General features: G+C 42.3%; 3 protein-coding genes across 3 annotated transcripts; 2 read left to right on the top strand and 1 right to left on the bottom strand.

The window, feature by feature from the left end:
- The first annotated feature begins 5,492 nt into the window (after positions 1–5,492).
- Positions 5,493–6,989, top strand: LOC135563577 (putative nuclease HARBI1). Its single transcript, XM_065006386.1, has 4 exons — positions 5,493–5,733; positions 5,803–5,918; positions 6,015–6,126; positions 6,220–6,989. The coding sequence occupies exons 3-4, from the start codon at positions 6,015–6,017 to the stop codon at positions 6,555–6,557; spliced, it is 450 nt and encodes a 149-aa protein (XP_064862458.1). The 5' UTR covers positions 5,493–5,733; positions 5,803–5,918; the 3' UTR covers positions 6,558–6,989.
- A 1,518-nt stretch (positions 6,990–8,507) lies between these two features.
- LOC135563576 (putative nuclease HARBI1) lies at positions 8,508–11,423 on the top strand. Its single transcript, XM_065006385.1, is given in 10 exon segments — positions 8,508–8,705; positions 8,796–8,857; positions 8,940–9,026; positions 9,114–9,155; positions 9,224–9,397; positions 9,476–9,982; positions 9,984–10,164; positions 10,234–10,349; positions 10,446–10,557; positions 10,652–11,423. Coding segments are annotated over 5 exon segments (1,071 nt in total). The 5' UTR covers positions 8,508–8,705; positions 8,796–8,857; positions 8,940–9,026; positions 9,114–9,155; positions 9,224–9,397; positions 9,476–9,691; the 3' UTR covers positions 11,023–11,423.
- A 7,479-nt stretch (positions 11,424–18,902) lies between these two features.
- LOC115103980 (heterogeneous nuclear ribonucleoprotein L-like) lies at positions 18,903–71,563 on the bottom strand. Its single transcript, XM_029625081.2, has 13 exons — positions 71,223–71,563; positions 48,162–48,280; positions 43,694–43,931; positions 39,156–39,241; positions 37,056–37,152; positions 36,866–36,938; positions 30,748–30,819; positions 28,158–28,378; positions 27,526–27,647; positions 26,212–26,413; positions 25,734–25,791; positions 25,376–25,474; positions 18,903–20,449 (listed from the first exon to the last, which is right to left on the bottom strand). The coding sequence occupies exons 1-13, from the start codon at positions 71,415–71,417 to the stop codon at positions 20,394–20,396; spliced, it is 1,638 nt and encodes a 545-aa protein (XP_029480941.1). The 5' UTR covers positions 71,418–71,563; the 3' UTR covers positions 18,903–20,393.
- Positions 71,564–72,089: the final 526 nt, after the last annotated feature.

Below are 72,089 nucleotides of genomic sequence, written 5' to 3'. Positions count from 1 at the left end.
ACGTGGACAAAATATTTTTTATTTCTGTGTCCAAAATATCGGGGGAAGTGAATTTATTGGGGGATCAGGATTTAGACAACACACAATTATTTTGGTATGGATTAAATGTTTTAAAAAACTGGGTCCAGTAGGATGAAAGTCATATCTTAAAAACTTGAACGATGACATGTTGGACTGTATCAAAAGTGTACTAATGAAAAATATACAGTACCAGTCAAAAGTTTGGACACACCTACTCATTCGAGGGGTTTTCTTTATTTTTTAAAACTATTTCCTACATTGCAGAATAATAGTGAAGACATCCAAACTAATAACACATGATGTGATAACCAAAAAAGTGTTTCTATTTAAATTTGAGATTCTTCGAAGTATCCACCCTTTGCCTTGATGACAGCTTTGCACACTCTTGGCATTTTCTCAACCAGCTTCATGAGGTAGTCAATTAACAGGTGTGCCTTGATAAAAGTTAATTTGTGGAATTTCTTTCCTTGTTAATACGTTTGACCCAATCAGTTGTGTTCTGACAAAGTATGGGTGGTATTCAGAAGATAGCCCTATATGGTAAAAGACCAAGTTAAAGAACAGCTCAAATAAGCAAAGAGAAACAACAGTCCATCATTTCTTTAAGACATGGTCAGTCAATCCAGGAAAATTTCAAGAACTTTGAAAGTTTCTTCAAGTGCAGTCGCAAAAACCATCAAGCGCTATGATGAAACTAGCTCTCCTGAGAACCTCCACAGGAAAGGAAGACCCAGATTTACCTCTGCTGCAGAGGATAAATTCATTAGAGTTAACTTCATCTCAGATTGCAGCTCAAATAAATGCTTCACAGAGTTCAAGTAACAGACACATCTCAACATTAACTGTTCAGAGGAGACTACGTGAATCAGGCCTTCACGGTCGAATTGCTGCAAAGAAACCACTACTAAAGGACAGCAATAATAAGAAGAGACTTGCTTGGGCCAAGTAACACGACTAATGGACATTAGACCGGTGGAAATCTGTCCTTTGCTCTGGTGAGCCCAAGTTGGAGATTTTTGGTACCAACCGCCTTATCTTTGTGAGATGCAGAGTAGGTGAACGGATGATCTCCACACATCAAATCAAACCAAATCACATTTTATTGGTCATATACATGTGTTTAGCAGATGTTATTGCAGGTGTAGCGAAATACTTGTCTTTCTAGCTCCGAAAGTGCAGTAATATCTAACAAGTAACACAAATCTAACAAAAGGAATTGATTTAAGAATACATAAATATATGGATGAGTAATGTCAGAGCAGCATAGACTAAGATACAGTAGAATAGAATACAGTATATACATATGAGATGAGTAATGCAAAATATATAAACATTATTGAAGTGACTAGTGTTCCATTTATTAAAGTGGCCAGTGATTTTAAGTCTATGTATATAGGCAGCAGCCTCTAATGTGCAAGTTTAACAGTCTGATGGTCTTGAGATAGAAGCTGTGTTTCAGTCTCTCGGTCCCAGCTTTGATGCACCTATACTGGATGATAGCGGGGTGAACAGGCAGTGGCTTGGGTGGTTGTTGTCCTTGATAATCCTTTTGGCCTTCCTGTGACATTGGGTGATGTAGGTGTCCTGGAGGGCAGGTAGTTTGTCCCCAGTGATGCGTTGTGCAGACCGCACCACCCTCTGGAGAGCCCTGCTGTTGCGGGAGGTTGCGGGAGGTGCAGTTTCCGTACCAACAAGATGCACTCAATTGTGGACATTTTGTGAGGGTTTTAGGTGCCAAGACAAATTTCTTCAGCCTCCTGAAGCTTGCGCCTTCCTCACCACACTATCTGTGTGGGTGGACCATGTTGTTGTTGTTGGTTCCAACTGTGAAGCATGGAGGAGGAGGTGTGATGGTGTGGGGGTGCTTTGCTGGTGACACTATCTGTGATTTATTTTGAATTCAAGGCACACTTTATCAGCATGACTACCACAGCATTCTGCAGCAATACGCCATCCCATCTGGTTTGCGTTTAGTGGGACTATAATTTGTTTTTCAACAGGACAATGACCCAAAACACACTTCCAGGCTGTGTAAGGGCTATTTGCCAATGAGGGGGATGGAGTGCTGCATCAGATGACCTGGCCTCCAAAATCATCTGACCTCAACCCAATTGAGATGGTTTGGGATAAGTTAGACCGCAGAGTGAAGGAAAAGCTGACAACAAATGCTCAGCGTGGGAACTCCTTCAGGACTGTTGGAAAAGCATTCCTCATGAAGCTGGTTGAGAGAATGCCAAGAGTGTGCAAAGCTGTCATCAAGGCAAATGGCTACTTTGAAGAATCTCAAATATAAAATATATTTTGAATTATTTAACACTTTTTTTTGATTCCATGTGTTATTTCATAGTTTTGATATCTTCACTAATATTCTACAATGTAGAAAATAGTGAAAATAAAGAAAAACCTTGGAATGAGTAGGTGTGTCCAAACTTTTGACTGGTACTGTATATATATTTTTATTTTGAGTAAAATGCCCCTTTAAGGGTTACACACACACCATCAACAATTAATATTCACAAAAAGTTTTCTGAAGTAATAACCTGATGGTTTCAGGAACTCATTGTGATTGTATATTAGGAGTAAGGTGCCACAGGTAAACAGAGGGAAAGAGAGTTGATGGTTTTCTTCATCTGCTTGTGTGTAGTGAGCTTTTGATACTCCAGTGAGGTCCTGAGGGAGAAAATCAACTCTGAAAAAAGTAAGCCACAGAGTTCTACAGAGGAGAGTTTCTATGATACGGGTGACTGAAAGCCACAATAAACTTATCAGATAGAGGTCAGTGTATCAAATCGGAGGGCCTGTTGTCCGGACCTCTGGCAGTCTCAGGGTGCCACAGGGTTCAATTCTCGGGCTGACTCTTTTCTCTGTATATATCAATGATGTCGCTCTTGCTGAGGGTGATTCTTTGATCCACCTCTACGCAGACAACACCACACTGTATACATCTGGCCCTTCTTTTGGACACTGTGTTAACAAACCTCCAAACGAGCTTCGATGTCATACAACACTCCTTCCGTGGCCTCCAACTGCTCTTAAATGCTGGTAAAACTAAATGCATGCTCTTCAACCTATCACTGCCCACACCCGCCCACCCGCCTATTTTTTTGCCTTACCTCCTTACTTAATTTGCACACACTGTATACAGATTTTCTATTGTGTTATTGACTGCACTTTATCCCATCCCAACTCTGTGTTGTTGTTTTTGTCTCACTGCTTTGCTTTATCTTGGCCAGGGGCCTGTTGCACAAAAGTAGAATTAAGACATCCGGGATAAATGACTCAGCTGAGCTCAATGAAGCCAAAACATGTGCGTCCAGGCTTAATTGGTTGCACAAAGACCAAGCCAGGATGAGCAGACACGGATTCATTAAGCCAGGTGAAACCAATCCTGGATAGGTGCGCGCTCACGGCTCACTCAAATAGACCCCGCCACAGATCACAGATTAACTGATTTACCATGGCAACTAGAGCCGCGTACTTTTCCCCGTCGGAAGCACAAATCCTCATGGAGGCATACGAGGAGGTAAAAGATATAATTAAGAAGAAAGGCAACACCGCCACAGTGATAAAGCAAAGAGAAAAAGCGTGGCAAAGTATTGCAGACCGCCTGAATGCGTAAGTAGTGCACAATTACACACTCACCGCTCCGCTGAAACATCACAATTACAATTCAAATATTTAATTCACATCTCCAAAAATGCAGTTGTACTGTAATTATGAAACGGTTAAATTTTTAATTGAAATGCACTGCAGATATGAGTGAAATTGTGTAAAGTAACTCCATCACACTGTATAAAGCTATGATAAATTTTTTGATATTTTTACTGAAAACAAGACAAAAATACCAAGTAATTTTTTGCAGTGTGACTCCATTAAATGTGTGTGTGTGTGTGTGTGTGTGTGTGTGTGTGTGTGTGTAGATTAAACATGAACGGGCCAAAACGGACATGGCAGCAGGTCAAAATCAAATACAAGAACATTCTGCAGAATGGTATGGTCCCTGACTAATATTTAACAAAGCACAAGCATATATTGTACCCAGAAGGTGCCTGCTCACACATTGTCTGTACTGTTTTAGCAGTGAAAAAGAATACCCACAGACAAGGCACGGGTGGTGGGTCACCAAAGGCTGACCTTACCCCAGCAGAGGACATGGCCTTGGAGCTAAATAAAGGCAGGCCCGTCTTAGAGGGGATCCCTGGGGGAAAGAGACGAGCATAGGTTCCTCCCAAGATGCCACCCGCTTCATTCAAGGTATGTCCTTCCATCTCTACATGGGATACAACCACATTCATATTGAATCAATTTGGACTGTCTGACTTTGGTTTACCTATTGCCTTGCAGTGCCTGGCAGCACTGTGTTCCTGTTAGAGCCACCAGCACAAGCACCAGACGATGCTGATCCAGTGAGTACTCCATCAAAGGCATACTGTAGGCCTGGCATGTCTTGTCTACTAGCTTCAATATGAATCCGATTAAATGTGATAGGGTGAAGGCCCCAGTGCAGCAGCAACAGCACATGATGGAGACGATGATGAGGAGGAGACCATCTCTCTGGATTCCAGAAGGCATGAGGTATCATGTTAAGACTGTGAAAGTACTATTTACTCTACAATGGTGAGGAGTCCTCATCAAAATCAAAAATCTAATTTCTTTTACAGGACCCAGATGCTATACAGTGGGAAAACCAGCCTGGCAACATAGTGCGTATTAATAAAAGGACACCACATCCTGCCAAATTCCAGCTGCGCTAATTGTATTGTGTTCACAGAGCTCACAAGCTATCAGAAAGTTGTATGGCAACCACCTCCGGCGCCAAATAGAACTGGCAGACATAGACATTCAGTACAAGAAGAAAAAGATGGAAAATCTTGCACTGGAGTCCGAAATAAAAAAGAGGACAATTAGGAAACTGGACCTTGAAATAAAAAAACTTGAGAGGGAGGTGAGATATGCCTTCAATGTACACTGTATGCTAACTGTAACACAAATGTATTAATCATTATTTTTCTTTCCTCCCCCAGCTCCAAGAAGATGACACAGCTCAAAATAAAAATTAGGTATATTCTCGTAAAGTCAAGTGAGCCATGACATATGAGCTCTTATTGTGAGCACACAGGACGGTGGCATCTTTCTAAGTTTTTTTTTATTTTCCCAGCAATCAGTACAACCAAGTCATCGTTATAAGGCATCGCCCTCTTTTGCCCACCCCCCCAGCACCAGGTGTGGCCACTAGCCTATATGAAGGCCCAAAATTGTGTGTTCCTTTCTGCTCTGACAATGGCATGCCCATTCGTGCGAGATGTGGTGGATGAAGAAGCACTTGTGCTGAGGAGAGCCTTCAGGCGAGAAAGGGTCTTCAGGGACCGGTTGGACCCACTGGCCTTCCCTGATGACCATCTATATGAAAGATACAGGTTTTCTGCAGATGGCATCAGGTATCTATGCAGACTACTGGGTCCCAGGATTAAGCACCGCACTGCACGGAGCCATGCACTGAGTGTGGAGCAAATGGTTTGTGTGGCCTTGCGCTTTTTGCTAGTGGAGCCTTCCTGTACTCAGTGGGGGATGCAGAACAGCTGAACAAGGCCACAATTTGCCGCACAATAAGGAGTGTGTGTCTGGCTATCAAAGCATTAGCAGATGTCTTCATCTCCTTCCCTGGCCACAGAAGACTCTGTGACATCAAAGAGGAGTTCTATAGGATTGCAGGTAAGAGGATCTACAAATTACAGGACAACTGTTAACACATAGTAGGATACTCATTACTTTGTGTGACAGGTTTCCCCAATGTCATTGGTGCAGTGGACTGCACACACATAAGGATAAAAGCCCCCTCAGGTGCCCATGAGGCCGATTTTGTGAATAGGAAATCCTTTCACAGCATTAATGTTCAGGTGAACATAACTTTTTGATATTGTCCATTGACGAACACTCTGCATTGCCAGTGATGTGCATTGATTGGTGTAATATTCCTCATCTTATGATTTCAGATGGTCTGCAATGCTGACTGTGTGATCAGCAATGTTGTGGCAAAATGGCCTGGCTCAGTCCATGACTCCAGAATCTTTCGGGCCTCTGAAATCTATCAGTGCCTATCACAAGGTAAGCCACACAACCCCTTTTATAACCATCATGGCTGTGTCAAGAATATCACTGTGTTTATGAGGTAGTAATGATGAGATTTTGTGTTGACAGGTGAATTCTCTGGTGTGTTGCTGGGAGACAGGGGGTATGGCTGCCAGCCTTTTCTCCTGACACCTTTCACAGACCCCCAGGAAGCACAGCAGGCCTACAACCATGCCCATGCCAGGACCAGGGCCAGAGTTGAAATGACCTTTGGCCTCCTGAAGGCACGCTTTCACTGCCTTCACAAATTAAGGGTCAGCCCTGTTAGGGCATGTGATATTACTGTGGCTTGTGCTGTCCTCCACAATGTGGCCTGCCTGAGGAAGAGAGGGCCCCCAGAGTGCCACCAGCCATGGACTGGGACAATCCGGCAATCTTCCCTGATGACGACAGTGGTCGGCTGCTGAGGGACCAATATGTGTTGAATTATTTTAGTTAGTATGTGTGCTTTCAATTTTGGTTAAATATGTCCTGCGGTGGCAGAGGAATTTGGGTTTTTTTGGGTTCGTTTTTTGACAAATTTGGCCTCTTATGATGTTTGTGCGGTATACTGTGTGTAATACAAGGCTGCAGGGAGGCTACTGCATCCATTCATTTGTCTGTTCAGTTGATGTGTATGGATTTGTCCTGCATTTATTTTAGTGTGCAGACATGCAGGGTGTGTTATATACAGACCTTTGAATGTGTATGTATCATTTTGTATAATATGCTTGGATTCTGTGCTTTCCATCTTGTAGAGTCACTGTGACTTCAGTTTCGAGGAGCTGATGGTTTACCTGCTTTGTTTTGTCCTTATTCAATAAAGGAACATAATGTTACACATTGTGTTTTTATATTCATATGGAATGTGTATTTGTTTATATGACAGAGTACTAGGGCCACACTGAAGAAAAAGGATAAAGTCATACATTTATGAGGCTGGTTCTTTCTGCAGAAAAGCTACATATTGTTTTTACAGTTTTGATACTTATGACAATGTGATACTTAATATTCTGGCACATCAGCATGTCTTTGTTTATGAAACCATACTGAAGTACAATTTCACGAAATGCCCCACATCTGTCATTTTAACAACTGTCCTCCTTTAAAACAACTGGTTACAATATTATGACTTGTGTTTTTTTTCCCTCTGTGGCCCTAATATTCTATCATTTTATATATAGCCTTATAGTCTATGGGAAACTGTAAATTATCTAATGATAGCAACATCATCTAAAAATCATTTTTTATCCAAAATCATTGAAATTAATGATCACAAACGTTTAAATAATAACAGTGGGTCTAGTTATATGTGATAACAATGTATAGTGAGCAGTGAAATAACTATTGGTTTCCATTTGTGGTGACTGCTGACTGACATTAGGGATGAGATTAAATAGATCCTGGAATTTAGCCTGGTCTGGAGCAGGCTAGCTCCACAGAATAAATCTCCATGGTAATTTATACCATAACATATCCTCCTGCCCCCTATCCATCTTTAGTGCAACCGGATTACGGATCAATTGAGCCAGGATCACCAAGATATCCTGGCTTAATCCCTTATCCTAGTTTTGTGCAACAGGCCCCAGGGGCCTGTTGCACAAAAGTAGAATTAAGACATCCGGGATAAATGACTCAGCTGAGCTCAATGAAGCCAAAACATGTGCGTCCAGGCTTAATTGGTTGCACAAAGACCAAGCCAGGATGAGCAGACACGGATTCATTAAGCCAGGTGAAACCAATCCTGGATAGGTGCGCGCTCACGGCTCACTCAAATAGACCCTGCCACAGATCACAGATTAACTGATTTACCATGGCAACTAGAGCCGCGTACTTTTCCCCGTCGGAAGCACAAATCCTCATGGAGGCATACGAGGAGGTAAAAGATATAATTAAGAAGAAAGGCAACACCGCCACAGTGATAAAGCAAAGAGAAAAAGCGTGGCAAAGTATTGCAGACCGCCTGAATGCGTAAGTAGTGCACAATTACACACTCACCGCTCCGCTGAAACATCACAATTACAATTCAAATATTTAATTCACATCTCCAAAAATGCAGTTGTACTGTAATTATGAAACGGTTAAATTTTTAATTGAAATGCACTGCAGATATGAGTGAAATTGTGTAAAGTAACTCCATCACACTGTATAAAGCTATGATACATTTTTGATATTTTTACTGAAAACAAGACAAAAATACCAAGTAATTTTTGCAGTATGACTCCATTAAATGTGTGTGTAGATTAAACATGAACGGGCCAAAACGGACATGGCAGCAGGTCAAAATCAAATACAAGAACATTCTGCAGAATGGTATGGTCCCTGACTAATATTTAACAAAGCACAAGCATATATTGTACCCAGAAGGTGCCTGCTCACACATTGTCTGTACTGTTTTAGCAGTGAAAAGAATACCCACAGACAAGGCACGGGTGGTGGGTCACCAAAGGCTGACCTTACCCCAGCAGAGGACATGGCCTTGGAGCTAAATAAAGGCAGGCCCGTCTTAGAGGGGATCCCTGGGGGAAAAGAGACGAGCATAGGTTCCTCCCAAGATGCCACCCGCTTCATTCAAGGTATGTCCTTCCATCTCTACATGGGATACAACCACATTCATATTGAATCAATTTGGACTGTCTGACTTTGGTTTACCTATTGCCTTGCAGTGCCTGGCAGCACTGTGTTCCTGTTAGAGCCACCAGCACAAGCACCAGACGATGCTGATCCAGTGAGTACTCCATCAAAGGCATACTGTAGGCCTGGCATGTCTTGTCTACTAGCTTCAATATGAATCCGATTAAATGTGATAGGGTGAAGGCCCCAGTGCAGCAGCAACAGCACATGATGGAGACGATGATGAGGAGGAGACCATCTCTCTGGATTCCAGAAGGCATGAGGTATCATGTTAAGACTGTGAAAGTACTATTTACTCTACAATGGTGAGGAGTCCTCATCAAAATCAAAAAATCTAATTTCTTTTACAGGACCCAGATGCTATACAGTGGGAAAACCAGCCTGGCAACATAGTGCGTATTAATAAAAGGACACCACATCCTGCCAAATTCCAGCTGCGCTAATTGTATTGTGTTCACAGAGCTCACAAGCTATCAGAAAGTTGTATGGCAACCACCTCCGGCGCCAAATAGAACTGGCAGACATAGACATTCAGTACAAGAAGAAAAAGATGGAAAATCTTGCACTGGAGTCCGAAATAAAAAAGAGGACAATTAGGAAACTGGACCTTGAAATAAAAAAACTTGAGAGGGAGGTGAGATATGCCTTCAATGTACACTGTATGCTAACTGTAACACAAATGTATTAATCATTATTTTTCTTTCCTCCCCAGCTCCAAGAAGATGACACAGCTCAAAATAAAAATTAGGTATATTCTCGTAAAGTCAAGTGAGCCATGACATATGAGCTCTTATTGTGAGCACACAGGACGGTGGCATCTTTCTAAGGTTTTTTTATTTTCCCAGCAATCAGTACAACCAAGTCATCGTTATAAGGCATCGCCCTCTTTTTGCCCACCCCCCAGCACCAGGTGTGGCCACTAGCCTATATGAAGGCCCAAAATTGTGTGTTCCTTTCTGCTCTGACAATGGCATGCCCATTCGTGCGAGATGTGGTGGATGAAGAAGCACTTGTGCTGAGGAGAGCCTTCAGGCGAGAAAGGGTCTTCAGGGACCGGTTGGACCCACTGGCCTTCCCTGATGACCATCTATATGAAAGATACAGGTTTTCTGCAGATGGCATCAGGTATCTATGCAGACTACTGGGTCCCAGGATTAAGCACCGCACTGCACGGAGCCATGCACTGAGTGTGGAGCAAATGGTTTGTGTGGCCTTGCGCTTTTTTTGCTAGTGGAGCCTTCCTGTACTCAGTGGGGGATGCAGAACAGCTGAACAAGGCCACAATTTGCCGCACAATAAGGAGTGTGTGTCTGGCTATCAAAGCATTAGCAGATGTCTTCATCTCCTTCCCTGGCCACAGAAGACTCTGTGACATCAAAGAGGAGTTCTATAGGATTGCAGGTAAGAGGATCTACAAATTACAGGACAACTGTTAACACATAGTAGGATACTCATTACTTTGTGTGACAGGTTTCCCCAATGTCATTGGTGCAGTGGACTGCACACACATAAGGATAAAAGCCCCCTCAGGTGCCCATGAGGCCGATTTTGTGAATAGGAAATCCTTTCACAGCATTAATGTTCAGGTGAACATAACTTTTTGATATTGTCCATTGACGAACACTCTGCATTGCCAGTGATGTGCATTGATTGGTGTAATATTCCTCATCTTATGATTTCAGATGGTCTGCAATGCTGACTGTGTGATCAGCAATGTTGTGGCAAAATGGCCTGGCTCAGTCCATGACTCCAGAATCTTTCGGGCCTCTGAAATCTATCAGTGCCTATCACAAGGTAAGCCACACAACCCCTATTTATAACCATCATGGCTGTGTCAAGAATATCACTGTGTTTATGAGGTAGTAATGATGAGATTTTGTGTTGACAGGTGAATTCTCTGGTGTGTTGCTGGGAGACAGGGGGTATGGCTGCCAGCCTTTTCTCCTGACACCTTTCACAGACCCCCAGGAAGCACAGCAGGCCTACAACCATGCCCATGCCAGGACCAGGGCCAGAGTTGAAATGACCTTTGGCCTCCTGAAGGCACGCTTTCACTGCCTTCACAAATTAAGGGTCAGCCCTGTTAGGGCATGTGATATTACTGTGGCTTGTGCTGTCCTCCACAATGTGGCCTGCCTGAGGAAGGAGAGGGCCCCCAGAGTGCCACCAGCCATGGACTGGGACAATCCGGCAATCTTCCCTGATGACGACAGTGGTCGGCTGCTGAGGGACCAATATGTGTTGAATTATTTTAGTTAGTATGTGTGCTTTCAATTTTGGTTAAATATGTCCTGCGGTGGCAGAGGAATTTGGGTTTTTTTGGGTTCGTTTTTTGACTATTTGGCCTCTTATGATGTTTGTGCGGTATACTGTGTGTAATACAAGGCTGCAGGGAGGCTACTGCATCCATTCATTTGTCTGTTCAGTTGATGTGTATGGATTTGTCCTGCATTTATTTTAGTGTGCAGACATGCAGGGTGTGTTATATACAGACCTTTGAATGTGTATGTATCATTTTGTATAATATGCTTGGATTCTGTGCTTTCCATCTTGTAGAGTCACTGTGACTTCAGTTTCGAAAGGAGCTGATGGTTTACCTGCTTTGTTTTGTCCTTATTCAATAAAGGAACATAATGTTACACATTGTGTTTTTATATTCATATGGAATGTGTATTTGTTTATATGACAGAGTACTAGGGCCACACTGAAGAAAAAGGATAAAGTCATAAATTTATGAGGCTGGTTCTTTCTGCAGAAAAGCTACATATTGTTTTGATACTTATGACAATGTGATACTTAATATTCTGGCACATCAGCATGTCTTTGTTTATGAAACCATACTGAAGTACAATTTCACGAAATGCCCCACATCTGTCATTTTAACAACTGTCCTCCTTTAAAACAACTGGTTACAATATTATGACTTGTGTTTTTTTCCCCTCTCTGGCCCTAATATTCTATCATTTTATATATAGCCTTATAGTCTATGGGAAACTGTAAATTATCTAATGATAGCAACATCATCTAAACATCATTTTTTTATCCAAAATCATTGAAATTAATGATCACAAACGTTTAAATAATAACAGTGGGTCTAGTTATATGTGATAACAATGTATAGTGAGCAGTGAAATAACTATTGGTTTCCATTTGTGGTGACTGCTGACTGACATTAGGGATGAGATTAAATAGATCCTGGAATTTAGCCTGGTCTGGAGCAGGCTAGCTCCACAGAATAAATCTCCATGGTAATTTATACCATAACATATCCTCCTGCCCCCTATCCATCTTTAGTGCAACCGGATTACGGATCAATTGAGCCAGGATCACCAAGATATCCTCGCTTAATCCCTTATCCTAGTTTTGTGCAACAGGCCCCAGGTCTAGTATTTTGTGTTTTCTTCATGTATTGGGTCAGGCCAGGGTGTGGCATAGAGTTTTTGTATTGTGGTGTGTTTTGTCTTGGGATTTTGGAATGTGTGTATAGTGGGATTGTAGCTTAGTGGGGTGTTCTAGGAGAGTCTATGGCTGTCTGAAGTGGTTCTCAATCAGAGGCAGGTGTTTACCGTTGTCTCTGATTGGGAACCATATTTAGGCAGCCATATTCTTTGGTTGTATTGTGGGTGATTGTCCTGTGTGTCTTGATGTCCTGGTTAGAGGTTAGTAGACACTTGTATAGGCTGTTTTCGTTTTGTAGTGTTAGTGTTTTGTTGTGTGTTACGTTTGTTTATTAAAGATGAATCACAATAGACACGCTGCAGTTTGGTCCGACTCTCCTTCACCATTAGAAAGCCGTTACAGAATCACCCACCTACAACCAAAGAATATGGCTGCCTAAATATGGTTCCCAATCAGAGACAACGGTAAACACCTGCCTCTGATTGAGAACCACTTCAGACAGCCATAGACTCTCCTAGAACACCCCACTAAGCTACAATCCCACTATACACACATTCCAAAATCCCAAGACAAAACACACCACAATACAAAAACTCTATGCCACACCCTGGCCTGACCCAATACATGAAGAAAACACAAAATACTAGACCAGGGGCCTGTTGCACAAAACTAGGATAAGGGATTAAGCCAGGATATCTTGGTGATCCTGGCTCAATTGATCCGTAATCCGGTTGCACTAAAGATGGATAGGGGGCAGGAGGATATGTTATGGTATAAATTACCATGGAGATTTATTCTGTGGAGCTAGCCTGCTCCAGACCAGGCTAAATTCCAGGATCTATTTAATCTCATCCCTAATGTCAGTCAGCAGTCACCACAAATGGAAACCAATAGTTATTTCACTGCTCACTATACATTGTTATCACATATAACTAGACCCACTGTTATTATTTGAACGTTTGTGATCATTAATTTCAATGATTTTGGATAAAAAATGATTTTTAGACGATGTTGCTATCATTAGATAATTTACAGTTTCCCATAGACTATAAGGCTATATATAAAATGATAGAATATTAGGGCCACAGAGGGGAAAAAAACACAAGTCATAATATTGTAACCAGTTGTTTTAAAGGAGGACAGTTGTTAAAATGACAGATGTGGGGCATTTCGTGAAGTTGTACTTCAGTATGGTTTCATAAACAAAGACATGCTGATGTGCCAGAATATTAAGTATCACATTGTCATAAGTATCAAAACTGTAAAAACAATATGTAGCTTTTCTGCAGAAAGAACCAGCCTCATAAATTTATGACTTTATCCTTTTTCTTCAGTGTGGCCCTAGTACTCTGTCATATAAACAAATACACATTCCATATGAATATAAAAACACAATGTGTAACATTATGTTCCTTTATTGAATAAGGACAAAACAAAGCAGGTAAACCATCAGCTCCTTTCGAAACTGAAGTCACAGTGACTCTACAAGATGGAAAGCACAGAATCCAAGCATATTATACAAAATGATACATACACATTCAAAGGTCTGTATATAACACACCCTGCATGTCTGCACACTAAAATAAATGCAGGACAAATCCATACACATCAACTGAACAGACAAATGAATGGATGCAGTAGCCTCCCTGCAGCCTTGTATTACACACAGTATACCGCACAAACATCATAAGAGGCCAAATTCGTCAAACGAACCCAAAAAAAAAACAAATTCCTCTGCCACCGCAGGACATATTTAACCAAAATTGAAAGCACACATACTAACTAAAATAATTCAACACATATTGGTCCCTCAGCAGCCGACCACTGTCGTCATCAGGGAAGATTGCCGGATTGTCCCAGTCCATGGCTGGTGGCACTCTGGGGGCCCTCTCCTTCCTCAGGCAGGCCACATTGTGGAGGACAGCACAAGCCACAGTAATATCACATGCCCTAACAGGGCTGACCCTTAATTTGTGAAGGCAGTGAAAGCGTGCCTTCAGGAGGCCAAAGGTCATTTCAACTCTGGCCCTGGTCCTGGCATGGGCATGGTTGTAGGCCTGCTGTGCTTCCTGGGGGTCTGTGAAAGGTGTCAGGAGAAAAGGCTGGCAGCCATACCCCTGTCTCCCAGCAACACACCAGAGAATTCACCTGTCAACACAAAATCTCATCATTACTACCTCATAAACACAGTGATATTCTTGACACAGCCATGATGGTTATAAATAGGGGTTGTGTGGCTTACCTTGTGATAGATTTCAGAGGCCCGAAAGATTCTGGAGTCATGGACTGAGCCAGGCCATTTTGCCACAACATTGCTGATCACACAGTCAGCATTGCAGACCATCTGAAATCATAAGATGAGGAATATTACACCAATCAATGTACATCACTGGCAATGCAGAGTGTTCGTCAATGGACAATATCAAAAAGTTATGTTCACCTGAACATTAACGCTGTGAAAGGATTTCCTATTCACAAAAATCGGCCTCATGGGCACCTGCGGGGGCTTTTATCCTTATGTGTGTGCAGTCCACTGCACCAATGACATTGGGGAAACCTGTCACACAAAGTAATGAGTATCCTACTATGTGTTAACAGTTGTCCTGTAATTTGTAGATCCTCTTACCTGCAATCCTATAGAACTCCTCTTTGATGTCACAGAGTCTTCTGTGGCCAGGGAAGGAGATGAAGACATCTGCTAATGCTTTGATAGCCAGACACACACTCCTTATTGTGCGGCAAATTGTGGCCTTGTTCAGCTGTTCTGCATCCCCCACTGAGTACAGGAAGGCTCCACTAGCAAAAAGCGCAAGGCCACACAAACCATTTGCTCCACACTCAGTGCATGGCTCCGTGCAGTGCGGTGCTTAATCCTGGGACCCAGTAGTCTGCATAGATACCTGATGCCATCTGCAGAAAACCTGTATCTTTCATATAGATGGTCATCAGGGAAGGCCAGTGGGTCCAACCGGCCCTGAAGACCCTTTCTCGCCTGAAGGCTCTCCTCAGCACAAGTGCTTCTTCATCCACCACATCTCGCACGAATGGGCATGCCATTGTCAGAGCAGAAAGGAACACACAATTTTGGGCCTTCATATAGGCTAGTGGCCACACCTGGTGCTGGGGGGGTGGGCAAAAGAGGGCGATGCCTTATAACGATGACTTGGTTGTACTGATTGCTGGGAAAATAAAAAAAACCTTAGAAAGATGCCACCGTCCTGTGTGCTCACAATAAGAGCTCATATGTCATGGCTCACTTGACTTTACGAGAATATACCTAATTTTTATTTTGAGCTGTGTCATCTTCTTGGAGCTGGGGGAGGAAAGAAAAATAATGATTAATACATTTGTGTTACAGTTAGCATACAGTGTACATTGAAGGCATATCTCACCTCCCTCTCAAGTTTTTTTATTTCAAGGTCCAGTTTCCTAATTGTCCTCTTTTTTATTTCGGACTCCAGTGCAAGATTTTCCATCTTTTCTTCTTGTACTGAATGTCTATGTCTGCCAGTTCTATTTGGCGCCGGAGGTGGTTGCCATACAACTTTCTGATAGCTTGTGAGCTCTGAACACAATACAATTAGCGCAGCTGGAATTTGGCAGGATGTGGTGTCCTTTTATTAATATGCACTATGTTGCCAGGCTGGTTTTCCCACTGTATAGCATCTGGGTCCTGTAAAAGAAATTAGATTTTTGATTTTGATGAGGACTCCTCACCATTGTAGAGTAAATAGTACTTTCACAGTCTTAACATGATACCTCATGCCTTCTGGAATCCAGAGAGATGGTCTCCTCCTCATCATCGTCTCCATCATGTGCTGTTGCTGCTGCACTGGGGCCTTCACCCTATCACATTTAATCGGATTCATATTGAAGCTAGTAGACAAGACATGCCAGGCCTACAGTATGCCTTTGATGGAGTACTCACTGGATCAGCATCGTCTGGTGCTTGTGCTGGTGGCTCTAACAGGAACACAATGCTGCCAGGCACTGCAAGGCAATAGGTAAACCAAAGTCAGACAGTCCAAATTGATTCAATATGAATGTGGTTGTATCCCATGTAGAGATGGAAGGACATACCTTGAATGAAGCGGGTGGCATCTTGGGAGGAACCTATGCTCGTCTCTTTCCCCCCAGGGATCCCCTCTAAGACGGGCCTGCCTTTATTTAGCTCCAAGGCCATGTCCTCTGCTGGGGTAAGGTCAGCCTTTGGTGACCCACCACCCGTGCCTTGTCTGTGGGTATTCTTTTTCACTGCTAAAACAGTACAGACAATGTGTGAGCAGGCACCTTCTGGGTACAATATATGCTTGTGCTTTGTTAAATATTAGTCAGGGACCATACCATTCTGCAGAATGTTCTTGTATTTGATTTTGACCTGCTGCCATGTCCATGTTTAATCTACACACACACACACACACACACACACACACACACACACACACACACACATTTAATGGAGTCACACTGCAAAAAATTACTTGGTATTTTTGTCTTGTTTTCAGTAAAAAATATCAAAAAATTTATCATAGCTTTATACAGTGTGATGGAGTTACTTTACACAATTTCACTCATATCTGCAGTGCATTTCAATTAAAAATGTAACCGTTTCATAATTACAGTACAACTGCATTTTTGGAGATGTGAATTAAATATTTGAATTGTAATTGTGATGTTTCAGCGGAGCGGTGAGTGTGTAATTGTGCACTACTTACGCATTCAGGCGGTCTGCAATACTTTGCCACGCTTTTTCTCTTTGCTTTATCACTGTGGCGGTGTTGCCTTTCTTCTTAATTATATCTTTTACCTCCTCGTATGCCTCCATGAGGATTTGTGCTTCCGACGGGGAAAAGTACGCGGCTCTAGTTGCCATGGTAAATCAGTTAATCTGTGATCTGTGGCGGGGTCTATTTGAGTGAGCCGTGAGCGCGCACCTATCCAGGATTGGTTTCACCTGGCTTAATGAATCCGTGTCTGCTCATCCTGGCTTGGTCTTTGTGCAACCAATTAAGCCTGGACGCACATGTTTTGGCTTCATTGAGCTCAGCTGAGTCATTTATCCCGGATGTCTTAATTCTACTTTTGTGCAACAGGCCCCTGGGCGTGACACTATAGGCTAGCTAGGCTACTCTCTCAACGCCGTGGGGGGAGCCCAGGATATAACTCAAAAACCAGCACTGGAATGCGAATCGACCTGCTCCCCATGACTGCTGCTAACTTCCTAGTGCCAGGGCAAGTGTAAAAAAAAAATAATAATTTTGGCACTAGGCCTTATAATAATTATAATTTTAGAAATGTACAAAGGCCTAGTGCTGTCAACGACAATATTTGGTTGAGGTTCATTTAGAGACAGATCTTCCAATCTCAGGCTCCCACAGCTGGGTCATATACATTAGTGCAAAATATAGCTAAATGTGTTGCATCGGATTTCAGTCTGATGGCTTCCATTTGTGCCTAGTGAATATGACCCTGGTGAGAAAAACAGGGATTGCTACAGCCAGGGAAGTGTGAAAAAGTGAAGAGAGGGAAATAAGGGAGGCCAGAAGGTTGCTTTTCATGCATCACTGAAGCACACAGACATGCAGAGTGGGTTTGGTCTTTTCGGGACACAGCTGTGTTTACCCCACGCACATCTCCTCAAGATCCCAAGACCAGAGGGACAGCCGGGCAGGAGCCACTACCATGGGTCCCCGTGGTTATAGTTGAATACAGAGCAGAGATACAGATGGATGGTCTCTAGATCATTTTTTCACAAACCTCTCCCAAAGTACCAGCCTCAGTGCTTAACAAACCTCTGCTTGAAGACCCGCCACTATTCCACATATTGGATCTATTCCAGTACTAGCATCCCTGATTCAACTAAATAAAAACGTGATTAGTGTAACGATCGTCGTCCTCGTCTGAGGAGGAGTAGGAGAGATCGGACCAATGCGCAGCGTGGTACGTATCCATAATGTATTTTAATGAGAATGAATACAAAATACAAAAAGAACAAGAGAATCAAAATGAAAACCGAAACAGTCCCGAATGGTGCAAACACTGAAACGGAAAATATTCACCCACAAAACACAGGACCCCTGCAGCACCATAGTACTATGGAGTCAGCAGGAGCAGCGACCACCCTTCTTCCATTGGTGGAGGAGCGTGTCCTTCATCAAACGTCCATCCTCCATCGCATCGGATCGGCGATGGATCAGATGATGGAGAGGATGGACCGATGGGAGAGGAGTGGTCTCCCTACTTCCCCTCCAACTCCCTCACCTACAACGCTACAACCTCCTCCAGCGGTATCCGGAACCAGGGAAAAAATATTTAATCAATTTTAGAATAAGGCTGTAACGTTATCAAAATGTGTAAAAAGTCAAGGTATTTGAATACTTTCCGAATGTACGGTATATAGACAGATAGTTTGGCAATTGCTTTTTCAAGCAAGATGCTTTGCAAACCTTTTCACTGTGAGGACCAGCCGGATGCCAAGATGCGACCAATTTCGACGACGACTATATCCTAAAATAATTTTGCTTGTAATCATAATATGATTTGCCTGCTTAATTGCTTACACATAACTTAAAGCAGTCTGAAGTGTAAAAGTGTTTTCCATAACCCTGTGACCCAGACGTCAGGACACCAAATTCTAATGAGGAACTGACAGTCCTACCTTGACCTTGCTAAACTGATGAATTTCACTCTCTGTATGATGAAACATGACAAAGCAACAGAAATCTCAAAAAGACTCACTGTTCTCATTGTTCAAATGGCATTTAGTAGTGATAGAATGTTCTATAAAAGTTTAATTCAATATTAAATAAACTATAACCCCTTAAAGGTAACATTATTGCAAAGTGTTACCGGAACTGGGTATATAATAGTATTCTAAATGAATAAGCACCTATTGGAATGGGAATAAAATGACCTTCTTGTGTATCGACTGGCAAATGTTTTAATTTCTGCACATGCTCACAGTGAATTCTTCAGACGTGGTCGTGGTGTGCCAAGTACAAACATGGAGACACAGTATAACTGGGAACACTAAATACATACAACCCGCATGGACCTTCAGTGTTTGGAATTCTTGAAACAGTTTGGGAAAAGCAAATGTCCTCTTCAAAAAATGTCGTCTTGAGAGAAGACAGACGTGTCGTAGTGGCTGAGTATTTCACCCCTCTGATTCAGTGTTTCCCAACCCTAAATCCAGGGACCGACATGGCGGGTTGCTGTTGACCATCAGAGTGTAAGCTGACACCGACTTCTGACACAAGTCTCAAGTGTTCATTTTAGTTTGAATTCAAATGGTCCTCCAAAGAAGAGGACCATCGACAGAGAAAATGTAGAAACACCCATTACAGAAAAAACACATGATTTCACATGTGGAAAATTGTGTTTTTTTCCATGAGGAACTGCTCTTATTAACATAGCACCCGGACACCCACTCAACTGCTATACACATATATGTACACTATAATATGGACTGGTTGTTCATTTACAAACACTGAGTAATCTCTTATATTGCAGAGTTAGGCACACACATTTCCACTAGTTTCCACCAGTGTTTCCCCTAGCTAGAGCAGCCCTCCACCGCCTAAAATGATTTGCCCTCCATTGGCTTCAATTTGTCATTTTTATCCCAGCTGCCCTAGATGTTGCTTCGAGGGCTTTTGCATCCCGCCTAAGGAAGAAACTAATATAGTGGAAAAACTGGGTATACAGTTCTCATGGTCCAACTTTGGGAATCGTCTGAAAGTTGTAAAACTGGCCACTGGCCATCGACATCAGCTTAGGAATTAAAACATAACGTAGGCCACTGTCTTTTGACCACTAAAATAGGTCACACAATAAAAAGACAGAAGTCAAATTCGGCCCTCGTCAAGTCAGCACAGGAAATGTCAAATCAATTGTAGTGCAGAGTAAGCAGCCCTGCCAGGATGCATAGTTGGGCTTTCCTCTCCCTCTGTCAGCCCAACCACTTGCAGCTCCTTCAAATAGTTTTTTTTTTGTAAATAAAGGAAAAAAGAAAAAAATCCATTAAAATAGTTCATATGAGGGGGAGAAATGATCTTGAGTGTTTTTAACACCCCGCCTTTCCATTCTCAGGTCCGAAAAAGTGTGTTGACTAACCACCCTTGCGTTGTTTCTTTTGTTCTCCTTTGTTGGGTGCTCTTCCTTTCTCCCCTATCCGCTTCTCCCCTTGTTGATGGCAAACTAGTGTGGCGGCCATCTTGGTTTTCCAGGTCTCAGAGGTGTGAGGAAGTGGAGAAGCAAAGCTTGAGGGTGTAAGGGTTGGAACCATCTGCAGATGGAAAGACAGAATAGGAAGAAGGGATGAGGAGAGGGTAAAAAATACATGACTTGCACACATGTTTAACTCTATACATTTACTTTGAGGTGTGTGTGTGTGTGTGTGTGTGTGTGTGTGTGTGTGTGTGTGTGTGTGTGTGTGTGTGTGTGTGTGTGTGTGTGTGTGTGTGTGTGTGTGTGTGTGTGTGTGTGTGTGTGTGTGTGTGTGTGTGTGTGTGTGTGAGAGAGAGAGAGAGAGAGAGAGAGAACATTTGCTCTAAATAATCATGTGCTGACACTAGAGTCAGTTTGAGCAATGCCCTGGTGGGATATTTCATGAGGCAGTAAGTTAGCCAGCGAAAGACTCTGAAAGATTCACTCCATATAAAAGGACAACTTATTAAGTGTTACAGAGTGTTTTTTTAAAGAGACATGATCAATGAGTTATCTGGCTAACTTTGATAAACACTCGGTAGCAACATTTGTTCCATAGATTTCCTAGATCACAGGGGAGGTAGCATGCAGGTATCATTGCTTACTACTTGTTATAAGCATTCACAAGCCTTTATAATGTCTTATAATAATGCTTATAATATGTCATGTCTCTTTATGTATCAACATTTCAACTGAATGCCTGGTATTTACTAGTCATGTTTCAAGAATCAAGTTTTAATGTCACATGCACAAGTACAAGGAAGCATACTATATACAGGAAATATTTAAAAAGTAAGTTCCAATACCATATTTACATGTGCAGGGATACTGGAGTGATGGAGGTAGATATGTATAGGGGTAAGGTGACTAAGGCAACAGGATATAATATAAACAGAGTAGCAGCAGCTTGCATGTGAGTAGGTGTGCGGCTGTGCAGAGACAGTATAAATGTATTTGAATATTATGTGTGAGTGAGCAAATGATGGAGTGAGTGTTTGTGTGTGTGTTGTGTTGCCTCAAGGGGTTACTCCTTATATTCTGTATTCAGACTTTTTTCAGCTAACTGGGAACTTAGGCCTGCCACCCACTAAGAGACTATGGCGTGAGGCTCTCTGTATGAAAGCCATTATTATTAGAGAAAACAAAGCTTTCTCCTGCAATGTTCCTCCTCTGCCACAAAAACAAATAATGAAAGAACATAATGGAGGTGTTTGGGGGGGGATTCCATTTTTGTTTTGTCAATTGGCTTTTGTTTGTGTTGTCAGCCAGTGTGAAGGTGAATAACTGCAGTGTAGGGGAGGAACACAAGGGAAGAATAAAACAAAAATGTATTTAACTTGTATTGTAGTCGATAAATAGAGAAAGTGTACAAATGTGAACGATGAAGGCCAGTGAGGAAGAGGCGTCTAGCGGCTAGCCTGGCATGTTGATTCTATCTGGCATTGTCCGGATTTATATTTGCATCTCACAAGAGAGAGCCACACCTTCACCGTGGCAATCTCCAGGATGAAACGTTTCCACAGACGTCCTGGGGTCACTGATACCAGGAGAGGAGTGACAACTGTTACTGTGTGAATTAAATTGTAGTGTTTGGTTTGTTTCAAGAGCTTATAAAGAGCTGCCCATTTTGATAAGTCTTATTGCATTTGATGTTTTCTGTATTTTTAAAGTAACTGGACGGCTCCCGAGTGGCGCAGAGGTCTAAAGGCACTGCATCTCAGTGCTAGAGGTGTCACTACAGACCCTGGTTTGATTCCAAGCTGTATCACAACCGGCTGTGATTAGGAGTCCAATAGGGCGGTGCACAATTGGCCCAGCGTCGTCCGGGTTAGGGTTTGGCCGGGGTAGGCCGTCATTGTAAGTAAGAACTTGTTCTTAACTGACTTGCCTTGTTAAATAATGGTTAAATAAAAAAAAGAGACAACATTTTTTATATTGGGTTAATGGGTTATCAGGCACATTCCTGTTTAACGGTCATAAAATTAACATTGATTAGAGTTGATTAAATAAGAATCTGGGTGTGTTGTTCCTACCTTTTGTTTTCACTAGCAAAGTGTTAAGAAGTGTTAATTCAGGTTGGGGTACGTTCCCGCTTGAATTTGGTTAAGAGGGGAGTGAATTCGCGCATACTTTGAGAACTTGCTACCAAGCTCCTATGTGTATCAGACACACATAGTTTTTTTTCTCTTCGAGATTATTCTGAACTGACGACATGTGTAACCACGTTAAGTCTTAGCCTATTGGTGATAATCATTTACTCTGTGTCATTCTGTAATGTATCATGTATTTCATGTACACTGTAATGTTTGAGTGTCAATTATTTCATGACTAATACATTGTATTAGTTGAATTGAGTAAATGCATTCCTCGTTTTACAGAGTAATTATTTGATTGACTATTTGCCTTTCATTTGATCGTTGTTAATTACACTAAACACATAGCACATGCTTGGGTACCAACTTGACATCCCTGAGCTGCTTGCCTCAATAAATGAATGCTAGAACATCGGTCGCGAGGACTAGCTATTTGTATCTAGCCTCTTAGTAATTGCATAACGGTGCAAGATAGACACATGTTCATTATAGTCATACTGAGTCGGTGATGCAATGATTCACCATCGTGCTAGATCCTCCAGACAGTCTATTGAATTTATTCACATAATAATGGAGTCTGATTGATAAATGCAGTTTATTATTCAGCCTACTTTCCACCAACCTACTGTTGGAGTTTTATTAGGGAAACCCCTCAAAAGAAGTGTAATGCAGCCTGTCGCATGGAGTGAAGATAAGCACCTCTTAATGACATGCACAAGCTAGCATTACTACCTAGCTTTACTCCATGCTACAGGCTAGTGATACTTCCTCCAACATGATGTCCTCTATAAGGTTCAAATCTGAGTGAAAAAACAATGGTTTACAATGAAAGTCACTTAGACTGCGTTTAGACGAGCAGCCAAATTCCCCCCCAAAAATGTTTTCTCACTATTTGGTCTTTTTGGCAATCGAATGAGCTCTGAAAAAGATCTGGTGAAAAAATCTGATGTGATTGGTCAAAATACCAATTAGTGTCTAAACACAGCCTTAGATGTGGCCTACAGTATCAGAATTAATGTTAACATATACATTTCAACTATCTTATACTTTTTTTGGGGGGGGTTCTATGCAATCAGACTGTGCTATTGATTATTAACATTATGCTTAGGTAGTATAGTTGTTTTGTTAACTGATAAGGGGGGAGGGGTTCCCACTAAGCTAAGTTATATGGAATTGTCATACCAAGGATCATTTAGCTATTTGATTTATGATTTTAGGACCCCTTCATGTCTAATTGTTTTTGAGGCCTTACTGCTATTAGACCATACAAACGCATTGAATAACAGATTCACTACACAGATCGTCCCAACAAAATATCAAAAGGATGTTTGTTCTGATGTCTCTCCTATATCTGAAAGATATAAGAGAGATCAGGAAACGTTTATATATATATATATAATTTTTTTTTTTTAAATATGTATTTAACCTCTTATTTTTGGCACTAAAAAGTTTAAGCCCTGTCTAAACTGGGGGGGTTCTACTAAGCTATATGTATTCGTTTTATGAAGGTCATTACCAAGAATCATTTAGCTATTGATTTAGTATTTTATGACCCCTTGAAGTATCCCAAATAAATATTGCTATATATATTTGATGAAAACTATTTTGGGCCATAATGCCCATTCAAACGTATTTATTAACAGATTCACTACATGGAACAACAGACAGTCCCCCCCAAAATATAAAAATAACGTTTTTTTTCTAAAATGTCTCTCCTACATCTGAAAGATATAAGAAATATCAGGAAACATTTATTTTTATTTTGACATGTATTTAACCCCATATTTTTGGCTTTAAACAGTCTCCATATACAGTACTTGTCACACCCTGATCTGTTTCACCTGTCCTCGTTATTGTCTCCACCCCCTCCAGGTGTCACTTGTTTTCCCCAGTGTATTTATCCCTGTGTTTCCTGTCTCTCTGTGCCACTGTATGTATCCCTGTGTTTCCTGTCTCTCTGTGCCAGTGTATGTACCCCTGTGTTTCCTGTCTCTCTGTACCACTGTATGTATCCCTGTGTTTCCTGTCTCTCTGTGCCAGTGTATTTATCCCTGTGTTTCCTGTCTCTCTGTGCCAGTTCGTCTTGTATGTCCAAGTCAACCAGCGTGTTTTCCCCCAGCGCCTGCCTTTTCTATTCTCTTTTTTCTAGTCCTCCCGGTTTTGACCCTGGCCTGTTCTGGACTCTGTACCCGCCTACCTGACCATTCTGCCTGTCTTGACCTCGAGCCTGCCTGCCACTCTGTACCTCCTGGACTCTGAACTGGTTTTGACCTTTTGCCTACCCCCTTTTTGGATCAATAAACATCTAAGACTCCAACCATCTGCCTTCTGTGTCTGCATCTGGGTCTCGCCTTGTGCTCTTCCATACATTTTTTCAACTGGTACCGGGGACCTTCAGACGAGTATTTTGAGGCCTATGGGCATCCTAGTGCAAACACTGACATGTACATTTTGTGAGAAGACAGATTTTTGGGATGTCTCATGTTCTGACAAACACCGCTCTAGCTCTGTCACCTTTCATTGCAGATGCGGAAGTGCGACATAGGCGGACGCGGTGGATTGAGATGCATCCAATGCAAAAAACCTGATATCTCTCTAGCTGAAACTGACAGATTTTGATGGGGATATGTGTATTATGCTAATTTTTGGGGTGGATAGTTGCAGTCAGAACCATGTTAAATGTCTCGAAGATGTCACTTAAAAGAGACAGAGGAGGTGGCATGGGTTTTCTAGAGGTTTTCTAGGGCTGCAGTCTCTGGCACACGTGGTGTTGGCATAGGTTTGAATCCAGCCTACTGCCTTGTGACCCAATTCTCTTTCTATCATTCTCTCATCATCTCTCGCTCTTTTTTTTCTGTTATTGAAGCAAGCATTCTGATGTCATTCTCTCCGGAGCAGGACACAGTACTTACTTGGAATTCTGATCTGGTGGTGGTTGAGGACTGTTAGAACCTCCACAGCATGTGTCTTGTTGTCAAATTCGAATAAGCCTGAGATAGTTTTTGAGCTGGCTAGAAGGGAGTGTGAAAGCATTTAGAAACATTTATAGGAAAATCATTCATAATGGTCTATTCATATCAGTCATAGTAGAATAATATTTATCTATTTCTATTATTCCTTATTAATTACATTTATAATCTAGGTGCCTAGCTGTTGCTGACACATTATTTAGAAACAGAGCTGAATGTCTATGACTAGTACCTCTACTGAATTGACTCATGTTATATAATGTCCATTTAGTCCAACATAATGAATTAAATGAGCACTTACGTTTTGCATCAAAGACTTTGAACTTGATGAAACCGGGAACATCATGCTCTGTACATAACTAAGCACACAACAGAAAAGGTTCAGCTATTGCGTCAACATTGCTTCATTCAGTGTGTTGTATATATTATCCACTAGATGGCGATGTTATTATATGAATCTCAACACTGGACAAGAAATAGGCTTCTTACAGGCCATTTACAGGTTATTGTCTGTCTGGTGCCAAATAACTTGACATATTGCAAAGATTTGAATGACAGTTCTTAACATTTTAATAAACAATCTCCCCACTTGCTTGTGTCTTCTCTACCCTATAGGCAGGTGTCTCCTGCTACCCATTATCAGGGTCATCCAAACTTTTAATTCCACTATAGAAAGGGTTCAACCTCTCCTTACCCCCACCTCCCACCTCTCAAGACATCAGTCACCAATCCAGCCTAAACAGCCACCCCTTCCCCCCTTCCCTCCCCTCCACACCCACCCTCTGCAGCTCGTCCTCAGTGATGCAGGGCGGGACATTGTAGAAGTGCAGCACAGCGGCGGGCGGCTGGATGATGTTCTTGGACGCCTGGCCCACGCTGCTGAAGCGGTTGTTCCGGGTCATGGCAAAGTCCTTGTAGCTGCTGCTGCCGTCCTCCAGCTCAAACACCTGACTGGGGATGACCGCGTGCTGCTTGGACACACTGGAGGGAGGGAAAGATCAAGGAAAGGAAGGGGGGAGGGATGAATAGATATATATTTAGATGGGAGAGGAACACAGCTGCTAGATTTGCAGCCATAGATAATCTATATGTAATTCTATGTTTCCTCCTATAGTGGGTGAACAAAAAGGAAGCACATTAAATGGGGTTTATGCATTCATGAGGTCAAGGTACAGATAGGGACAGGAAGAGTAAACATTAAAAAAATCTGTCTTGACCATCTAATAACAAATTGGCTCTCAAGGGCCGAGGGGAGCGAGAGGTTAGGTAGGTATCGGCTTAGTGCTGCGAGACTAACTCCCAACGGGTTGAAGGGGATTTATGCCCTTTAAGTTTTTCAATGCTATGCAGTCTCTCATTCAGAGGCCTAGAGATGGCTATGGCAGCGCCATTTTTAACATGCTATAATTATTCGGGCAATTGTTTGTATTGTAACATGCTATACTATTTGGGGCATGGTTTATAGCATGCTATAGAAAAATATGTATTTCATGCCACGACATCCATCTCTTTCACAACATATAGCATGTTACAAACAACGCCCCATATGTTGCAGCAATGTCTTCAGATTGGGTATGCAGTCAGTAACTGGTGGACCGTCCGCCAACATAATGAAATGCTGTTTGAATTCCTTGCGGCGGGGTTGAATCCCAGCGGAGCTGAAGGAAAGACTCGTCTGGATCTAGCAGCTTAGGCAATTCATTATTCTGATGGATGGAGGCTGCCAATTCAATAGGACGACTCAACGCAACCCACACAGAGCCTTTAAACAGCCAACGCTGTCGAGACGAATAAGGCCTTTGTGCACCTCCACTGTGCTTTTTTCCTAGCACTTTGAAGATTCCCAAAACCAAAACTTGCTAAGCAACAAATTGATGATAATGATGACGGTAATAGCTTTCTCTTTCAAAGGATGGCATTGTGTCCTCTCTTCCTGCCTCCTTCTCAAAACGCATTTGAGGAGAAGATCCAAGGTGCTTTTGAGAAGGAGGCAAGGAGAGAGGACGTGAGGAATCGAGGAAAGATGAATGTCACCCTCATCAAGCTAGGGTTCAGGGAGTTGGGGTCAAAGGTGAAACATGTAGCCTCCTCACCAGACGTTGAGCCTCTTGCTGAACACCTTGATGCTGTTGAGGTGTGTGATGGATCGGTCCACAGCGTACTCATCTCCCATCTCTACCAGTGCGGTGCCCGGGACACTCTTCATAAACTTCACCTGGGGCGTAAATAAGACCGAATGGCATCACTGTGAATCCGTACAGACCTTCTGATATTCTACTAGGTGACGCTGACCTTGGGTTAGTTTTGTATTACCCCTACTAATGTCTTCTCTTCGAGTACACACTTGATTAAATTAGTCAACTAATCACTAAGCACACTTTTGTTTTTATCCACGTTAATACAGAGACCAAATGGAATAAGTCTCACTCTAAAACATATTACAGGTCAAGGTTTAATTGAATCAAACTGGTAGGTACTCCCCTCACAGTGGTAGGTTGCTGGCAGTAATTCTGTAACCAAAGCTACAGCATAAAGATTGCCATGGCAACTTGATTGCATCCACCCCCTAGTCACACTAGCTGTCACTCTATTGCCCTCAGCCCTCTCATTTAAAGATGAAATCCAGGATTGATACATCCATTTTATAACTTTGAAATTAATGATGTTTTTTAAATCGCAGTAGCTTTAGCTTTCATCTCGTGAGAAAACAGACGCCGACACTGACCTTCTCAATATTCCCATACAGGCAGAAGAGGTTGAAGATGCGGGTGCAGTTCATCTTGGCTGGGTGCAGGCCGCTAACCATGGCGACCGACGAGCTGGAGGCATGGCCCATATAGGAGGAGGTCTGGGGCAGGGGGTAGGCAACCACCTCCTGGGCGTCATGGGGAGAGCTCCTCTTGTACCTGTTATTGCTGGGCAGGGGCAGCAGGGGGCAGTGTGACCCTGGAGAGAGGGAGAGAGAGAGAGAGAGAGAGAGAGAGAGAGAGAGAGAGAGAGAGAGAGAGTGAGAAGGAGAGAATAAGACTGAGAGAAAGTGAGAAATAGAAAGGGGAATGAGGGTAGGGGGATAGAGAGAGATGGAGAGAGATAGGGGGAGAAAGAGAGAGAGAGAGAGATAGAAAGAGAGAGGAAGAGGGAGAGAGACAAAAAATAGAGAAGGGAAGAGATAGAAAGTGAGGGAGAGAAAGAAATAGAGTGAGAGAAAGAGTGTGTGAGAAAGGGAGAGACAGAGGGGGCAGAGAGAGACAGAGGGGGGCAGAGAGAAAGAGAGAGAGAGATAGAGAAAGAAAGAACAAGAAAAAGCTGTCACAGACATAGGATGACCTTATTGGGGATGGTTGAGATGACAGTGCAAACTTCCCCCCTCAGCTCCCAGCCCCCCATGAAGTAGGATAAACAATTCCAGAAGTACTAAAAAAGTCCTAGACCATTTTCTACACCACTGCACCCCGTTTCCCCTGCAGATCTGGCTAATTACCAAGTGCCTTCAAGAGCGGCCGCTCACATCACATCATTATGCTCTTTCCAAACTCCTGACACACATATACACACTAACGCACACCAATGACTGTATGACACACACACATATGTAGAGACCACCCCTTCCCCCCTGTTTTTCCATCCATCCATCCATCCAACCTCCACCACCTCCTTCAGATGTAAGTGTCTGTGGGTGTTGGAGCTTAATTACAGGATACCCAAAGCCCAGATGCACGATGACAGTCACATAGAGAGAGAGATGGATGGATGGATGGATTAAGAGAGGGATGGGAAAGAAAAGAGATATTGTAGACGTGGTGAGACAGATGAATGAATGAATGAATGATAAAGAGAGATTCTGAGAAAGAGATGATGAGTCAGAGAGGGATAGAGAGAAAGGGAGATACTGGGAGAAAGAAAGGTGGAATAAGAGAAAGATAAGGAGACTGAAAGAGAGGGATCGAGAGTGATGCTGAGAGAGGGAGTGAGAGACAGAGAAAGAGAGATGAGTCAGAATGAGAGGGATAAAGAGAGGGAGTGTGTGTGTGTGTGTGTGTGTGTGTGTGTGTGTGTGTGTGTGTGTGTGCGTGCGTGCGTGCGTGCGTGCGTGTGTGTGTGTGTGTGCGTGTGTGCTGGACACAATTACATTTTTATGCTTTTTTTGTAATCCTTTTTTCTGATAAAAATGAGTTAATTGCATCCAACGTGGAGCCCAGTTTCATAATTTTACCATATGTCCCAGCTGCTTGCCGTAGTTTTGAAGTAATCACGAAAAAACAGGCCTTATTTTAGGGCATTTTTCACCCTGCCAGGTCCTATTGTTCTATTGAGCACCATGGCACCAACTTGCCTTCCGAATGTTCTATTCCCTATTGTTGTGACGTAGAACAATATTGCCTATTGTTCTACGTCACAATGCCTGCTTTGCTATGGTTGGCAATGAGACCTGCCCACCTTGCTGATAGTTCAAATGTAAACAACAACAATAAATGACTCATGGAACTCTGAAGTCGTCCCATTGCTTCCTATAGGGAAATGTAGGTATGTATGTATATTTTGCCAAATATCTTGCAATGTGTATATTTGGATTTTTTCAAATTGGACACAATTTGAATCATGAGAATCTCCTCTTTCTAATTATGTAAGGCTGGGCAGCGTACTCCATTGTCATCAAACGCTAGCTCTGAAATACCGTTTGCCCTTGGAACGCTGAACTCCCCCCATTGTTTTCCTATGGAGAGGCATGCTGGTATATTTCGCCAGAAATCTCACAATGTCCATATTTGGATTTTTTCAAATCGGACACCATTTGAATCAGGATAATCTCCTCTTTCTAATTACATAAAGTTGGGCAGCGTACTCTGTTGTCATCGATCGCTAGAACAGAAATAGTCAAAAGTTGCAATTTTTCCCAACTTCCTCGTTACACAAACATAAGCACACTTGGCATCATCGAGGTGCGGATGTTTACTTTCTACCCGAGTTGTTATTTTTCAGAACAGATTGTTGTGGTAAAATAAAAATAACAGATTGTTGTGGTAAAATACGGCAAAGCAGCTGGGACATTTTTTGGAGTCATTTAGGCAAAATTGAATTCCAAGCGTCACTCCAGTCAGAAGAGGCTCTGGGAACATTCGATTCCCTTCATCTACTATAGGCCCGCGCAAGTGTTCCAGCTTAGCCAACGTTCTTTTGCCATTTTCCAGCCTTGGGTGAATTTTGACTCATTTTATTGTCCAGCCTAGTGAGGGCAGGAGAGACATGAGACAAAAATAGAGAAAGAGCGAGGGAGGGAGGGGTAAAGAGAGGCAGCGAATGTGAGCGACACTGACCATAGCCGTTGTCGCTGTAGGAGGACGGATGCTCTCCCAGAATGGCCTGGCGTTGTCTCCCCTTCCCTCGCTCTGCAACACAGACAGAATACACAGTGTAAGGCAAATGTAAAGTGACAATGCCACCAGGTGCCAAATGCACATCCATCCACTCAAAATGCATAGACACGCACAGATACACACACGTGGGGACTAACAGACACAGTCATGCACACATAGGACGAACACACACAAGACTAACACACAAGCACATATACACACCTACACATTGGCACATTTGCACGCCAGCCTAGGAATGACTGAAAGCCATAAAACCACACTACGCAAGCAGATTCGATTTAGTAACAGCAAATCTAGACACTGCTTAACACGTTTGGTAATTGGCATAACAACAAAACTATACACTTTTGGTTCAAATTTGGCCTTGTACTTCAAATGACACATTTCTCTTCCTTGGCTGACTGAGCTTGGGTGAATTTCAGAGGAACAATAAAACAGTGTTTTTTGGGGGGGAAGAGAGGTGTGTTAAAATGACCATTAAAATATCACAGTAACAGTTCAATGGCCTCAGGTGGAAACGTTGACCCAGATAGGAGGGAAAATGCATTGACATGAAAAAAGGTATATTAAGCACCCTTCTACCCTAATCTTCTTACTGTGCACCAGGACAAGGACTAACAGAACAAAGACAAGCGTATTTTCAGTCTTTTCCCAAATGCAGTTTACTGGCAGAGACGCAGACAAACGCACTCTAGGTGCTGTCGAACTAAGACTGAAGCATATGCAATATATTAGTTTTTATGTAACGTATCCCAATGAAGTTACAGACTACTATATGGAGCATTGCTGGAAACAGCCTCTGTCATTGTTAGCCTGGTCCCAGATCTGTTTGTGCTGTATACCTCTATGGGGCTTTGTCTGTACAGCACAAGCAGATATAGGACCAGGCTTTCTCACTGCATCCTTTACTCATCAAACAAACGTCATCTAAAATAAAAGCATTCCTTAACATTTTAGTGGTGTTGGGAGAGTTGGGAGTATTTCAATGACATATGCACAACCATCAACTCAGTGAACCCTGTTACTCTGAGGATTTGATAGAAGTGTGTGTGCCAAACTGTGTGTGTATGTGTGTGCACTGTAGAGCATGCAAGTGTGTTCACATGGACATGTCTTTCAGTGCAATGACTCAACCTGTCTTACTTCATTTGAGCATCCTTTTTTCAAAGTCTAACTTCAACAATGCGAGAGAGAACTGGTGCTACTCACACAGACATAAATGGAAGGTGCGGCGCGGCGCTGAGTTAAAAGAACGCATGCCATCCTCCCGCGGCCCACGGGGGACCGAGCTCATGCAGAGCTAAGCTAATTGGTACAAAACGAGTAGTTAGGCAGGCAGGAACCGGTGGGATTGGTGGGTTGCCATATTTGTACAGAAACCACAAAGAAAGTGGAGAGGAGAAGGATTAACTGAGAAGAGGAGGAGTGACCTTGATGCTTGCACTGAGCCGACAGGTTCGCTATTCACCTGACAGTGGCAGAGAGAGAGAAAGAGAGAGGGGGAGGAAGAGAGAGAGACTGTGGGAGACAGTGAGGAGGGAAGAGAGAGAGAGAAAGACAGAGAGAGAGAAAGAGAGGGGGGGAAGAGAGAGACTGTGGGAGAGAGTGAGGAGGAAAGAGAGAGAGAGAAAGACAGAGAGAGAGAGGCCTCTGACAATGACGTCATCCCAGTAGTTGGGATAAATCTATCGAAATTGTATCTTACTTTACAGATAAGGGGTAAGAGATGTGTGGAACACACATGACGTATCTCTCTCGTGTCTTAGCTAAATGTTTAATAAGGCACGTCCCCTGCAGGTGTGAATACACTTCTAGACTTTACTTGTGTTTTGAGGCAATGTTCCTGAGTACCTTCGAGGCAATGTACTCAAAAGAACGAACAAGGGGTTTGAAAGACAACATCCATAAACTACTATGTGATTCTGATGAGAAGAATTACATCTCTTTACACGCTGTCCTTCTCTATAAGATACTGTATATACACCAAACAATTATTTTTGAAGAGCATCTGATATGTTAAGGGGCTCAAGTGCGAATACAGCATTTCAATTTCCCCAAAATGCAAGCTGATTAGGATTTAAATTTACCGTCTGCGGCTCAAGAGGCTTGTGTGGTGCTGTTTTATTTTAATTTCTCTCTGCTTGCACTAAAGAGCTTCCAATTCATTATTATTCAGCCTTTTATCATGTCGGCAGTTTATTTTCAGCCTCTTGCTATTTTTCTAGTTGCTTCTCTGTCTCCTTCCTCTGGTCAATAAAAACAATTGGAAGCTGACCACACATCTTCAGCTCCATGGCAAAAAGTCCTTGACGCCGTCAAAGTCAAACAGACCTTCAAATCCAATATACGGCAAAGCGATCGATTGGAAAGCAGCCCTGGCTTGTGGGTGATATAAGACACTGTTTACCCTCCATTTGTGGAGAGAGAATGGGAATCGGGACTGGCATGTCAATTACACCGTCCAACGGATGTTTAATCAAGCCAAAGTCACACAAGGCAGGCTTTCTGCTTGGTTAAAAACCATGCTCCCATTTATATGAATATAATTATGGGCTGTCTCCCAGTCCCTACCGCTGAAAAACATCCCCACAGCATGATGCTGCCACCAACATGCTTCATTGTAGGGATGGTGCCAGGTTTCCTCCAGACGTGACGCTTGGCATTCAGGACAAAGGGTTCAATCTTGGTTTCTTCAGACCAGAGGATCTTGTTTTTCATGGTCTGAGATGGTCCTAGGTTCCTTTTGGAAAACCCCAAGTGGGCTGTTATGTGCCTTTTACTGAGAAGGGGTTTCCATCTGACCACTCTACCATAAAGACCTGATTAGTGGAGTGCTGCGGAGATGGTTGTCCTTCTGGAACATTCTCTCATCTCCACAAAGGAACTCTTGAACTCTGTCAGAGTGACCATCGGGTTCTTTGTCACCTCCCTGTCCAAGGCCCCTTTTCCCCATGATTGCTCAGTTTGGCCGGGTGGCCAGCTATAGTCTTTGGTGTTTCCAAACTTCTTCCATTTAAGAATGATTTAATTTTTAATTTAAAAAAAATGTTTACCTTTATTTTAAGAACAAATTCTTATTTTCAATGATGGCCTAGGAACAGTGGGTTAACTGCCTGTTCAGGGGCAAAACGACAGATTTGTACCTTGTCAGCTCGGGGATTCGAACTTGCAACCTTTCGGTTACTAGTCCAACGCTCTAACCACTAGGCTACCCTGCCACCCAATGATGGAGGCCACTGTGTTCTTGGGGACCTTCAATGCTGCAGACATTTTTTGGTTCCGTTCCCTAGATCTGTGCCTTGACACAATCCTGTCTCTACCGGCAATTCCATCGACCTCACGGCTTGGTTTTAGCTCTGACATGCAATGTCAACTGTGGGACCTTATATAGACAGGTGTCTGCCTCCCAAACCATGTCCAATCAATTAAATGTACCACAGGTGGACTCTAATCAAACATCTCAAGGATGATCAATGGAAACAGGATGCACCTGAGCTCAATTTCGAGTCTCATAGCAAAGGGTCTGAATACTTATGTAAATAAAGTATTTCTGTGTTTATTTTTTTTTATAAATGTGCAAAAATGTCTAAAAACCTGTTTTCGCTTCGTCATTATGGGGTATTGTATTGTGCGTAGATTGCGGAAAATGAAAAACAATTGAATCAATTTTAGTATAAGGCTGTAACGTAACAAAAATGTGGAAAAAGGGAAGGGGTCAGAATACTTCCCGAATGCACTGTATAATTGTATATCAAATTAATATGCATTGATTCATTGGTGTGGGCTCAGCAAAGGGACAGGGGAATAGGCTCAGCAAAGTCAAGGTCTGTTATTATCAGATTCTATGATGTTTTCACCGATTGAGTTGTAAAATAGATATATGACCAAATGAAAGATTAAAGGGGCGTGGAGGGGGGGGATTAGCAATAGCCCAATATCGATGTTGCTTTATTCTCTGGGCCTACTCAGCACTGACAAATCCAAGGACATGAGCTTGCTCATTGTATTTCAATATTTTGTGTCAGCATTTGTACCATGCAATGTAGGCTACCATGGCCATGGCAAAGGGATGAATGTTTTAATTTTTCAAAGACTTGCTGCATTAGATAAAAACAGCCAATGTTTCCATAAAGATTTATTCAAGGACAGACTGATAGAAGTGGAGGCATATTCATGGGTTGCACCTCCGTCACTCAGTCGCACTGTTGCCATTGTTATCAACGAACGTTCTACAGATGCTGCAGCATATTGATGTCTGATTGTTAATGCCTAGTCTTTCGGAACGGGGGCTAATGACTGTTTAATCAAATGTACATTATAGTGGCCTGGAAATACAATGACATTGCTAAAGTAGACAAATCATTTGTAGAAAACAACTTTGCCATTATTGTCGTCAAGTTTGTTTTAGAGAGATGGCAATTTTGTCATCAGCTACAAATATTTGCCAGAAATAGCTAGCAATGCTAATGGTAGCTTGCTAAAATGTTAGTGCTCTCCCCTCAATATAAAGTTATACTGTATCTAAAGTAAATCTGGCGACATCACAATGATGACAAAAGCTTGTCCTAAAAACGATTTGCCCCCTTTTGAAATGTCATTGGGTTTCAAAGCCATAGTAATGTACTTTAGACTAAATCTTCATCAGTGTCCATTGAGACTGCATTGAGTAGAACGCTCAGCTGGTCATCAGTCCTAAAAGGAACATTCAAAACAATATTGTGACGAAACGTGCCACTCATGAATATATCTGATTTAATCTGTTTTCATAGATAATTTAATCCTTTCTTGACTATGAAAAGCCAACTGACATTTACTCCTGAGGTGTTAAACTATTGACCCTGTTGGTCATCTATGAACGTCTGGAAGAACGATCATGTACTGTTATAATCTCTTTGGAGTTTTAAGCTGGGTATCTGTACAGCACTTTGTGACATCAGCTGATGTAAAAAGGGCTTTATAAAATAAATGTGATTGATTGGTTGCAATAAAATATTGAATTGCTTCTTAGAGCATGTATACACAATCAGATGTCTCTCTTCCTAACTAAGTACGTAAATACATCTGCATGTAAGGTGCTTAAGGTGTAAGGTGGTTGTATTCGGTGCATGTGACTAATAACATTTGATATCTGGATAAGGTAAGGTTGGGGTTAGTGGATAAAATACCATTTGTGATTAAAACGTGAAGGTACTACTAGGCCAGGGTTTCCCAAACTCGGTCCTGGCCCCCCTGGGTGCACGTTTAGTTTTTCGCCCTAGCACTACACAGCTGATTCAAATAATCAAAGCTTGATGATGATTTGGGAAACCCTGTACTGACGACTGGGCCGTAGCCACTCTGACCTGCAGCACTGAGCAGTAGGAGGCGCTAAAGCAACAGCAAGCTACAACACTATACGCACAGGAAGTGGTAAACAGCTAAATCTGACATTTCTATTGGCAATTAATACGTAAAACAAAAGGATATGTATGTTACCAAGGTTCGTTGATGGCACAAGTGCGAATGACTGAAAGAAGAAAAAAAATTTAACAGAGAGGCTATTTTGACTCATTTTAGTTAGGAAATGAAGAAGACTAGGCAGGGACAAAGACTGAGGCCTAATGTTGAAGAGAAAACAACAGACGAAACAACTGGCAAATTGAGATTCATGGCCGATCTTTAAGGAACGAATGTAAAACCACAATGGCGGAACTCATTTCTTGTCACAGCTCATTTCAACTGATTATGGGTCTGTAGAAGTGTGAAGGTTGAAAGGGTTTTGAAATGGTTTGACAACCATGGCTACAGATTTGAGGGTTGCTCTGCTCAACATATTTTAATTTCAGCTCTTTGTAAAACAGAAGTGACATACACAACGCACACACAAATGTTGTATTCATTAGAGCATGCAACGGAGGATGGTTTAAAACGTTTTGCAACAGAGATCTAAAATTAGCGTTTCTTATTGGACAAGTCCAGGTAGTCTCTCCTTGTTCCAGTCTGTTTTCTTCAGTTTGCTACCTAATGAATATGACCCTAGTACAGGAAGAGATTCAGCAGAGAAGGAAGGATATCGTACCTCGCCTGACGAGAAAGGGCTTGGTGTAGTCCCAGCTATCATTGTCGTTGCGGAGGACGTTGAGTCGCGTGGGCTGCATGGGGAGAGAGAGCAGAGCACCGCTGCATGTGTGTTAGGGGTCCACAGGGATCCTGGTGGAGTGTGCGTGAGCACTGTGTGTGTATGTGGGTTTGTGAGTGTGTGTGTTTACCCGAGCGTATTCGATCTTCAGGGTGCAGCAGCCGGCGTATATGTCTGCTCCGTTGAGAGCCGATTTCGCCTTCTGGGCGTTTTTGACCGTTTCGAACGTGGCGACACCATTAAGGAAGAGCAACCGGGAGGATCTCATTGGAATTCAAAACATTGTGTGGCAAACAGAGTAGAATCACAATGACCAGAAGGCAATAACATAGGAGATGGAGCAAGAACTACAAGCCACCCTGCAGACGACTAAGGCTGTTCGCATACTCTTGGGTCACTCAGCCCAATGTAGTTCTGCTTCAGAGAAGCTGTAATCAGCTCAGCAATGGCAATTGCAGATTAGTTTATAGAATAGGGTCCTGTTCGAATCCTCCTAGAAAACATTCTCCTCCTTCGCTTCCTTGTAAGTAATCCCTCATCTGACAAGGCATAACTGGTGCAATTACAATGGAAAGCTTGCTTACATCAATCCATTCATGTCAGATCAGTAATTAGTTGAAGATAGGAAGAAAGGATTCATTTTAAGAGTATTTGAACAAGGCCCTATTCTATAACCTTATTGGCAGTGACTGTGCTGATTACATCTACTCTAGTGTAGCTGAGTAGTGACTGTAGTCTCCAACATCATGACATCTTTTCAAGCTGCTTTGCTTCCAGCTTGCTGACGAGTAGATCGTTATGCAAATTCGGTAGTAAAAGTAAAATGCACTATAAAAACCTAAAAAGGTCCAAAATGTCTCTGTTAAATATAATTGAATTGAAATCTAATTGAAGTGGGCCAAATTGCCTTTCTATTTATCTCTTGTTGAGCCTGTCTTCAAATATTATATGATAAAATGCAGTATGTGATGGTACACCCATTGGAACACACACACACACACACAGATCAGATCAAACACACATGCAACACAGAGCACCTTAGAAACCCCCATTGCCACGGCAACCACATCCCAGTGGCAATAAAACAGGGGTTTTAAGCATCCATCTCGCATAAAACCCAAACCTGAAACAACAGTGACAACAATCCCTTGTCTCCTGAATTCCCATTGGTCAATCTCTGCTCCTAGTGTTACCATTAGCAAGAAACTCTTGATTGATAGCTGTACATGATCCACATAATGAGCCAACTTGGAGACAAAGTGAAATGTCTTATAATGCCAGACAGTAAATATAAACAACTTCCCATTGCGTTACAATGTGATTATAAATAAGGGAACAGTATCAGTACTTCAGTATATCAGTTAAAACCTCCCATTGTTGATCATTTTTCCAAGAAGATACAAAAACTGAACACAAATGTGGTTCACACTCCAGAACTGCATGCACTGACTGGACTACAACATGCTAATTATTACATAGGCTGTTAATCTGATATAAGACTTGCATAATGAAAAGTGTGTTGAAATATGGCCACTAACCCACTACACATACTGGAGGTGTGCAAACCATAATAGACATAGACACACACACACACACACACACACACACACACACACACACACACACACACACACACACACACACACACACACACACACACACACACACACACACACACACACACACACACACACACACACACACAGACACAGACACAGACACAGACACAGACACACACACACACACTGCTTCCGACATATAAGTGAGCGCTGGTGCTGTCAGGTATTTATTCATGCGAAGTGTGTGTGTGCCAGGAGTGTGTGTGTGTGATGCCGAGAGACAGTCATCCATATTTGATGAAGGGCCATCTCGTCCACTGGAATGCTGCTCATGCTGATTCAGTGCTCTCGAGGACCCGGGTCGAGTGGAGTGGGCTCTGCTCCTCTACTCTGAAGCTTTTTACAGCCTGAGTGCGTTTGTGTGTGGGGCCAGCACTAACTGACAGCTTGTTTCCCACTCCAAAATGACATACTGATGCAGGTGTGCATACTCATACAAACCCACAGGGAGACATACACAGACACTTACGCAAAATCACTCATACAGACAGACTCTTGAATCAATACACATGCACATGCTTCCACTCTACATGCATCCTCGGCACAAACCCACCCGTGCATGCACGGACACACACGCCTGCAGTAGCCCAGCTTGACTCCAGAAAGGATATTCCACCATGGCCTGGATTCCATTGCGTTTGAAGATGACAATGCGCAGCACGTTGCCTATGGGATTGCAGACTGTGTACAGAACATCCTAGAAGACAGAAGAGCAATGACTGGGTTCTGACTAATGCTGTAATGAACACAATAATTAGGAACAGTTTCCTAAACGCTTAGTAATTTTTCTAGATGACCCAGACCGACACCACAAATAGAAACTCATTTCTTCTTACTTCTTTTAATTATATTTGTTCATGGATAGAAGATTGGCTGTCAGTTAAACATACATTTTAGACTTTACGTTTTGTGGCTGAGCTGCTGGGTTGCCGAGATAAATAACATACCACATTAGCTACAAGGCTTTCAGGAAATCCAAGCTAAAGTGTTGTAAACTAAATCATTGTAAGCAACACCATTGTAAAGTTAAACCATTGTGAACTTAAACATTGTAAACTATTGTGAACAAAACCATTGCTGAACTATCGCAAACTTAACCATTGCATCATGAACTAAACCATCGTAAGCTAAAATACCATAAGCTAAACCATGGCATTGTGTACTAAACCATGATAAACTAAACCATCGTTTTCTAAAATACCATAAGTTAAACCATAGCATTGTGTAATAAACCATGATAAACTAAACCATCGTTAGCTAAACCATCATAAACAAACCTATCATGAATTAAGACTGAAACCATTGTAAGCCAAACCAAAAAACTATTTTAAATTAAACCATCCTAAACTAAACCATTGTGAACAAAATCCTTGAAAGCTTCCCACTGGACACACCATGTCATTTCAACGTGGAGAATTGGGTGATATTTGGTAGATACGTTGATCAATGTGATTCCAACCTATTTTCACCCACTCAAAAAGACAGCCAAAAGTTTGTTTAATTCCCAATGTGTTATCACTATGCTTTCAACCAGAGAACCCTAACCCTAACCCTAAAAGCACAACCAAATTCTAATGGAAAATCAATGTCTGATTTTTGGTTTAGTTTTCACCTAAATGTGTTTTCACTGTGCTTCAACCATTTAAAAGCACAACAAAGTTCAAATGGGAATATATTTAGTTTAACCCGTTGGATATAGGGGGCGCTATTTAAATTTTTGGATGAAAAACGTTCCCGTTTCAAACAAGATATTTTGTCACGAAAAGATGCTTGACTATGCATATAATTGACAGCTTTGGAAAGAAAACACCTCTGACGTTTCCAAAACTGCAAAGATATTGTCTGTGAGTGCCACAGAACTGATGTTACAGGCGAAACCCAGATAAAAATCCAATCAGGAAGTGCCGCATTTTTTAAAACCGCCTCATGCCAATGACTCCTTATATGACTGTGAATGAGCTACTAATGAGCTTACGTTTTCCACGTATACCCCAAGGTGTCTACAGCATTGTGACGTCTTTGTAGGCATTTCCATTGGAGAATAGCTGTAAGGGACCATATTTGGCAAGTGGTCACATGGTGTCTCCCGGAGAAAATCTTGCGTAAAATACTGAGGTAGCAATTTTTCCAATCACTTCTTATGAGAAAACAATTGCCTCTACGGATATATTATCGAATACATATGTTAAAAACACCTTGAGGATGGATCCTAAACAACGTTTGCCGTGTTTCTGTCGATATTATGGAGCAAATTTTGAAAAAAGTTTGGCGTTATAGTTGAAGTATTTTTCGGTCGATTTGTCAGCCAAAACTGATGAACAAACGGGAGCTTTTTCGCCTACAAAAATATTATTTTTGGGAAAAAGGAACATTTGCTATCTAACTGGGAGTCTCCTGAGTGAAAGCATCTGAAGTTCTTGAGGTAAATTATTTAATTTGGTTGCTTTTCTTATTTTCGTGAAAATGTTGCCTGCTGCCAGCAGAGCCTAGCATAGCATTATGCCATGCTAAACTTACACAACAATGCTTGTCTAGCGTTGGCTGTAACACATATTTTGAAAATCGGAGATGACAATGTTGTTAACAAAAGGCTAAGCTTGTGTTTGAATATATTTATTTCATTTCATTTGCGATTTTCATGAATAGGAAAAGTTGCGCCATGCTAAACTTACACAACAATGCTTGTCTAGCGTTGGCTGTAACGCATATTTTGAAAATCTGAGATGGCAATGTTGTTAACAAAAGGCTAAGCTTGTGTTTGAATATATTTATTTCATTTCATTTGCGATTTTCATGAATAGGAAAAGTTGCGTTATGCTAATGCATTTGAGGCTATGATTACGCTCCCGGATACGGGTTTGCTAGTCGCAAGTAACACAACTTAATGTGTTATCACTGTGCTTGATCTAATAGCACAACCACATGACCTGGATTGTCGTTACCTGAGATGACATTAAAGTACATGGTGGATCGATGCCGTTTGAGTTTTTGTACAGATTATTATTGCAATTGCAAAGATTTCTACAGATCTACGACCCTGAATGCTTTCTATGATTACATGAGAAGACATTTATTGTTACAGTAACCTCATAATGTAGCCATGGATGTGCTACTCATTTTAACCTCTTACGTCGACCCGACACGCATGCGTCCCATCTAGCCATCTGGAAATGCAAATGCACTACGCTAAATGCTAATAGCACTCGTTAAAACTCAAACGTTCATTAAAACACACATGCAGGGTACTGAATTAAAGCTACACTCGTTGTGAATCCAGCCAACAAGTCAGATTTTTTAAATGCTTTTCGGTGAAAGCATGAGAAGCTATTATCTGATAGCATGCAACACCCCGAAATACCCGAAGGGGACGTAAACAAAATAATTAGCATAGCCGGCGCTACACAAAACGCAGAAATAAAATATAAAACATTCATTACCTTTGACGATCTTCTTTGTTGGCACTCCTAGATGTCCCATAAACATCACTATTGGGTCTTTTTTTTCCGATTAAATCGGTCCATATATACCCTAAATATCGATCTATGAAGAGTGTGTGATCAAGGAAAAAACACTGTTTTAAAACGCAACGTCATTTTTTTTTAATTAAAAAAGTTGACGATAAACTTTCACAAAACACTTCGAAATACTTTTGTAATCCAACTTTAGGTATTAGTAAACGTTAATAATCTATCAAATTGATCACGGGGCGATGTGTATTCAATAGCTCCACGTCTTGAAATCATGTTCGGAAATTTCTCATCCAAAACATCCTGTCGGAGACCGGAAGGAATGGGCTCTCTCTTACTCGTTTGAACAAGAAACAAAGCGCAGGCAATTGACAAGACTGGCGACATCCTGTGGAAGCTGTAGGACTTGCAATCTCAGCCCCATGTAATTTGCTTTCTAATAGACAATACATGCAAGTGGCGCATTGATATATTTTCCAGTTTTCAGTGATCAGTTTTTCTTGCGCTTTTCGATGAAACACACGTTATGTTATAGTCACAGCCGTGATTTAACCAGTTTTAGAAACGTCAGAGTGTTTTCTATCCACACATACTAATCATATGCATATACTATATTCCTGGCATGAGTAGCAGGACGCTGAAATGTTGCGCGATTTTTAACAGAATGTTCGAAAAAGTAGGGGGTAGACTTAACAGGTTAGCCTGTTACTCCTACCCCCTACTTTTTCGAACATTCTGTTAAAAATCGCTCAACATTTCACCGCCCTGCCGCAAATCACTCTCACGATAGCACCTTGGTAAAGACAGAATCTCTAAACTTGCATGACAATCGTGTGCCGTATTCTATAGTTGTAATCTCTGAACCCATAAACACATTTCATGCTAAGTAGCTATCTACATTTTCTAAATGTGGTCTGTCACCAGAGATCAGCCTCGATGTTGCGGTGGGTTACTAATTTGTGCCTTTGTAACTGGTTCTTCCTTTGACAGCTATGTCATGATGATGGCGTTCGACGCCATGGAGAGTGCCGACAGGCCGTGACATGCGGCGCCAATGAAGTGGTCCTGTATGGCTCAGTTGGTAGTGCATGGCGCTTGAAACGGCAGGATTGGGGGTTTGATTCCCTGGGCCACCCACATGTAAAATTTATGCAGGCTTGACTGTACGTCGCTTTGAATGAAAGCATCTGCTAAAAGGTATATATATTATTATATTATGGTAATAGTCAGTCACAAATATTAATCCAGTAGGAGCAGCTGCCCAGCCTATTGTTTTTTTCTTATTGTGGATATTACGTTGAAGATCTGATGTTGTTGAAAGGTAAAAATTCAACATATTTTATACAAGGTTTGTCTACGTTGAAAATTGGTTACCATGATGACATAATCCTGTGGTTCAAATGTAACCCCTCAAAACGACAGTTGATGACAGTTCATGACTGTTTTCAAATCCAATGTATTTTTTCACGTATATTCCACATCACAATATGTTGACAAATTACATTGAAACAACATTGATTTAACCAGCTTGTGCCCAGTGGGTTGACTACCGTAAGTTAAACTATTGAAAGCTAAACCATTGTAAACTAAACAATCGTCAACTAAACCATACTGAACACAAATATTGTCAACATTGTAAACTCAACCATTGCACTGAACTGGCATGAAGTTCATGAACTTACAGTGGTGATGGGATAGAGGGGGTTCTGAATGGAGAGGAGCAGGACTTTGTTGCCACTACTGGGGTCATCGGCATTAGTTGGCCGCGTGATTCTCTTACTGGTGGAGTAGTTGAAGAAGGCCTGCTGGCCGGCAATGTAGACAGCTTCGTTGACCCCGCATGTCACGCACTGGTCGGCACTCTCCATGGCTTCAAACTCCACCAGCGCCTGACGCTTGAACGGCATCATCATGACGTAGCTGTCAAACGAAGACCCAGTGACAAAGACACAATTAGTAACCCACCGCAACATCGAGGCTGATCTCTGGTGACTGACAAAATGTAGGAAATGTTGATAGCTACTTAGCATGAAATGTGGTTATAAGGCACACGATTGTTGTGGGAGTTTCGTCATTTTGTCTCATGACAGAGAAAAGGTTTCCCTTTTTATTGGATGCTGTGCAACACTCGACAAACAAATCAGACTGTCATGTAATATCTGTCGAAAACAGTGATCGTGTAAACTACCTGAAACTACCTGTCATCTTGCTGCCAAAGAGGACCTCAATGGAAATAAACTTCATGGCTTTAATGTGTTTTTATTCTCAATCATGTTTTATGTATGTAATGTTGGCTCCGGCTGGAGCAGCCTGATACTTTTAATGATCTAATAAATTCAGTCAATCAATAAATCAATCAACAAACCTTGTTTCAGTCATGTTACAGACATTTGATGAGTGTCAAGCAACAATCCATGTTTTTACTTCTCAATCAATGGGGGGGGGGGGGGATATTACAACAACCTTTGTCACAAAATGCTTTTACCTGGCCTAGCCCCCCAAAAGCAAGCAAAAGGAAAAAAACTCCCTACAAGGAAGCCACATTTTTCCATTGATGTACAATCCATAACCATACTATCATCCTCAACTTTAGAATTAGTAAGCAACAAGTCCTACGTCCAATACATCTCTTAACACAGCTCTCCTTTGGCAACAATCGTATCGATCAGAATCAGCATTCAGGAATCATCTACATCCTGCCACGGGAAACATTCATACACTGATGACCTAGCCAGTGTTTCACTCAGTGGCCCATGTTCAATTTTAGCTCCTCAATTCCCTAGTTAGATATCTTAATGTTTTTCTTATACAGACAATGCAGTGATGGTAAAATAAAAGTAGATGCTCGATTTGTCTCTCAAACCACACTGAGGTAATTGCTTTGTAACTCAACATGTGTGGAGACGCCAGATAGAAACCAAACTCTTTTTAAGTTCTCACCTCTCTTGAGGTGCTGATATTCTGCCCTACCAAGCAAAAAGGCAGTAACTGCTCATTTGGTCAAAAATGAGTTAATGTCATTTTTGCTACATAAAATACATGCTTAATCATGTGGACAATTATCCTGCCTCTATTGTATTGTGTTTTGGAGATAATGGGGGTCATGTTAGCAGTAACTGCATAAAGTTACTGTGAAACCTGTCACGATCGTTTAGAGATGGATTGGACCAAGGTGCAGCGTGGTAGGCGTTTTACTTTTATTTAAATTACACCAAAAAACAACGAAATACAAAAAAGAGCGTAAAGCTACATGCAGTGCAGAAAGCAACTACACACAAACAAGATCCCACAAACTAAAGGTGGAAAAAAGGCTGCCTAAGTATGATCCCCAATCAGAGACAACGATAGGCAGCTGCCTCTGATTGGGAACCATACCCGGCCAACAAAGAAATAGAAAAACTAGAATGCCCACCCAAATCTCACCCCGACCTAACCAAATAGAGAAATAAAAAGGCTCTCTAAGGTCAGGGTGTGACAAAACCAAGGTAAATAAAAGCCTTTTTGCTTGCTAGGGCCACGCATTCTATTTTTGTTGAACTAGAAAGAGTTCAACATAAGTTCAAATAAAATGTCCCCCTGGTTATCCAGTTATGCATTAGGGGGCGCTATTACATTTTTTGGATGAAAAACGTTCCCGTTTTAAACAAGATATTTTGTCATGAAAAGATGCTCGACTATGCATATAATTGACAGCTTTGGAAAGAAAACACTCTGACGTTTCCAAAACTGCAAAGATATTGTCTGTGAGTGCCACAGAACTGATGTTACAGGCGAAACCCAGATAAAAATCCAACCAGGAAGTGCCGCATTTTTTAAAACCGCCTCATGCCAATGACTCCTTATATGGCTGTGAATGAGCTACGAATGAGCTTATGTTTTCCACGTATTCCCCAAGGTGGCTACAGCATTGTGACGTCTTTGTAGGCATTTCCATTGGAGAATAGCTGTAAGGGACCATATATAGCAAGGTGTCTCCCGCAGAAAATCTTGCGTAAAATACTGAGGTAGCCATTTTTCCAATCGCTTCTTATGAGAAACCAATTGCCTCGACGGATATATTATCGAATAGATATGTTAAAAACACCTTGAGGATGGATCCTAAACAACGTTTGCCATGTTTCTGTCGATATTATGGAGTTAATTTTGAAAAAAGTTTGGCGTTGTAGTGGTAGCATTTTCCGGTCGATTTCTCAGCCAAGCATGATGAACAAACGGGAGCTAATTTCGCCTACAGAAATAATCTTTTTGGAAAAAAGGAACATTTGCTATCTAACTGGGAGTCTCCTGAGTGAAAGCATCCGAAGTTCTTCAAAGGTAAATGATTTAATTTGGTTGCTTTTCTTATTTTCGTGAAAATGTTGCCTGCTGCCAGCAGAGCTAGCATAGCATTATGCCATGATAAACTTACACAAATGCTTGTCTAGCGTTGGCTGTAACGCATATTTAGAAAATCTGAGATGACAGTGTTGTTAACAAAAGGCTAAGCTTGTGTTTGAATATATTTATTTCATTAGCGATTTTCATGAATAGGAAAAGTTACTAGGGGTATTTATGTCCGCTGTGTTATGCTAATTCGTTTGAGGCTATGATTAGGATACCGGATCCGGGATTGCTCGTCGCAAGAGGTTATGCTTTATTTTACAGTCAACAACTATTCATCTAGCTAGTATCTTACATTATCTACTAAGAATGGCTGGTTTGGATGATTGGGATTCTAAGATATTATCAGGTGGTCATCCCTATATTATAACTGCATGATAATGCACTACTTAAATTGCAGACAGAGCACACTCCACCTTCATAAATAGCATTGCACAATAAAGCCTCCCCATCATTCTAATGTGAATGCTGTCCTTTGAGGCCACTGTTTGAGTGGAGCTGACAGCTCATGTTCACCGTGTCCCAATATGTCTGCCTATGGCGTACTCGGAGGGACATACAGTATATCGATATTACACCAACCTAAAAATACCGTCGCCCGATTTAAATTCCGACTACATCACCGGGGAACATACTCTACCAGCGCACAAGTCAAGTCCTTGCAATCAAATCCACATCCCATAATACTCCCCAGGTTACAGAAATATCAAGTGACACTGGGATGGATGGTGGCAGGGAGAGATTTACAATAATCACAGGCATATTGGCCCCGTACACATTTGACACAATGGTTGTGATACAACTGCTATGTTTGTGATATAATGGAGAGTTTGTCTACATAAAAAAAGTCTACACAACCATTGGTGCGGTGTCTCCAGAAAATGTGTGCATCAATATTTTGCGCAGAAAAACTCTCCCTTGTGTCACAAGCGTTGTGTTGAATGCATTGTATTTCAGTTGTGCAACTTGAGTGTGTCTACGGGGTCATTGTCTTTTTCCAAATTTCACCGAAATTCACCTCAACTTCAAATACATTTTTTTTTAGATTCTCTAAGTGAACGTGAAGGGACTCTGCAAATAAGCCTCTGCTGTGTATTCCCTGTTGTGTGAGTGCCCCAAATGAGGATTCCCCAGGCAATAAGAGAATCATATGTTTGTCCCCGGAGCAGTTATACCCTTGGGTAAACGTGTGGTCTGATGATAAAAGCAGGCAATTTAGAGGACAGACATGAGCTAAAAATACAGGTCCTAAATGTCAAACAACGTTTTCCAAGCCCTTAATGGTCCTTGTTCTACGAGAAATATGATAACCCGAGAGATTGTTATTGCATTTAAATGCATCAAAAATGGATTTCCAACACTGAAGAAATGGCTAATGGGAGATAAAAATCCAGAAAAAGGGAGTTGTATTCTAAGAGGACAAAGAGTCACAATCCTACTGGCTTTGTTGGAGAAAAACAATCAGACTGCACACAGGGAAAAAATATGCATCTCAATACATTCTGTTGATGCATTCAATCAGTGAGCTGCTCAGACGCAGAATAGTATTAGAATACTAACTGACATGTTTAGTCATTTAGTAGTTGGCTTTTCCTGGTAAGTGAAAATTCAGTTACAATAAGTGCCACTCTGAACTATGAATACAGTTATGTAATGGACTACCGTTCTATAGTACATTTAAAATAATCATACGCACATGCATCCATGTAATGGAAATCAGGCAAAGGATTGTCCCTCAAAGCAGAACAGACAAGAAGAAACATCACCTACCAGATGTTGCCAAACTTCTCCAGGGCCTCCACCAGGTCCCCCTCCACCACTGACTCACAGAGCCCCCGCACGTGGACCACCGGAGAGGGGGCGATCCTGTGGGCATCCTCCCCATTGTCCTGGAGGAGAGAGGGGGGGACACCGGTCAAATTGGGTTGAAAGGTCAAATGAGGTATACCACATGGATACATAAGAAGGCCGCTTTCACAGCCAAGAAGGTTTAACATAATGTAAATGTAACCAAACATCAAAGTCATCGTCAGCATTGGCACTGAGCGCCTTTGACATGCTTTTGGAGTGCACACGGAGTGAAATCGCGACATGTTCTCTTGTCAATCCCAACACGCTTTTCTGAATGTTTATAGTGAATTTGTTTGTGTTTTGTGGCAATGTTTGATTTGGTTTGGTTTGAATGACTTCAATCATCTTCTTTTTCTTTTTTCACTCATTATTGAGGCCTAAGGAAATTCCGCCTCTTCAGATTCTTTGACACGAGAGCCACTTACAGACCGGCAAGCAAATACAGCGCCTTCAGGAAGTATTCAGACCCCTTGACTTTTTCCACATTTTGTTACTTTTACGGCCTTATTCTAAAAGGGATTGAATAAAAAAAATTCATCAATCTACACACAATACTCCATAATGACAAATTGAAAACTGGTTTCTAGAAATGCTAGCAAATGTATTACAAATAAAAAACAGAAATACCTTATTTACATAAGTACTCAGACCCTTTGCTATGAGACTCGAAATTGAGCTCAGGTGCATCTTGTTTCCATTGATCATCCTTGAGATGTTTCTACAAAGGCACACACCTGTCTATAAAAGGTCCCACAGTTGACAATGCATGTCAGAGCAAAAACTAAGCCATGAGGTCAAAGGAATTGTCCGTAGAGCTCCGAGACAGGATTGTGTCGAGGGACAGATCTTGTGAAGCAGCATTGAAGGTCCCCAAGAATACAGTGGCCTCCATCATTCTTAGATGGAAGAAGTTTGGAACCGCCAAGACTCTTCCTAGAGCTGGTCGCCTGACCCAACTGAGCAATCGGGAGAGAAGGGTCTTGGTCAGGAAAGTGACCAAGAACCCAATGGTCACTCTGACCGAGCTCCAGAGTTCCTCTGTGGAGATGGGAGAACCTTCCAGAAGGACAACCATCTCTGTAGCACTCCACCAATCAGTCCTTTATGGTAGGGTGGCCAGACAGAAGTCACTCCACAGTAAAAGGCACATGAAAGCCACTTAGAGTTTCCCAAAAGGCACATAAAGGACTGTCAAACCATGAGAAACAAGATATCTGGTCTGATAAGTCTTTGGCCTGAATGCCAAGCGTCACATATGGAGGAAACCTGGCACCATCCATCATGCAACAGAGACTGGGAGAATAGTCAGGATCGAGGGAAAGATGAACGGAGCAAATACAGAGAGATCCTTAATGAAAAACTACTCCAGAGCGCTCAGAACAACGACCCTAAGCACACAGGGTTCACCTTCCAACAGGACAACGACCATAAGCATATACAGCCAAGACCATGCCGGAGTGGCTTCGTGACAAGTCTCTGAATGTCCTTGAGTGGCCCAGCCAGAGCCCTGACTTGTACCCAATCGAACATCTCTGGAGGGACCTGAAAATAGCTGTGCAGTGACACTCCCCATCCAACCTGACAGACGAATGCACTGTACTTCATTCATTCATTTTAGGCGAACAACTTGAGGCCCTCTTAGTAGAACTACTGATTTTCAGAGGGGCCGTTGTCCAGCAGAGGTGAAAGAGCGAAAAGCAAAGACATATACCGATTAGAAGAAGGAAAAGAGGGATCTGAATAAGGGATCTGAATACTTTCCGAATGCACTGTACAGTATATCATGGTCTGTCACACAATCTAAATGTAAACATAATTTATACCCAACTCTACTGCAAGCCTTCAGACTGTGGCCCCTTGTCTTGCAGCTGGATGTTGTTAAATCGCAGCACATGCTGTTAATTCATACAGTGGCTTCACAATTCACCCACCCTTCACGCTTGTTTCAAAGTGAAGAAAATATGCTAATGATGAAAATCTTTAGGGGGAAGGACTTCTGAAATAGCAACTTGCAGAGCATTCAAATCACTTTGTAAATTGTTGCGCAACATCTTTGAAAGCTCTGTTTGAAAATTCATGAAAGTAGAGGGAAAACATATTTGAACGCTCACTGATACATTCATGTTGGACTGGCTATTCAGGCATTCAAATATGTATGTTGAAATATAAAATAAAAGTTTTGCTTATATGCTGCACAGATGAACCATGAAAATGCAGCAAAAGCCAATACCTAAAAATTACACAATTAATCTGCGAATTGAACGCTGTACCTTCAAAAAGCTTTTCTTAGTCTCCAATTAAATTGGAAAAAGGATTACAAACAATGATGCAAAGCACATAAAAAATAAAAAAATTAAAAGTAATTATCCACTAAAGACCGCTAGGAAACGAGAGGTGTAAAATTGGGGAGACCAATATGAAATTACAATTACCCCTTCAAAATGAATGAATGACCTCAGCCCGATTTTAAGTAATTAGATTTTTTCATATTCACAATGAACCAAAAAAACAGCAGCTGCAGTGAACAGGTTATAGCATCCATTCGTATAATCTTCGAAATGGATATAATTTGTCTGAATTAAGAAACAAGTCACCCTGATGAGACTGGAGCCTGTACTGTACATAAGAAAATAAGCTAACAGTAATTGTAATCAGACTGCAAGGCGTCTGCTCTACAACAAAACAGATTGTCTGACATCCAGTCTCTCGTTTTCTTAAAACAACTTGGGCTGCCTTGTATCCACCATAGCCCGGCTTGGAGAAACCGCATCGACAAGGACCACAAGCACGTCCGAGGCAACCAATTGCTTGGCCCTCTTCTTCGTTCAACGCTAGCTCTTCCAGAAGCCCAGGACGGTTGATTTACGGGAGCTGTCCGTCGCGATGAATTCCTCCAGTCTAGTCCTCTATGCGCTCTGGGACAATGCCGAGCCCCACACCACTCTACTTCAGACACAGAGACAAATTGAATCCTCGCCGACAGTCACTGTGCTTAATAAAATGAGATTAATTTACAATTGACCACATTCTTACCCCCAGCCCTAGATAGGCTGTGTCCCGATTCACTTGCCAAGTTAAATAAAGGTTAAATATATATATATTTTTAATTCACCACCTTTCACCACCTTTCTTCAAGTATGTACTTGCACACTTTCTTCCATGGATTTAACAAGGATGGAAATTCCCTACAGCCAATGCTTACACCGATCATTAGCTTTTAAATCCATGACGGGAGTTTGTGAGTGCAAGTGTAGAGAAACAGGACACAGACAAACATCCCTAGAAATGACAACCACAATCCATGGACAGTGTTTGTCTGAAGAAGAACTTCAATTCAACATGTAGCTCAACAAAAAGACATTGATGTATTCATATCCTGGTGATCTGTTTTAATGCTCAGGATATTGGAGAGTGGGGGAAAAAAAACATGCAAACTGTTGCCTGTCACAGTGGTAAAGGAAAAAATAGAATAAGTGGTGTGCTTTTCGCTGTGGTAAAATTAAGCATAGAAACTATTTCAAAGCCACCTTTTGGCCCTCGAGCAGTTGCTATTTGGAAAATATCTGAGCTGTCTTCTTTTGATGCCTGCACTTGAACACAGTCAGGCATACCTACCACTACTTTAACTACCCAACTTTTCAAGGGTGTCTTCAAAGTTGAAAGTATCTCTCTGTATCTTTCCTTCTTCCATTTCTTTATTTCCTTGTTCATTTTTTTTTTCTTTCTTTCTTACTATCTATATATACTCTCTTCCTGTCTTTAGTTTTATTTCTTCCTCCTTCCTGTCTTCCACTCTGTCTGTATTTCCTCACTCACTCACTCACTCACTCACTCACTCACTCACTCACTCACTCACTCACTCACTCACTCACTCACTCACTCACTCTCGCTCTCTCTCTCTCTCTCTCTCACTCTCTCTCACTCTCTCTCTCTCACACCTCGACAGACCGTGGCCCCTTTTGTCAGTCCCACGCCCAAAGCTATTTTCACCAAATTACATTTTCAGTCTGCCTCTTCCCTCCTTTAAAAATAGCACTGAGGAAACGTGAGCAAAAGTTCTGTCCACAAGAAAGGGGGTCTCGGAGCAACGATTCATCCCATTAATCCAGCAAATACCCCACTGCAGCCAGCCGAGGCGATAAAATGCAATGTCACAAAAGGTTAATGCACGCACGCGCACACACACACACACACACACACACACACACACACACACACACACACACACACACACACACACACACACACACACACACACATTGGATAAGACCGCTGGATCAGACGATTGCGTTTCCAAAGAGATACATAAATTGTTTTTGTCCACATGTGAATGTCTCACTCCTCTCCCACAGTAGCTGATAATGACAATTCCCACTGATTCCAACTCAACCGCAGTCACAAGCTACTGCTGCTGCGGGTGTGAAACAGCATCCAGAAGCATGCTGCGGCAGAGGGCCTCGCCGGCCACATACAGGATACACATCTACGCAGCTCTGTTTGCAGTTTAGTCTGAAACGTAGCTACATCAAAGGCTGATCCACCTCTACTGCTATGCAAGCCATGTCCCTCTGGCTTATACTCTGCAGAACAATGCCCTGCCAATACTATTGAGTGATATTCTTGGCAAGTGTCTTGTTTATTTTATTTTTAAAAATTCTGAAGCTAGGGGGTACATGCTTTACTCCCTGTGATGTTGAAATAGTAACTTTGTGTCTTCTGAGAGATCCGCTAATTCAGGAGTCCTTTTTTGGTTTGTTTAAACAATGCTGGTAGTTGATGTTGGAAAATCATCTCACTCAAAATGGTAAAAAAACGAAAGAACAAAATGTCAACCTTCCAAAGCTTTGCCACTAACACCTTAGCATGAGAAAAAGCACGAGAGCTTTTTTTGCTCGATGCAGACAGCGACCTTGTTTCCGGCAACTGAATTGAAGGCTTTGTGAGGCCAATTTACCTCATCTCACAACACAGTACAAAACCTGGGAGACAACCATCTGCCAACACTAAACACACACACGCACAGACACTTTGGTTTGTCGCAGCTTGAGCAAACTTTTTGGGATAACTCTCATGAAGGTTCTTTAAAGTACACTTTAAAGTACACTTTAAAACCATTCTAGTGTAGATATAACCATTGCCTGCCACAAAGTACATCTCAAGAACCACTTTTTACAATACACATAAAATCCTCACACACGCACACTTTTGATTAGTCTTTTTTAGGTGTTACAGATTTAGGTGTTACAGGGTTCAATACAGAATCATTTGACTAACCGTCCCCAAAAACAACTAACCTCTCCAGAAGCCTTCTAAGCAAAGTGTACCCTTTAACATCAGGTGTCAGCATCACATATCTCTTCTCCACTCATACATGTTATATTTAGAATGATGCAGACACTCAAAGAGCAACTTAGGGCGAACAGGGCTCTGTCAGAGAAAAGACACATGTTTAACAGTGTTGTGTAACTGTAGGCCAGATACAGGGTTGACATACTGTTTGTGTGTGTGTGTGTGTGTGTGTGTGTGTGTGTGTGTGTGTGTGTGTGTGTGTGTGTGTGTGTGTGTGTGTGTGTGTGTGTGTGTGTGTGTGTGTGCGAGAGAGAGAAAGAGTGTGCCAGGTTATGTGTGTGTATGTTTGTATATGTGAGAGAGTGTGTGTCTACACCATAAAATCAACGGTAGAGTACTTCATTAGAGAGGAACCAATCTAGAAACCAACAGATTATCAACTTCGAGCCACAAATATCCAATACTTTCTCTAACTATACGGCCCACCAGCCCAAATGCATCGAAAACCGTACAGTGTTACTTCTTCGCTCCGACTCTGTGCTCACCTGCTGAAGCACGACCTCTCGTCTCACTGGCTGGATGTGGTTTTCTGCTGAGTCAGTCACCATCCGGGCCAGGTTGGGCGTCACCAACCGAATCTACTCAGACCAAAGGGTTGAGTTGGAAGTTGGAACACAGCCTTTTATAAGGCATTAACTGTCTCAAAGCAGTTCCCCACAGGGAACAATAAAGTTAGAATTAGTCTTTGGGACCAGAGCAGCAGAGTAGAGCGGAGGGAGATACCAGCTGTAGGTCATCAGTGAAACATTCCTGACAACCGTAAAGCCTGTGGCATTAATCACTGTGGCAGTTTGTTTCACATGACGCTAGTAGGGGGTCGGGGTTTTATTGTCCGTGCCAGGCGAGACGACCATGTTTCTGCTGAGCGAAGAACATCTTCTTGCCTTTTTTAGGGTTAGGACCCCTGAGTGTTGCTGTCCCCCCTCATACCCCTCGTGCACACACACCACCACCACTATCAGATAGAACAGAAGTGGACATGACAGTTGAACAGGTATCTCATACTCGCGGCACGACCGCGGCAAAGGGCATTAAGTACCATCCCCCGCTCCCCTCCCTTGCCCCTTTCTCCATCTCCATAGCAACAGGATCTCAGCTTTTTTTGTAGGAATGAGGGGTAAGGGGGTGACAAGCAGTGACATATCCCTTTCAGTGACATTTGCGATCAAGGACGGATGTTGATGTATAATTTCCATTTTAACATACATACTGATCATCCCTGGCTTGGTACTTAGTTTCTAGGCCCCCGTTGACTTGCAACTAACAGGCGTTTTGGTTTTGCTGATCGAGGGCCAATAACTAAACCGATTTCCTCTTCTCTCATTTATTTTTTCTCCTTCCTTCTCTTCCAGAATGTTCTCATTAAACCTGGCCTTGTCTGCTACCGCTAAACGAGAGCGGTAAACATTTGCCAGGTCAAACTCTACACAAACGGGGCTAACAAGGCAGAGGTAATGCATAATTTATCTCGCCAACAGCCAGGGTTCCACGGAACAAACAATCTGACGGGGGAACATTTGTTTTAGTGCCGTTTTTCGAGAGTCGTCATTAATTGAACCATTCTGATTATTGTCTCAGCCTCTGCGTCCCAAGTGGCACCCTATTCCCTATATATTGCACTACTGTTGACCAGGGCTCATAAGGCTCTAGTCAAAAGTAGTGCAGAGAATAGGGTGCCATTGGGGATGTACACCTTCTCTCTCCTTTCCTTCTCACCCATGCAGCCACAGAGGTTATTAATATGGATATGATTGGATTCTATGCCCTACTTTTAAAATTACACATTGACATTGGGCAGGAATTTTCACCCGCTTTGATGATCTTCACAGACTTCTTTCTCCTCATCGCTTTTTCTATATTGTTTTAACGTTGTGCGCGTCAAAGGGGAAGCCTAATTTCACAAGGCTGCAGGCTTTTGGATTGTTTCTGGGATGTTGTCCGCACAATGAAAATGTGGGGTTTTGGCACTTGCAAAAACTAGGCTTTAAATAGACTGCGGCGCGCACGGTGCATTGCAATCAATGTGTGTATTTTTTTTTATTCATTCAAGGTCATTATCTGTGAGGGCCTGTCACAATCACCATATTCACCATGAAATTGATCATCGACCTTTGACAGAAAATTGCTTGAAAAACATGATAACTGTTCATAGGTCCTATCTGACGGACCAGGGCCTGTATGATAATAATAATAATAATAATAATAATTTGAGCATGCTTATACTGTATATAGTCTTGTTTCACTGTATGTACACGTGGGTAACCTGTACAGGTGTAAGTTATTCTGCATATCCAATTCCCCCTGAGACCTCCTCGGAGAGGGTCTGGGAGGGCTAACATAGGATCAGTTTTGCCTTTTAGATCATGGTAAGATTATATGGGTGGGGGGGGAGGTGATCCAAGATCTGAGATCCTGATTTTTTTTGTGTAAAGATTCCAGTTGCATGGATTGAAAAAATCCCAACACTGCTGTTTGAATACGACACTTTTCTATGAATTTAATTCAAACATCAGTGTAGCTACCACCATATTGCTTTTCCTCTCTTTGCTTTCAAAGTATTCAGAGTGAATACATCCCATTGCTCCTTTGAGAATTTCACCTTCAACCTTGAAGTTAAATAATGTCCCCACTGATCAGCATACCTTTTGAGTGTGAGGTTAATAAACTACTTAGTATTAGAGAGAACATGCTTCACATACACCCTAACACTACACACACAGAGACACATACACACGCACACACACTAGCCATATGCCTCAGTGGAATGTGCCTTTCACTTCTAATTATCGCAAAAGAAAAAACTATCGTCCGATTTTAATTTGGGTAACATCATTGGCTTGCAGGTCTGTCTGAAATGCAAATGTTCTATAATTATGCCAATGTTAAAAAGGGCCAAACTTGTCAACGGATGTGGTGGAATATTAATTCTCATATCCTGTTACTGCAGGAATATTTTCTTACATTTACATTTTTGTCATTTAGCAGACACAATAGTGAGTACATACATTCCTGCTGTGAGAAACTGGTCAAGTCATGTCATATGACATGCAGGTGTCGGCGTTTGAATTTAGTTTGCACCGCACCCACACTTTCCTGTCTCTCTTCACTATCTCTGTCATGTAAAACAAAAAAAACAAAAAAAAAAGAAATACATAAACACGTTTGGGAGTGATGATGATAGTGAAGGGAAGGGCTCGGCCAAACAATCTCACAGTGGGTTACATTACGGCATGTTGCCACTACTACCAAAGTCACACCTGGATGAGGAATCTCGAGAACCGGCTGGTTCATCATTCGGACAGGATTTAGCCGGGTGCCAATATACCCTCATATCGAATTATTTAATTAATTATTTATCTCTTTCTAAATTTACAATATGAATGCAGTACTTTCCCCAAAAAGGAAATCAAAGAAGATAATGCAAATGTATAAATAAATCAGCAGCAATAACAACATATGAACTGTAATCCCCTCATCTTCTCTGTTTGGTGTTCTTGCGTTGTAAAATGCTAAGTCGTATTGACAAAATGCCAACAGCTACTATATATAAATAAAGGCTCCTCAAAATGTAAATGAGTTGTAAATGTATCTCTGCTTCGAGCACATCCTGCTTCGAGCATGCCCCATTCAAAAAAAATGCAGAACTAAGAACAGATACTGTATGGGCTCACCCCAGACTTGACTGCATTTGACCAGCACAAAAACATCCTGTGGCGTTCTGCATTAGCATCGAATAGCCCCCGCGAAATGCAACTTTCCAGGGAAGTCAGGAACTAATATTCTCAGTCAGTTAGGAAAGCTAAGGCTAGCTTTTTCAAACAGAACTTTGCATCCAGTAGCACTAATTCCAAAAAGTTTTGGGACACTGTAGAGTCCATGGAGAATAAGAGCACCTCCTCCCAGCTGCCCACTGGCTAGGAAACACTGTCACCACCGATAAATTCACCATGATTGTGAATTTCAATAAGCATTTCTCTACGGCTGGCCATGCTTTCCACGTGGCTACCCCTAGGCTTTCGACTCTGTCAATCACCACATTCTTATCGGCAGACTCAATAGCCTTGGTTTCTCAAATGACTGTCTCGCCTGGTTCACCAACTACTTCTCAGATAGAGTTCAGTGTGTCAAATTGGAGGGCCTGTTTTCCGGACCTCTGGCAGTCTCTATGGGGGTGCCACGGGGTTCAATTCTCCGACTCTTTTCTCTGAATATATCAATGATGTTGCTCTTGCTGCACAGCACTCTCTGATCCACCTCTATGCAGACGACACCATTCTGTAGACATCTGGCCCTTCTTTGGACACTGTGTTAACAAACCTCCAAACGAGCTTCGATGCCATACAACACTCTTTCCGTGGCCTCCAACTATTTTTAAATGCTAGTAAAACTAAATGCCTGCTCTCCAACCGATTAATGCCCGCACCCGCCTGTCCGACTAGCATCACTACTCTGGACAGTTCTGACTTAGAATATGTGGACAATTACAAATACCTAGGTGTCTGGTTAGACTGTAAACTCTCCAATCCAAAATGAAATGCAGAATCGGCTTCCTATTTCGCAACAAAGCCTCCTTCACTTATGGTGCCAAACATAACCTCGTAAAACTGACTATCCCACCGATCCTTGACTTCGATGACATTTACAAAATAGCCTCCAACACTCTACTCCAGCAAACTGGATGCAGTCTATCACAGTGCCATCAGTTGTCACCAAAGCCCCATATATTACCCACCACTGGGACCTGTATGCTCTCGTTGGCTGGCCCTCACTACATATTCGTCGCCAAACCCACTGGCTACAGCTCATCTATAAGTATTTGCTAGGTAAAACCCCGCCTTATCTCAGCTCACTGGTCATGATAGCAACACCCACCCGTAGCACACACTCCAGCAGGTATATTTCACTGGTGATCCCCAAAGCCAACACTTCCTTTGGCCGCCTATCCTTCCAGTTCTCTGCTCCCAATGACTGAAACGAATTGCAAAAATCACTGAAGCTGGAGTCTTATATCTCCCTCTCTAACTTTAAGCATCAGCTGTCTGAGCAGCTTACCGATCACTGTACCTGTACACAGCCAATCTGTAAATAGCACACCCAACTACCTCATCCCCATATTGTTATGTATCCTCTTGCTCTTTTGCACCCCAGTCTCTACTTGCACATTCATCTTCTGCACATCTATCACTCCAGTGTTAATGCTAAATTGTAATTATTTCACCTCTATGGCCTATTTACCTACTCTTCTGCATTTGCACACACTGTACATAGATTTTTCTATTGTGTTATTGACTGTCCGTTTGTTTATGTGTAACTCTGTGTTGTTGTTTTGTGGCACTGCTTTGCTTTATTTTGGCCAGGTCGCAGTTGTAAATGAGAACTTGTTCTCAACTGGCCTACCTAGTTAAATAAAGGTGAAATAAAAAAATGTAATCCTCAGACAACCTGTTTCAATAAGTGTGCCGATATCTGCATAACATTTACCATGGTTAACAACACTAAAAACAATGTAAATGGGGCAGAAAAAACAACATTTTGTCTTCCACCTGATGTTAGCTTTGGAGAAGCATTAACAGGCTAGGGCACAGGCCTCATTTGCATATACTTCGAAAAAAAAAAAAAAAAACTGTCGGAATCAGCATTAATTCCAGCGACGGATTACATAAAACACTCGCAAAAGCCAAGGAATACTAAGGAACGCCTCTCCGCCAGTCTCTCTGATGTCAGAAAGGGTTGGGAGAGATAACAGCCCGCATTGCGATGTGCCAGCTAAGTAGGGCATGTCGGGAGCTACCGCCGCCAGCCTTCAGAACTCTCCTTTTCCAAGGGGGCGAAATGCTGCTTTCAAGCTCTCCCTCTGAAAACGATGTTGAGATCACAGAGTTGCGGAGATAAAGCACCTGCGTTTCAACTCCCCCACCTCCATCCCCTTCCCTCCTGCGCCCCACCCCCACTGGAGTCGCAACATTAAACTTTAATGAAGACAGACAGGGCAACAGAGGTAATATGGAGCTGCGCTGCCCGGTCCCAGGCTGGTTGCAGTGCAATGCTGAGCAGCCAAAGTTCAGCAGCGCAGCTCCATATTACCTCTGTTGCCCTGTCTGTCTTCATTAAAGTTTAATGTTGCGACTCCAGTGGGGGTGGGGTGCAGGAGGGAAGGGGATGGAGGTGGGGGAGCCTTGAAGTCATGCTGTTACCCAGTGTATATAGCCAAGTTATCATTATTCATTGAGTATTTATTAGTACTTTTATTAATGTGTTAATACTTTTCTGTTATTTCTATATTCATTGTTGTAAGCATTTCACTGTTAGTTACACTTGTTGTTTACAAAGCATGTGGCAAATAACATTTGATTTGATTTGCGTTGAGAGAGTTGCCAGACCAGCCGCTGTATGGTTATAAAGGGGGTTTCAAGGAAGAGGGTGGCCACAAGCCAGACAACATCCAACACCACGTACAGTGCCTTTGGAAAGTATTCCGAAGTATTCAGACCCCTTGACTTTGTCCACATTTTGTTACGTTACAGGATTTTCTAAAATGAATCAAATACATTTTTCCCTCATCAATCTACACACAATACCCCATAATTACAAAGCGAAAACAGTTTTTTAAAACATTTTTGCAACTGTATAAAAAACTAACAGAAATACCTTATTTACATAACTATTCAGACCCTTTGCTATGAGACTTGAAATTGAGCTCAGGTGCATCCTGTTTCCATTGATCATCCTTGACATGTTTCTACAACTTGATTGGAGTCCACCTGTGGTAAATTCAATTGATTAGACGTGATTTGGAAAGGCACACACTTGTCTATGCAAGGTCCCACAGTTGACAGTGCATGTCAGAGCAAAAACTAAGCCATGAGGCCGAAGGAATTGTCTGTAGAGCTCCAAGACAGGATTGTGTCGATGTACAGATCTGGGGAAGGGTATCAAAAAAATGTCTGCAGCCTTGAAGGTCACCAAGAACACAGTGGCCTCCATCATTCTTAAATGGAAGAAGTTTGGAACCACCAAGACTCTTCCTAGAGCTGGCCGTCCAGCCAAACTGAGCAATAGGGGGAGAAGGGCCTTGGTCAGGGAGGTGACCAAGAACCCGATGGTCACTCTGACCGAGCTCCAGAGTTCTTCTGTGGAGATGGAAGAACCTTCCAGACGGACAACCATCTCTGCAGCACTCCACCAATCAGGCCTTTATGGTAGAGTGGTCAGATGGAAGCAACTCCTCAGTAAAAGGCACATGACAGCCCACTTAGAGTTTCCCAAAAGGCAACTAAAGGACTCTCAGACCATAAGAAACAAGATTCTCTGGTCTGATGAAACCAAAATGTTACTCTTTGGCCTGAATGCCAAGCGTCACATCTGGAGGAAACCTGGCACCATCCCTGTGGTGAAGTATGGTTGTGGCTGCATCATGCTGTGGGGATGTTTTTCAGCGGCAGGGACTGGGAGACAAGTCAGGGTCAAGGGAAAGATGAACGGAGCAAATTACAGGGAGATCCTTGATGAAAACCTGCTCCAGAGCGCTCAGGACTTCAGATTGGGGTGAAGGTTCACCTTCCAACAGGACAACAACCCTAAGCACACAGCCAAGACAACGCAGAATGTCCATGAGTGGCCCAGCCAGAGCCCGGACTTGAACCCGATCAAACATCTCTGGAGAGACCTAAAAATAGTTATGCAGTGACGCTCCCCATCCAACCTGACACAGCTTGAGAAGATCTGCAGAGAAGTGTCACGCCCTGACCTTAGTATTTTTTGTTTTCTTTATTATTTTGGTTAGGTCAGGGTGTGACATGGGTGATATGTGTGTTTTTGTCTTATTCTAGGGTGTTTGTACTATCTAGAGTTTTTTGTAGATTTATGGGGTTGTTTTCATCTAGGTGTTTATGTTGGTCTATGGTTGCCTAGATTGGTTCTCAATTGTTTATCGTTGTTTATCGTTGTCTCTGATTGGGAACCATATTTAGGCAGCCATCTTCTTTGGGTATTTTGTGGGTTATTGTCTATGTTATGTTGCACGTTAGCACATTGTTTATATAGCGGTCACGTTAATCTTATTCGTTTTATTGTTTTTGTTTAAGTGTTCTTCATGGTCTTCATTAATACAGAAGAATGTATTCTAACCACGCTGCGCATTGGTCTACTCCATACAACGATCGTGACAGAATAACCCACCAACAATGGACCAAGCAGCGTGGTAATGGACAGCAGCAGCAATCAAAGGACTTCTTGACTTGGGAGGAGATTCTGGATGGCAAAGGACCCTGGGCACAGCCAGGGGAATATCGCCGTCCCAAAGCAGAGCTGGAGGCAGCGGAAGCAGAGAGGCACCGGTATGAGCCCGAGTGGCAGCCCCAAAAATGTCTTGGGGGAGGGCACACGGGGAGTGTGGCGAAGTCAGGTAGGAGACCTGTGCCAGCTCCCCGTGTTTACCGTGGAGAGAGAGGGCGTTGCACCGGGCAGGCACTGTGTTATGCGGTGTGGTACATTCCAGCTCCTCGTATTGGCCGGGCTAGAGTGGGCATCGAGCCAGGTGCCATGAAGCAGGCTCTACGCATCTGGTCTCCAGTGCATCTCCTCGGGCCGGCATACATGGCACCAGCCTTACGCATGGTGTCCCCGGTTCGCCTGCACAGCCCAGTGCGGGCTATTCCACCTCGCCGCACTGGCCTGGCTACGAGGAGCATTCAACCAGGTAAGGTTGGGCAGGCTCAGTGCTCCAGATCTCCAGTGCGCCTTCTCGGTCTGGTCTATCCGGTGCCATCTCCACGCACCAGCCCTCCGGTGGCAGCCCCCCGCACCGGGCTTCCTGTGCGTCGCCAGAGCCCAGTTCTCCCTGTTGCTCCTCCCCGCACTCGCCCCGAGGTGCGTGTCCTCGGCCCAGTACCACCAGTACCGGCACCAAGCACCAGGTCTACAGTGCGCCTTGTCTGTCCTGAGCCGCCAGAGTCTCCCGTCTGTCCTGAGCCGCCAGAGTCTCCCGTCTGTCATGAGCCGCCAGAGTCTCCCGTCTGTCCTGAGCCGCTAGAGTCTCCCGTCTGTCCTGAGCTGCTAGAGTCTCCCGTCTGTCCTGAGCTGCTAGAGTCTCCCGTCTGTCCTGAGCTGCTAGAGTCTCCCGTCTGTCCTGAGCTGCTAGAGTCTCCCGTCTGTCCTGAGCTGCTAGAGTCTCCCGTCTGTCCTGAGCTGCTAGAGTCTCCCGTCTGTCATGAGCCGCCAGAGTCTCCCGTCTGTCCTGAGCCGCTAGAGTCTCCCGTCTGTCCTGAGCTGCTAGAGTCTCCCGTCTGTCCTGAGCTGCTAGAGTCTCCCGTCTGTCCTGAGCCGCCAGAGTCTCCCGTCTGTCCTGAGCCGCTAGAGTCTCCCGTCTGTCCTGAGCTGCTAGAGTCTCCCGTCTGTCCTGAGCTGCTAGAGTCTCCCGTCTGTCCTGAGCTGCTAGAGTCTCCCGTCTGTCCTGAGCTGCTAGAGTCTCCCGTCTGTCCTGAGCTGCTAGAGTCTCCCGTCTGTCCTGAGCCGCTAGAGCCGCCAGTCTGTCCTGAGCTGTCAGTCAGCCAGGAGCTGCCAGAGCCGTCAGCCAGCCAGGACCTGCCAGAGCCGTCAGCCAGCCAGGAGCTACCCTTCAGTCCTGAGCTACCTCTCAGTCCTGAGCTACCCCTCAGTCCTGAGCTACCCCTCAGTCCTGAGGGGCCCTTTAGTAGGGTTGCCAGTCCTAGGTTGGCGACAAGGGTCGCCGTTCCTAGGAGGCCACAAAAGCGGACTAAGACTATGGTGGAGTGGGGTCCAAGCTTGTAGCTTCATACCCCCAAAGACTCGAGGCTGTAATCCCTGCCAAAGGTGCTTCAACAAAGTACCGAATAAAGGGTCTAAATACTTATGTAAATGTCATATTTCATTTTTTTATTTTTTTATACATTTGCAAAAATGTAGTCATTATTGGGTATTGTGTGTAGATTGATGAGGATTTAAACAAAATGTTTTAATCCATTTTAAAATAAGACATAACAAAATGTGGAAAAAGTCAAGGGGTCTGAATACTTTCCAAATGTACTGTATATCATAGCAGCCCTTACTAATGTTACCATTGAATTGCTGTAGAACCATTTTTGGTGTACCAGTATTACCTCAATAGATTTTCCATGTTTCTTTGTTAGGACTGGCACCATTGAAAATGGCCAATGGCCACAAAAACCACTGTATGTATATAATGAACACAAGTCAGGAAACAACATTTCCTATAAGTGAAATGCACTGCAATTTTACATCTAGGCATTGCTTTGTAGGTGTGTAGGCTAGGAAACATTGAATAATAGTTCAAAGAAAAGAAGCTCTCTCTCATTGCTCTTGCAGAGTATCACTTATTTATTGAATGCCAACATTTCAAGCTTCACAACCATCAACAGAGATCTTAACCAGTATTTCATAGAACATCATCATGTCAGTCTTGGAAGGGTGACCTGACTCTGACCCACCCTATTCCCCGTGTCTCACAGCAGTGGTTTGATCAAGCTCTAGCTTAATGGAACTTGGGGCATACTCTGGCTATGACGCTGCAACTACTGCTGTACTGTGTTCATGGGAGGGAGAGAGGGATAGAGAGAGGGATAAGAAAGGGAGGGAGTGAAAAGGAGAGGAAGGGAAATGAGAGGAAGGGAGAGGCCTAAGACAGACGGGGAGGCCTCTGCAAAAGAGAGGGCGAGTTGGACAGAGAGAAACACAGCCTTATCCTAATAATGAGGAGAGTCGGTCAACAAAGCCACCCGCAAAAATCCTATCCCTCTCTCCCTCTACTACAGTCATCTGTTAATGTTTGCCTTTTCAATTGTTTGCACAGTGATTTCCAATGGGAATACGCTTCACAGCACAAGCCTCTGAGTCCTTGTTACACTCTTCAATTGGACAGTAGTACTGTTTTCGTGTTTTAGGTACAATAGCTTTAGGCAATCTCAATTTTACAGACATCTTCACCAACTAGGTTTCAAATTTTTTATTTTTGTGGCATTACACCTGTAGCCTGGTCCCAGATCTCTTTGTGCTGTCATGCCATAGCACTAGAAGCGCGGCCATTGCACTAGAAGCACGGCCATAGCACTAGAAGCGTGGCCATAGCACTAGAAGCACGGCCATAGCACTAGAAACACGGCCATAGCACTAGAAACATGGCCATAGCACTAGAAGCGTGGCCATAGCACTAGAAGCACGGCCATAGCACTAGAAACACGGCCGTAGCACTAGAAATACGGCCGTAGCACTAGAAACACGGCCGTAGCACTAGAAACACGGCCTTAGCACTAGAAACACGGCCTTAGCACTAGAAACACGGCCTTAGCACTAGAAGCACGGCCATAGCACTAGAAGCATGGCCATAGCACTAGAAGCACGGCCATAGCACTAGAAGCACAAAATGTTGACTACATATTAATTTAAAATGTAAATATCTCTTATTAAAGTCATCCCCTCCCCACATTACTCGACTTTCCCTAAATAAGTCTATTTAACACAGGTATGTTCTTAGAATTTCGATATCGCTAACAGAATTTGTGTTATTAGCAATTTTAAGAGGACAAGAGGTCATTTTTTTCCCCGGAGCATCAAATCCTCTTACAGAGTCACACGAAAGTAAGATGTTTTGATTTCTATATATCATCAGAAAGAGCAGATTCCAGTTTCCAAAACACTAACCTTTGAAAATAAGTCTCAAAATGTAAGAGATTAGCTCTATTTCAAAATATCCCTTTTCCAAGAATAACCACTGTTCCATGCACTACACATATGAGCATGTGGTAGCAGATAGCCTACAGTAAACTAATAAAAATGCTATTGTGTTCTTTGAAATATATATATATATTTTATTCTAATGTTACCCAATACCTTCATAAACACAACCAAATAGCATATATGAAATGTATCTATTACACTGTTTGAATGTTGCAGTCAAAATGAATGCTCATTGGCTGAGAGTGGGGTCCCTCGAGGCACTGCTTTTCTAGTGATAGGAGTTGGCTACAGAGCACAAACAGTTCTGGGATTAGACTGTTATACCTCTTTTTCCCTACTGATTTGGGAGCAATATAAAATTATATCAAATAGAAAATATTGACAGTGTCCACAGAAAGGCATTCACAGCGGGCATAGCTGCCTCACTGCTTGACATTTATGGGGCCAGCTAAGCTCCTGGAGGAAAAGGAAGAGAGGATAGATCGAGAGACTGAAAGAGAATGGGGACAGGTGGAGAATTTTGTTTCAGTCCTCGACTGAGTTGAATTTATAAGCTCCTAAGTGACTCCTGATAACATCAGCACAGTGGGAATCTGTTTAAGAGCCTGTCAGCAGGGTAGAAGAAGAAGAAGAAGAAGAAGAAGAAGAAGAAGAAGAAGAAGAAGAAGAAGAAGAAGATAGAACTGACGATAATTAAACTTACGTCTCGGATTCACTTCAAACACCACCCTGGGAGCATTAAGCCTTTCCACTACAGCTCAATGAATGTAGGAGAGACAGAGAGAGAAAGACAGACAGACAGAGAGAGAGACAGAGAGAGACAGACAGACAGACAGACAGACAGACAGACAGACAGACAGACAGACAGACAGACAGACAGACAGACAGACAGACAGACAGACAGACAGACAGACAGACAGACAGACAGACAGACAGACAGAGAGGTAAAGAGAGAGAGAGAGAGAGCCACAACCACTTTAAAATAAACCATCTTGCCATCTTCAGCATCTGTCGTAGGTAGTAGTATTTCTTCAGAGGTCAACAGATGCTTGCTTTGTAACTACCTCGTGGGGGAATGTGGAAAACAAGCTGAGAGAACAGGACAACACACAGATGCGTTATTCAGCCTTGACAGTGTTGATTGCTGGTTTGTCAAACATGTAACCCTTGGAGTTTCCTTTATCTCATCTCAAATGTAGTTTTTGTGTGTTTCTAACGATTGCCTGTCCTTGATACTCATCTTTATGACAGGATAAAAGCATACGATTTGAGATTTTATATTGACCAAAGACAACACTGGATCACTTTCAATGCAAATCGGCATACTTTATACAGGTACAGGCCAAGACAAAGACTGGTTGGTATACTTCAGTCTGTCAGAAGGAGGCAGAGACAGAGGGTTCAGCCCCTCTTTTTAGAAATGGGCAATTCTACGGTAACAGAATGACACTGAGACTCTGACTTTTCCACTTTAAAAGTATGCCAAACAGAAACCATTGATTGCAAAGTGAAACAAACCATACAACTTTAGGACTTTCCACAGAAAATGTGATAAAAACAGAGTGCAGAGTAACATAATGTCGTTAACATTTTCCTCCGTTTATTATGTGGCCACGTTTTCCACCCCAAAATTTTAAATAATGTATCTAATCCGAATTAATATCCAAAGATGTCTGCAGAAAGAATGGGGTGTCAGCTATGATAATGCACCTCGAGCTTGAAAAAAACTATTTTGGTTATTGACTTTCAGTAAGTGAAATGGATTAACACCCGGTAACAAAATGATGGTAGCAGAGTGACATCGTATGTCCCTCCCTGATCTGTACTATACAGAGATGCATGGTGATGTATCCTGAATAGGTACAAAAAGGTAGAACAATGATATATGCTTCTTTGCAGGTTTGGGTATTATTCTAACTATTACTATAATGAGCTCAGCCCCCAAATAATACCAAATTTGGTTGGTCCGAACCGGACCAAAACAGTGCCAATCATAGACGTCTATGTTTCACAAGTTTGGACATCACGGTACAGCACAGTAAAGTACAGTACAGTAGAGTTCAGTACAGTACAGTACAGTATAGTACAGTACAATGCAGTAAATTATACTGTACTTTACTCTAGTGTGCTCTACTGTACTGTAATAAACCCTTCTCTACTGTACAATACAATATGGTACTTGATTGTACTGACCAATACTATACTGCACATTTTTTAAATGGAGCCAATTTGTTTTCTGCACTTTTATTTCCATGACTGATCAAAACTGGTTTTCTCATGGCTCTCGCTTGTCTCTCTGCAGCAGATATATGGTGAGCAATATGTTTGGAACATCGAATCGCAATAAAATCACAGGATGGAATTGCAATACATATATAATTGTGAAAATCGCAATACACATTGTATTGGCACCTAAGTATCATGATAATATCATATTGTGAGGTCCCTGGTAATTCTCAGCCCTATAGGTATCAATAAGAGCTGGAAGGGTGACATTAACTGGAGAGAGTGTAAGTTGTCCAGACTGTTTTCACACTCCTGGTTTAACCATGAGACAGAAGGAGAAAGAAAACAGTTATGAGCTGAACATAACAGTGGAAGGAAGGACAGTAGCAGGTAACCCAAAGGTGATTTGTGACTACTATGAATTTCCATTGTAGCCAATTCAGTTGCAGTCATTCTGTTACTGATTTGGTGACAGAATAACTTGCTTTAATCACTTAATAAATCATAAACCAAATTGTTATTCGTAAAACCACTATAACTAATTAGTAGGTCTACCTTTACTTGTTACTTCTGTGAACATTCATTATCCTCCCTCACTAGGAAGAGAAATTAGATTTTTTTTTAAAGATATGTGGTGTTTTGGTAACAGAATGACAAGACTAGACTATATTTCTTAAACTTACTGGAGGCAAACCATTATGGCAAAACTAAATATAAATGATATTAGGTGGCAGGGGTCTTTACTTCAACATCATTGTCTTTTTATATATTTCTAATAGATTTTAAAACTGTTTCTGCTAGATGTTTTCTAAGACCCCTTTTCCATCTGTTTAACCAGAAATCAAAGCCTTTGCTTATTCCTAATGTAGAGACATTTATATATGCCTTCATTTCTCAAAAGTATCGACTCTTAGCTTTCATTTGACACCCAATTTGATGTGCTCCTATGAACTTCTCATGTTAGTGCTCATGGGTCTTTTACATGGAAATGCCCAAATCTAGTTTACGAAGTAGACCAGACAGTGGTAACCTAGCCTGGTCTTAGATGCGTTTACGCGATCTAGAATAAAATAGAATAACATTTAGCAGAAATATAAATACAAGGAAGGCAGTCAAACTAATTTACAGTAAAATAATTACACGTGTACAGGGGAAAATATTTGTTTCTAGTGTTCGATTTAATGTCCATAGTTAGTATGGATATTGGAATATAGTCCCAGTCAAAGTTCACCTAGAGCTGTGCCACCCAGGTCCACACTGAAGCTAATTTCTTAGCCAAACGGCCACAGTCCTATCTCCGAAAGCAGGTTCCATGCAGCCCAAAGATGAGGCTTTCGTCACACTGGTATGAGCAAACATTTGTAACATACTAATATTTTGTGGAAATGATTAATTCTGAGTCACAAAATGCAAAAATTGCTTTGTTTTTTTGCCCACAAATGCCAAACGTTGTTTTTTTGCCCACAAATGCCAAACGGTTATTTATACACTGAAACCCAATGAGGGACTGTGTCTTCCTCCCAAATGGGACCCTAATTCCCTATATAGTCCACTACTTTTGACCAGGGTCTATATGGCTCTGGTCAAAAGTAATACACTATAAAGGGAATATTTTGCCATTTGGGACTCATACAATGACTCAGAGATTCATCCCGGCATCTGAACCAAGCTTTGCCGCGCACCCAGATGTTTATCAGCCAGGGCCCTTGGCTTTATGAGATAGTGCCTAGAATCGCGCCAGTAGTGGCATTACTACCATCCAAGAGACCACAATGTAATTCCCTCTTTGCATATGCCAATGGGATACGATTAAGAATGCAAACTGCACTTCAAACTATCTCTCCCTATCAATCACACCAACGAGCCTCATTGCTAGGCACGTAATAAACATGTTAATGTTCTGTTGGGCCACGATAAAGCCTACCGTCGCCCACCAGGGTTCTTTCGATGTGCTTGTCTGGCTCCATTCCAAATGGCACCCTATTCCTTATATAATGCACTACTTTTGACCAGGGCCTTGATATGCAGCCTCTGTCACTGCCCAAACTGAGGAGATATACTGAGGAGATATACTGAGGAGATATTGTTCCAAAGCTAAGTAGGAGATTGATATACCAATAAAAGTGTAGCGAATTAAAAGAGGAAGGGAGACAAACATATTACCATGCTACTGTTGAACACAGGTGAGGTGTGTGATGTGTAAAAGCAAGCCAAAGAGGAAGAGTGTTCCCTCTTGATTGGACTTTTTCTTAAATGACCAAATGACCATCAGGGCAAAGTACACAAAAATCTATTTTATTTTATTAACCCTTATTTTACGAGGTAGGTTGACTAAGATTACATTATCATATTACAGCAACAGCTTGGGGAAGGGATAACCAATATCCAAGATTGAGAATATTTGGGCCAGGTTTATAGACACAGATTAGGTCTAGTCTTGGACTAAAAAGCCATTTCAATTGAAAATCTCCATTTAGAATGCTTTTTACTCCAGGACTAGGCCACACATATTTAAAATTAATGTTTAATTTATTTAGACTGTGGGTCTTTAAGAAATGCCAGGACGGACACAAAGGTACTGGTCCACAGTTTGCACAAGAGTGTGTGTTTTCGGTAGATTGGACGAGTGACAGCACTGTCTGTGACTTCACAGGGAGCAGAGAAGGTCTAATACGTCCAGATAAGCAGTGCTCAACCAGTACTCACTCTGTATTCAAATGGTTACATTTCTCTTACAGCTCTCTCTGGAGATGGACCTGATGCAGCATGTGTGATTTGGAATCCTGAGCAAACCCTCCTGTATTTCTCATAAAGGATCCTAGACCACAAATCTACATATAGAATACCATGGGGTTTGAAGTCTATTTCAGCATGTGGATAAACATGTGTTCATACTTATGTAGATAACCATGTAAATACTTATTTATGAGGATATGTTGTGACTGTGAATGTGGGTACATCAGAGCATCTCTGTCATCCTCTTTGGTGAAACAATGTTAGCCTTGGGTGAGAAATTGGATATGGTTCTTCACAGTGACATTCATCCAAATAATACATATCTTAAGCCCCAGTTCATAGCGTTTGTCTAAATGTGGTTAAGCAAAGACACCCACGGATACATTGCTTCCGGGGACAGTCTCTAAATTGATGATGAACGCTGATAACCTGCGTATTATTTGTCTCATTATTATTGAGACAAAATAGATTTCAAGCCGCCAGACTGTCGGGGACACTAATGTAAAATCAAATTACGGGGTAACGAAGTTAAATAGCGTGCTTCGTTCGGGTTGAGAACTCCCAAGTCTTGTGTTTTCATAGACATGAGCTACTGTACACAACTCCACACACGTTCTATAGTCTATGCTTTCATCTTTCATTTGTATTTTGTATGCTTTCTGAAGAACATTTCTTGACTCTAGCATAATATATTTGACACAAACCTAAATTGTCATTATTGGAAATCAGTCCATAAATAATCAAGAAGCCTTTTAAGATTCTCAGAACTGCGGCTGGATCATTGGCCCATCTGACAATCCTAGTCCAAAAAGTTTATTGAAGACTGTCACTTGCCCAATAAATGTATGAGAGATAGGAAACAACACTGACTTTTTTATTTTAATATGGTTACTCTCTTTTTCCAAGCCAAGCATCTAAGGAACGTAAGACAATGAGCAATGCTATGTCTACACCCACCTTTCTTCCAGACCCATATTTTGTTGTTGACCACCGGGCCCGGTTTCCCCCGGGGGTCCCCGTAGCATCCTCTTCGTCTCCTAGCAGCCCCGCGGAAGCTGTATCCGAATCCTCCCCCTCCTCCACATCCATCGTCTTGAGACGCTTAGGTGCTCTCTCGTATTCCCCTTCCTCGTATTCCTCAATGAGAGACATTATTGATGAATACAATTATTTGTTGGTTTTAGATTAATTCACCACCTGAGAAACTAATCACAAAAAAGCAGTCCAGAAAGTTGCATGCATGTGGCTCTACGATAAAATGTCGACCAAGCGAACTAGAATTCTGACAGCTGTGCGCAATTGACGGCAATGTCACCCCCCAATACGCCCCCTTGTGCGTGCGTCTTCACTCTTTTGTTCACATTGCAGATTTCTTTCCATTGGACAACCTTTGCTTCTCTTCTGAATACAGTCGTTGATTGGCTATGGGGGTTATGCGTAAAAAGCGAAGATACGATAGAAGCTTCTGTATCGCGAGCCACAGTCTGTACTCTACGTGCATACCATCAAAGAGTGGGTCACTAGGCCCAATTAAAAGGTAAACAATGAAGCAAATGTATCCCATGACACTTGACATTTTAGTAATTTAGTAGATGCTCTTACTTACAGCAGCAATTATAGTTAAGTGACCGACCTCCACAGTCAGCTCGGGGACTTTGAACCAGCAAACTTTCAGTTACTTGCCCAATGCTCTTCTTAACAGCTACACTACCTGCCGCCCTACTTTCACATGCAAATAGCACTTAATTTCTATAAGCAATCTATAGGCTATTAATCAATTACTATTCTGTTATTACTATGTAATAGTAAGGTACTATTAGACTT

Source organism: Oncorhynchus nerka, linkage group LG21 (genome assembly GCF_034236695.1).
Source record: "Oncorhynchus nerka isolate Pitt River linkage group LG21, Oner_Uvic_2.0, whole genome shotgun sequence".
Taxonomy (NCBI): domain Eukaryota; kingdom Metazoa; phylum Chordata; class Actinopteri; order Salmoniformes; family Salmonidae; genus Oncorhynchus; species Oncorhynchus nerka.
The sequence above is the reverse complement of the archived record's forward strand: the minus strand, read 5'-3'. Positions and strand labels throughout refer to the sequence as shown.

Excerpts from the sequence above, each read along its gene's own strand:
- LOC135563577 (XM_065006386.1), top strand. The coding sequence starts at position 6,015 with ATGGTCTGCAATGCTGACTGTGTGATCAGCAATGTTGTGGCAAAATGG. Across the intron at positions 6,127-6,219 it reads CTATCAGTGCCTATCACAAG|GTGAATTCTCTGGTGTGTTG; the intron begins GTAAGCCACACA and ends TTGTGTTGACAG.
- LOC115103980 (XM_029625081.2), bottom strand. The coding sequence starts at position 71,417 with ATGTCTCTCATTGAGGAATACGAGGAAGGGGAATACGAGAGAGCACCT. Across the intron at positions 30,820-36,865 it reads GCCCTTTCTCGTCAGGCGAG|AGCGAGGGAAGGGGAGACAA; the intron begins GTACGATATCCT and ends TCTGTGTTGCAG. Across the intron at positions 20,450-25,375 it reads CCACCAGATCAGAATTCCAA|ATGGTTCCAACCCTTACACC; the intron begins GTAAGTACTGTG and ends TTCCATCTGCAG.